At 34.9% G+C, this 72,089-nt stretch overlaps 2 protein-coding genes across 2 annotated transcripts in view; both read right to left on the minus strand.

The window, feature by feature from the left end:
* Window positions 1-20,942: 20,942 nt before the first annotated feature.
* Window positions 20,943-49,604, minus strand: LOC141301708 (hyaluronidase-like). Its single transcript, XM_073831899.1, has 5 exons — window positions 49,465-49,604; window positions 38,192-38,387; window positions 37,347-38,111; window positions 33,422-33,511; window positions 20,943-21,713 (listed from the first exon to the last, which is right to left on the minus strand). Exons 2-5 carry the CDS (start codon window positions 38,342-38,344, stop codon window positions 21,261-21,263), a joined length of 1,461 nt encoding a protein of 486 aa, XP_073688000.1. The 5' UTR covers window positions 38,345-38,387; window positions 49,465-49,604; the 3' UTR covers window positions 20,943-21,260.
* A 14,453-nt stretch (window positions 49,605-64,057) lies between these two features.
* Window positions 64,058-72,089, minus strand: part of LOC141301814 (uncharacterized) — a 15,713-nt gene continuing 7,681 nt past the window's right edge. Inside the window, exons 14-20 of the mRNA XM_073832010.1 lie at window positions 71,530-71,766; window positions 71,259-71,438; window positions 70,894-71,106; window positions 70,663-70,806; window positions 66,678-66,980; window positions 66,450-66,587; window positions 64,058-65,068 (exon numbers count right to left, since the gene is read on the minus strand). Coding sequence (XP_073688111.1) covers window positions 64,980-65,068; window positions 66,450-66,587; window positions 66,678-66,980; window positions 70,663-70,806; window positions 70,894-71,106; window positions 71,259-71,438; window positions 71,530-71,766 — 1,304 coding nt within the window. The 3' untranslated portion in view covers window positions 64,058-64,979. The remainder of the gene's footprint in view (window positions 65,069-66,449; window positions 66,588-66,677; window positions 66,981-70,662; window positions 70,807-70,893; window positions 71,107-71,258; window positions 71,439-71,529; window positions 71,767-72,089) is intronic.

The following is a 72,089-nucleotide window of genomic DNA, read 5'->3' on the forward strand; positions in this document are numbered from 1 at the left end:
GTCTAATTAGATGAGTGGGTCATACAAGACATAATATATTGTATGTGTACATGTATCATTTCCGTTAATTTTGCTTTTAGCCCTTTTAACCCCCTAATTGTTCCTTATCTGTACCTGATGTGTGTTATCTCTACTGCAAAACTTTGTAAAAGATTAAAAATGTCTGTTCATTTTCATTTACATATTTCTATAGTCGTTTTATTTTTTCACACACATACTGATACCTAGAATATTGTTAACCTACAGATGCCAAAGGGGAACTAGCGCTAACACTTCTACCCAACATGGTGCCACATGCCGTCTACAGGGTTGGGAAGAAGACTGTCCAGCACTCCATTGAAGTGTCCCGGACAGCGTCCATACACCAAATGCCTGTAAGTACAATGGACCAGTTTCTCAGCACCACTCTGAGAGAGAATATTCTTAATTCTAACTATGCTGTAAAGTTTTATTACTCTGAGTGGTTCTCAATCCACATTTTCTTTTACACATTCATGACCCACTCAAAATGAACACACCAATTAAGAACCACAGTTCATTTGGCTTCCTTGTACAGTTAGTATCAGCATTATAACACAAACTGGTAGTCTATTATCTTGCTTACAGTTCACCTTCTACACAATATTCACATTCTTTTGTGTATCTTTCTGTCTCTGTCTGTTTTAGGTTGGAACAAATATGGTGGAATACCTCTTGCAATCAAAGCCATTCCTCTCTGTCCTGGGGCTGGGAGACCCCCAGCAATGTGCTTCTCAGGCATTTGTGATATTAGCTGGTCAGGCACTCTGTTTCGGGCAGTTGACGTGTGTTTCAAGGCATTTTATGTTCTTGATATCAACTACCCCAAGCAGTGTGCTCCCGCATGGGAGTTTCTGCAGCAAGTTGTATATCAGATTGAGGGATCTGAATCAAAACCTGTCAAATTTCTTAAGACTGCCTTGCTTAATTGCAGAACTGTTTAATCGTGTTAAGCTGCAGTAAATGACACAACCAATGTTTAAAGCCTCAAGTTCAATCCAGTTATTGAATGCTGTCAAATGTTTGAGAGAGAATAAGTTGTTTATTTTTCTATTTTTTAAATGTCTAATTGTTATACAATGTTATTACAGTGTGACCTAAAATGAATAGGTCCAAGTGTGTGTTTTTTTTTTTATTGAATTTAATTTAATGCAATAAAAATGTAAAAGTGCTTGAAGTGTGTAAGTGTTTTATTTTCTGAAATAAGGCATACTGGCATAGTTACCCAAGTTAGGTTATTTTTGACCTCTGACCTTTGGTTAAAAAGGGACCTACTAATTTCTGGGTTATTTCAACCCAGATATTTGGGTTGTTCTTTTGACCCAGAAGTTGGGTTATATTAACTACAATGTTGGGTTATTGTAACCCAGCATTTGGGTCAGGTATTTAACCCAGAAGTTGGGTCAAAAAGAATAACCCATTTTTCTGGGTTGAAATAACCCAGAAATTAGTTGGTCCCTTTTTAACCCAGGATTTGGGTCAAAAATAACCCATTATGGGTTAGTTTTGACCCAGGAGTTTTTAGTGTGTGTGTGTGTGTGTGTGTGTGTGTGTGTGTGTGTGTGTGTGTGTACCTGGTATTCATCAGGTTGTGGGGACCAAATGTCCCCACAAGGATAGGAATACCAGTAGATTTTGACCTTGTGGGGACATTTCTTAGGTCCCCAGGAGGAAACAGGCTTATAAATCATGCACAATGAGTTTTTTTGATGAAGTAAAAGTATGCACAATCTCCTGTGAGGGCTAGGTTTAGGTGTAGGGTAGGTGTATAGAGCCATAGAAAGTACGGTTTGTACAGTATAAAAACCATTACGTCTATGGAATGTCCCCATAAAACATGTAAACCCAACGTGTGTGTGTGTGTGTGTGTGTGTGTGTGTGTGTGTGTGTGTGTGTGTGTGTGTGTGTGTGAAATCAGACTTAAATGTGATTGGCCTTATGGTACTCTTGTAAACGCGTGTTGAAGACACGGAAGAGAAGAAACTGTCGAATCAAGTCGTTTTTGTTTTCTTTTAGCTTTATAAAATTAAGGTTGAACCACTTATGTCACATGGACTATTTTAACAATGTCCTTACTACCTTTCTGGGCCTTTAACATATAGTAACATTGCTGTCTATGCAGGGTCAGAAAGCTCTTGGATTTCTTCAAAAATATCTTAATTTGTGTTCTGAAGATGAACAAAGGTCTTTTGGGTTTGAAACAACAAGAGGGTATTTTTGGGCAAACTATCCCTATAACGCTGAGAAACTGAGTCACCACATGTGGCTATTAGATTAGCCCGATGGACCTGATTTGGAGCTAAATGTCTAGCTAATAAAAAGAAAAAAAAATATTATTGTGTAAATGGTAAATGAGAGCTGGAAAGCAGGGTTAATACTGATGCTGAATGAGTGGGATCTGCAGAAGTATAGAGAAACCAGTGAGGTCTAGTCAAGCGCAGTCATCAGATTCCAGACCTCAGGGCTGCTTGCCAGACCAAGTGGTCAGGGAGCCGTTTTTCTGGCATTGTACCATTCAGAAACATACACTTCAAGACTCTCCCTCACACATTCGTTTTCTCTCACCACATAATGAAGAAAACTTGCAAATGGGATCTTAATATCTCAAGTGTTTCTGCTAGACAACAAGAGAAGCAAAGTCTCAGTTCGATCTTGAGAAAGAAACCTGAAAATTCTGTTATTGATTACCCTCATGTCGTTTCAAACCCGTAAGACCATTCATCTCAAAAACACACATACATCGTGATACATTCGTAACCGCACATCAAAGACTGACAAGCTTCATAACATTACGGTTGAACCACTGATGTCTCATGGACTATTTTATCGATGTCCTTTCTACCTTTCTAGGCCCTAACATGTCAGGTGCGTTGAATGAAAGCTCATTCATCAAAAATATCTTAATTCGTGTTTTCCGAAGATGAACGAAAGTCTTATGGGTTTAGAACGAGGGTGAGTAATTAATGAAAGAATGTCTTTTTTGGGGGGTTAACTGTTTCTTTAACATGAATGTAAACTTGCTGAGTTCATGACCTAACTGCTGAAAGTGCAAACTTTAAGCAGTAAAATGTTCCTCTGGGAATGTCTGAATGGTTTAAATAGAGTATAATCCTTAGAAGATTACAGTGAGAGAGCATAATGTCAGGGCAGTGAAACTGCAAATGTTCATCTGACATTGACTTGTTACATTGCAGATGGGGAGGCACCATGACAACAGTGGTGTTTTAGTCATTTTGGTTACATCGCATCTAAGATTGGGCTGTGAAACGTGCTAACAAATGGACTGTGTAATGACGATAAAGTGTTTTGTTGTTTTCCCAAGCCTTTCGAAGAGTTTTATTCAGACAGTGAGTAAATTACAGACTTCCCGTCTCTTGGTCAACTTTAGCAACAATTAGCAATGTCTATGTGTGAGTGTGTGCGACACACCCCACGCTCTTTAAGAGTCATGCTAATGCTAGCAGAGGAAGTGTGTATGGGCTTATGTAAAAATTGTGCAGTCGTTTTAGTTGGAACTGTGACGTAGTGGTTTGTGCACGTGGGTTTGAATTTGACCTGCGTCATGTTCTATTACCATTTCAGTTCTGTCTAGTAACATAAAGGCAAAAAGCCCCAAACATAAAGCAGAAAAGTTTGAGTTTAACACCAGTAACCTCCAGGTTGTCATATATTTATGTTATGATCGCATTTATATTATGATTGGAGTGTGATTATGTGGACATTGAACACCACATGTCCTTTGGTTACAAAACCGCATTTCATCGTTCAAACTGGGAGGTCCGTTTTATTAAACCACAGCTTAGGAAATGCGACCCTACTGTTGATTTAACAGCACTTTAAAGTTTGTTGTATCATGTATCTAGTGTTTGGTTTGCTTGTTCAGATGGGGTAGTCTCTATGTTACGAAGTACTCTTTGAACTGCCAGTCTTAAGGGCAAGCTGGCTGGCATGTGATCTGAACATCTGCAATGAAAATAAAGAATCTTCCAATGCTCTCACTTGAGTAGCTTTTGGCACAAGAAATTATAGCATAATTGTATGGAAATATTTTCTTCTCGTTCTTCAAAAACAGTATTAATGTAAACCAGGTCTTGAGTACAGGTTATGAATCATTTATGAAGTTGTCCTTCAAATGCACTCAGTGATTACTGGAAAAATCATACAAATAATGTAATACAGCTTGATATCAAATATTTGGAGTCTTGCTAAATCATTTACAGGTGTTGCAAATTTGGGGGAAAAAGAAACTTGACTGGAAACTTTAAAAGCATTTACATAAGAAACTTGTAAGAATTAATTTTTCAAAACTGGGATCTTTTTCACCAGGCTGATTCATGTAAAACCCTTAATCGGAGGAAAAAATGTTTATAAAATTACAAACCAGTATGACTCAATAATACATATTTAAAGGGATAATTCACCCAAAAATGAAAATTCTGTCATTTTTAATTACCCTCATGTTGTTCCAAACCCGTAAGACCGTTGTTCATCCAATTAACCAATATTTCTGATGAATTCCAAGAGCATTCTAACCCTGCATAGACAGCAACACAACTGACACGTTCAATTCATGACAATCCATCTTTAAAAACAGTACAAAAAGTGTTTATTGCAGTGACTTTTCATTATGGTTTTACAATTTACACATGAGTCATCTGAAAATACAGGCTCAGCAACATTTGGCCTTTTAAACAACTTTCCTATTGTCAGCTTGACTGATTTTGATTATTTTTTTGTCAGAATTGTTAAAGCTGAAGTGTAATTTCTTCATCGCTAGTGCCACCAAACAAAACCACAAAACCTTTCACTGTTTTCAAACAAGTTTCTGTACACTTCTTGTCTGCCTTCGGTTGCACAAACAGACAGACCCACCCCCAAACTCATGCTATTGGTTGAGCCAGTTGTTACCATGCTGGGCTGCTTTGACAGAGCCAAAGTGAGGGAAATATGTCTACAAATTGCTGACTTTCAGTTGTTTCTGCATATTAAGATAGCAAAAAATTATTTAACATAAAAAAATAAGTTCCTCAGAAAACAAGTGGCTCTTTAAATAACTTTCAGCTTCATTTAATTTAGATTTTTATTTTTTTCAGAATTGTTAAAGCTGAAGTTTAATTTCTTCAGCACTAATGCCACCAAACAAAACTGTAAAAACACTGACTGTTTTCAAACTAGTTTCTAAACTCTCCTCATCAGCTATTGGTTGAACAAACAGAAAGCCCCACCCCCAAACTCACACTATTGGTTGATCCAGTTGTTGCCATGCTGGGCTGCTTTGACAAAGGCACAGTAAGGGAAATCTGCCTACAAATGGCGAACTTATCGTTGTCTCTGTATGTTAAGAATGGATAGTCTTTTAACATAAAAAATTGACACACTTCAGCTTTAAAGGGATAGTTCACCCAAAAATGAAAATTTGATGTTTATCTGCTTACCCCCAGGGCATCCAATATGTAGGTGACTTTGTTTCCTCAGCAGAACACAAACAAAGATTTTTAACGAAAACCAGTGCAGTCTGTCAGTCAAATAATGGAGGTGGATGGGCACCAGACCTTTAAAAGTAAACAAAAACATGCACAGACGAATCCAAATTACACCCTGCGGCTTGTGACGATACATTGATGTCCTAAGACACGAAACGATCGTTTTTTGCGAAAAACTGCACCGGTTTTCATTAAAAATCTTCATTTGTGTTCTTCTGAGGAAATAAAGTCACCTACATCTTGGATGCCCTGGGGGTAAGCAGATAAACATCAAATTTTCATTTTTGGGTGAACTATCCCTTTAAGTCCCATAGAAAAATTTTAAAAAGCAGAAAGTCAGAGACTTACTTGGCTTTTTAAACATCTGTCCTATTGTCAGCTTGATTGATTTTGATTTTTCAGAATTGTTAAAGCTGAAGTGTAATTTCTTCATCACTAGTGCTACCAAACAAAACTGCAGAATCTTTGCAGATTCATCTGCCATTGGTTGAACAAACAGATAGCCCAGCCCCAAACTCACACTATTGGTTGAGCCAGTTGTTGTCATGCTGTGCTGCTTTGACAGAGCCACAGTATGGGAAATATGTCTACAAAAGGCTGACTTTTTGTTGTTTCTGCATATTAAGACAGGATAGAATAATTAAACATTAAAAAATCAGTCCCTAAGAAAAAAAAGCAGTGACTCAGAGACTTAAGTGGCTCTTTAAACAACTTTCAGCTTGATTGATTTAGTTTTTTAGGTTTTTTTTTTTTTTCAGAATTGTTAAAGCTGAAGTGTAATTTCTTCACCACTAATGCCACCAAACAAAACCGCAAAAACATTTGTTTTCAACAACTGTTTTCAAACAAGTTTCTAAAGATTCCTTATCTGTCATTGGTCGAACAAACAGATAGCCCCGCCCCCAAACTCACACTATTGCTTGATCCATTTGTTGACATTCTGGGCTGCTTTGTCTCTGCATGTTAAGAATAGATAGAGTTGTTTAACATTAAAAAAGTCACACACTTCAGCTTTAAGTCTCACAGAAAAACAAACAAGCAGTGAGTCAGAAACTTGGCTCTTTAAACAACTTTACTATTGTCAGCTTGGCAGATTTTTTTTTTTTTTTAGAAATGTTGTAAAAATTATATTAATACTGTTCCGTTTCTTGCACAGATAAATTGTTTGGTATCTTAAGACCTCAGTGTATCATCACGAGCCGCAGGGTTTAATTTGGTTTTGTCTGTGAATGTTTTTTTTTAACTTTCAAAGCCATGAATCCCATTGACTGCCATTATATGACTGCAATGATTTGAGTTAAAAAAAAAGTTTGTTTCAAATTTTCATTTTTGGGTAAACTATCCCTTTAAAAGAGCCACAGTGAGGGAAATCTGCCTAATGGCTGATTTTAGTTGTTTTTGCATATCAAGAACAGATAGAGTTGTTAAACATAAAAAAAACTACACACTTTAGATTTAAATCCCACGGAAAAACACAAACAAGCAGTCAATATTTGATGACTTACAGATGTTATGTTTACAGAAATAAACATATTTCTGTAAACATATTTCTACCCCCCCCCTCAAACTCACACTATTGGTTGAGCCAGTTGTTGCCGTGCGGGGCTGCTTTGACAGAGCCACAGTGAGGGCAATCTGCCTAAAAAGTGGTTGACTTATAGTTGTCTCTGCATATTAAGAACGAATAGAGTTATTTAACTTAAAAAAAAAATACACACTTAAGCATTAAGTCCCACAGAAAAACATAAACAAGCAGTGAGTCAGAGACTTACCAACAGCAGAAGCAGTAACGGGTGTTGTGGCAACTGGCAAGCGAATGAGGCAAACAGGTGAAAAGTGTGATCTTTTGTATATTTCAGGTCACGCTGGTTTTAGTAGATTCATGAGAATGTCATCAGTGACGAGAGGAGCATTTGGCAAAGCAGGTAACACTAGAGCTCCACAGTGACCCATTAACTGAGCATTTTAATGGCCTCCTATAGTTAGCTTTTAGAAGAACAATGTCAAAGCCATTCACACTCCCTACTGAGCAACATGTTCAGACAATGAGCTCGTATTTTTAACCATGGGTCATAACAAATGAACCTTTGACTTGTAGCAAAGCAGTATTTTAACAGATGCTGCACTTTTTAAAAGATTTGCTGCTGGTCTGTGACATCAGTGAGTTGTGGATTTGACAGACTGAAAATATCAGCATATCAGGCCCAGGCCTGTGTATATGGCAGTAGATCAGATGCTTCATTACAGATCGAAACAAAGAAAACAGTAAGTAAGGATTGAGCTACAAAGCTTGACACTTTAATGGTACCTGCATAAATGAACTTTACCGCTGATTTATAGGTTTGGCTAAAACAAAATTACTGAAAACATACATTTAAAGTCATTAAATTAACTTTGACCCATTTTTACATAAACTAAGACATATACAGTGGCAGTGGCAACCCATATTTAATGTAATACCTGTCAGTGGGTAAGATAAATGGATGTGTGGCACATTTTAGCAGCCTGTAAGCTGTTATTAGTGGTGAGAGAGTGGGGTAATGTAGACTGGTAGTTTGTGGAGAAATTATGGAAGGAAAAGACAACATCACCAATGAGACCTTTTCGTTTCTGCTCTTCAATACTGAGCTACTGGTGATAACTGTACTTTAGACTTACTCCTGTCATGAAGTGATCAGTCAGTTAGATGGGGTACAGATATTTGAACTGAAGTTGAGTGCCTTTAAATACTGCAATAATACCATAGCACACTGATGGCATTAAATGGTAATGCAATTGTAGTGAAGTTAATGTACCATGGCATTTACCATTATATGTGACCCTGGACCACAAAACCAGTCTTAAGTCGCTGGGGTATATTTGTAGCAATAGCCAAAAATACATGGTATGGGTCAAAATTATTGATTTTTCTTTTATGTCAAAAATCATTAGGAAATTAAGTAAAGATCATGTTACATTAAGTTTTTTTGTAAAATTCCTACTGTAAACCTATCAAAATGTAATTTTTTATTAGTAATATGCATTGTTAAGAACTTAATTTGGACAACTTTAAAGGTGATTTTCTCAGTATTTAGATTTTTTTGCACCCTCAGATTCCAGATTTTCAAATAGATGTATCTCGGCCAAATATTGTCCGATCCTAACAAACCATACATCAATAGAAAGCTTTTTTATTGAGCTTTCATTTGATGTATATATCTCAGTTTTGTCAAATTTAACCTTATGACTGGTTTTGTGGTCCAGGGTCACATATGTTTAAATGAGTTATTATATGTTTCACAACTAAAACTGAAACTAAAATAAAAATAATAAAAAAATAACTTGAAGGACCACAATTAGAACTAAAACCCCAAAAGTATATAATATATGATGTGTCAACTTTACGGAATTAACACAAATTTGCATATTCATATCTAAGATTATGCATTATTAACTTAATTATGAATGTTTTATGACATATTATATTTATATCATTATTAATCTTTTTGAGAATATGTATTCAATGCTGTGATATGACATGAGACTACACTTTAAACGGTTTTCACCAGTTTCAACTTAAAAACTTAAGTTCATCAGCTGCCCTAAAATGTTAAATTAACTTAAAACTACCAGTCATTTGAACTCATTACAATAAAATTAGTTAAAATTACTTTAACTTTTTTAAGCTGATTTAACTTGTGAGTTGAAATGACTTTTAAGTTGATTTAACTTATAAACTTCAGTTTAGCAGCTGCCTTAAAATTTTAAGTTGAAACTGGTGAGAACTTTTTACAGTGTATGCTGTTACTATGTAGCTATATTATTTTCGTACATTTTATCATCAACTCCAACACACAGACCGATGTTCTTAAAACGAGAAGTACTTCTTTGTAAATGTGCCTTTTTAAAGATTAGAGGAAGTTTGGGTTGGTGGACAAACATGCATTTATATGTTTTTTAATATTTATTTGGTCATAGGTTCAGACATGACTAATGTGTTCTTAATCAAAATTAGACATAAAAGCAAGCTATGGACTTTAAAACAGGAAAATACATCATTCTGTACTGTCTGGTTTTAGGGTATAAGAAGTACTAAATATGCACCCTATACTGATTGGAGACTTCAGACTTCTCCTTTCTCTCCGCTCTCTATCTTTTACTCTAATACTGGGTGCACCTAGACAGTCTATTTCTATTACTTCTCTCAGATTTTATTTGATCAGACTCTAATTTGATTCTAATTAGCTTTGAATTTGAATTTGACTTAGATCTTTAATTCGACTTTGATTTGAATTTGAATTTGACTAATTAGTCTATATTTGATTGACAACTGATTTAATTACTGACAACTTGGAATAGGGAATTAATATGTTTATTCCTTTTAATCAAAATTACATTAATGGAATTAACAGTCATTAATAACGCGATTCTGGTTATTGTTGCTATTCTTTTAATTGTGGCATAAATTTATAACCTTTTTTTAACCCCACCCATCTGACGTGCAATCAATAATTTTTTGCATCAATATATTAATAACTATATACAACTGTGTGTGTGTGTGTGTGTGTGTGTGTGTGTGTGTGTGTGTGTGTGTGTGTGTGTGTACCTGGTATTCATCACGTTGTGGGGACCAAATGTCCCCACAAGGATAGGAATACCAGTAGATTTTGACCTTGTGGGGACATTTCTCAGGTCCCCATGAGGAAACAGGCTTATAAATCATGCACAATGAGTTTTTTTGATGAAGTAAAAGTGTACACAATCTCCTGTGAGGGCTAGGTTTATGTGTAGGGTAGGTGTAGGGCGATAGAAAATACGGTTTGTACAGTATAAAAACCATTACGCCTATGGAATGTCCCCATAAAACATGTAAACCCAACGTGTGTGTGTGTGTGTGTGTGTGTGTGTGTGTGTGTGTGTGTGTGTGTGTGTGTGTGTGTGTGTGTGTGTGCGCGTGTATATATTTTTAAATCCTAAATCTTTAAATGTAAATTGTGAATATATAGAAGTAAATCTAAATATAGAAATGCAAATTGTAAATATATAGAAGTAAATCTAAATATATAGTTATAAGTCTGAATATATAGAAGTAAATCTGAATATATAGTTATAATTCTGAATATATAAATGTAAATTGTGAATGTATAGAAGTCTGAATATATAGAATTAAAGCTGAATATGTGTATGTGTGTGTATTTTTATATATTAGTTTTTATTTTTTCAGATAGATAGATAGATACATTTTAAAAATTAATAAAACTAAAAAGCAACAACAAAATGATTAAAAGAAAGCGATTGAAAAATATTAACTATAATGTGTCAAAGATACTAAAACACTAACACTGATATTTACATGGTACTACAAGATATTTTCAGCTACCTTGTCTAAAGAAACATTTAAATAAAGACAAAAGCAGCATGAATAAAGAAAAAGCATGATCGTAGTAGGTCTTTAAAAACATGGTAATGTCCAAAACAACATGTTTTTCCGACATTATCATCCCATTATCTATTGTTAGTGGTGAATGTCGTCAATCCAACCCACAACCCACATTTTTTTTTCAATCAGGTCAAAAAAAAGAAGGTCAGAGTCCAAAAAGTTGTTACTTTTATTCAAGTTTCATTGCAGTTTCATTGTACAGGCATTATAAAACCAAAACAAGATATTGCTTAAATCTGATTCGCTCTTTCACATCAAATTCCGCTCTACAAAAAAGCGTGACTGATTTCGAAACATCTAGAAATGTTTTGCCCAAAATTATAGAGTTTGTAAGCTGAAGGAATGCCTAACTAAACAATAAGCCTTAACGAATGGTCCGGTTTACATAAATCATAGAGGACAGAATCTAATGTTAATAGACTTGAACATATGACTCATTGGTGCATTAGTTTGACCACATTAATTTGTGTCATTCCTGCTGTTAGAAATGCACTTCTGTACCTATTACTGTACTTCTCCTTATTGCAAAAGACACAAATGCCCACCCATCCGCCTAAACACACATGCTGTACTGCTTTGATGTGGTCCCCATAGAGCACAAACTATGGAAAGGCACTGAATGACCCCGCTCTCTCATACATACGGGCGTTTTTTTACCTCTTAACTTCCCGGCAAGGGGTCTGGAGGTGCTTGTGTTGGATTTGTCCGTCCCACCCAAAACTTCAGGAATTCCTCCATCTCTAGATCAGGTTCCAGCTCAGTGTTTGTGAGTGTATCCTGGGCTCGAACCAACAGCTGCGAGGTGTGTCTCTGTTTTGCACGAACTTGCTAACCGAAAACCTTTCCTCACATTCCCGGTTCTTACGTACGTAGCCGCCTAGGTTCAACAAATAACATCAATGCATATAAATATTCAATTCCAGCCATGTGTTTTATGTAAGACGCTGATTCCGTCTTCGGTAAATGTTGTTTTAAGATTCAATTTTCCCTCAAAGTTCCATTAATAACGGATGAGATCAGGCAAAAATGAGAACAAATGTATCTTTACTGAATGTTTAGCTTATGTGCAAAGCATAAAACTTCCTCTTCCAGTTTTTTTGTGACTCATTTTACCCTAGACCAAATTCAACAATGGCTTACATGCACCACATTTTTTTTTAATGTAATGTCGTAGCCAAAAATTAGACAGAGGAGGATTTTCTCCAACATCAGAACCTCAGATGCCTTAATGGATGCAAAAATGAGATGTTATTTAGGTTAAAATAAGCAGGAGTCTTCGTTTTCCCATGCAGGCTTGGTAATTTATTGGCACTTTTTGGCTGACAAGCTGAATCACAATCTGCGGAGCCTTGGTCTACACTGAGATATGTTGGTCAACCAACTTTGTCTTATTACACCATGCTGTAATGTCTAATTTCTGGGGAAATAGTTGAGAATATTCACCTCGGTTTGGGTGGGGAAGGAACCATTTGGAGTAATTTTTAATGAATTACGATGTTTTCATGCATATACTGAACTCTGAAACCCCAAATGATAACATGAGAGCCTATTTATTACTTAAGATGGATATATGTTCAAAAATAGAGTAAAATTCATATGTATTTTATGTAGAGACCGGGGCTAGTTGTCACACTTTTTACTCCTGTGAATATTCTCATGGTGGTTTATTTTATTATAAATGCCAGATTATATGGACTAAGTGTTTATACTGATTTCCTGATTCAATTAGATTGTGTTTTTAATGTTTTAATTTCCTGTTAATTTGACCATATTTTACTGATAATTCTATTGTGAGTCTTTTTGAATGATTCCTTAAAAGAAATGGCTCAGTTGTTGGTGAATTTGACTATAATGGTTGTGCTGTATGAATAATTATGAGTCTTTTTGAATGATTCATTAAAAGAAATGGCTCAGTTGTTTGTGAATTTGACAACAGTGGTTGTGTATAAATAAGTCTTTTTGAATGATTTAAAAATGATTAGCTAATAGGAGTAATTTGTTTGTGACTCTAACTGCACTTCTGTTTTTGTTTTTGATCCACTAAAAAAACTGGTTTAAAAGAGTCATTTGTTCATGAATCAAACCACACTGGTTGTGCTGTACTGCATTTTTTTTTTTTAATTTAATAAAAGGAACAAGTTCAAAAGAGTCATTTGTTTGCGAATCAGACTGCGCTTGCTGTGCTGTTTTTGATTCAGTAAAAAGAATTGATTTAACTGAAGAACCAGTTCAAAAGAGTCATTTGTTCATGAATCACACACCATAGTGGTTGTTCTGTGTTCTTTTGACTAAAACAAATCTATAAATATGTTTCTGATTTGCCAAAAAGAGTAATTTGTTCATGAACCAAACCACACTTGTTGTGTTATACTACATATTTTTGTTTTACTAAAACCAGTTCAGAAAAGTAATTTATTCATAAAACAAACTGCACTTGTTGTGCTGTATGTTTTTGATCAACTATAAATAATTTATTTAAAAGTCATTTGTTCATGAATCACACACCATAGTGTTTGTTCTGTATGCTTTTGATTCACCAAAAAAAAGGCTCTTTTTGTGCTGTTTTTTATTCAGAAAAAATCATTTTTTGTTAAAAGAGTTTTTTTATGAATTGAATCACGCTGGTTGTGCATACTGCGTATTTTTGATTTACTAAGAATAACCAGAGTCATTTTACTCCTGTGAATAGTTTCATGGTGGAATTTCATTATAATTGGCAGATTGTATGGACTGACTGATTTCCTGATTCAATTAGATTGTGTTTTTAATGTTTTAGTTTCCTATTTATTTGACCATATTTTACTGATAATTCTATTGTGAGTCTTTTTGAATGATTCATTAAAAGAAATAGCTTGGTTGTTTGTGAATTTGACTATAATGGTTGTGCTGTATGAATAATTATGAGTCTTTTTGTGTGATTCAAAAATGATTAGTTAATAGGAGTAATTTGTTTGTAAATCTAATTGCACTTCTGTTTTTGTTTTTGATCCACTAAAAATAACTGGTTTAAAATCAAACCACACTGGTTGTGCTATACTGCATATTTTGGATGTACTAAAAGCAACTAGTTCAAAAGAGCAATTTGTTTGTGAATCCGATTGCACTTGTGCTATTTTTTGATTCAGTAAAAGAATTGATTTAAAAGAGAGATTTCTTTATGAATTAAATCACACTAGTAGTGCGGTACTGCATTTTTGATTTAACTAAGAAGAACCAGTTCAAAGTCATGAACAGTTCATAAAACACACTCCATAGTGGTTGTTTTGTATGCTTTTGACTAAAAATAAACATGTATAAATGTTTTTGATTTGCCAAAAAGACATGAATCAAACCATACTGGTTGTATTATACTGCATATTTCTGTTTTACTAAAAAGAACCAGTTTAGAGGAGTAATAAAACAACACTACACAGTACTAAACTGGTTCTTGTTGTGCTGTATTTTTGATTCACTAAAAAGAACCAGTTTAAAAGAGTAATTTGTTTAATAGAGTAATTCAGTCATGGAACAACAGGACTGCTGGTTGTGCCATTTGTTTTTGATTCACTAAAAAACTGCATTTGATTCACTACAAAGAGCCAGTTAAAAAAAAATTGTGCTTTTGTGCTGTATGTTTTTGATTCAGTAAGAAGAATTGATTTAAAAGAGTCATTTGTTAATTAATCGAACCATACTGGTTGTGCTATACTGTGTGTTTTTGATTCAATAAAAGGAACCAGTTCAAAAGAGTCATTTGTTCATGAATCAAACTGCACTTGTTGTGCTGAATGTTTTTTATTGAGTAAATGTAATTTATTTAAAAGAGTCAATTGTTCATGAATTGAATCACACTGGTTGTGCAATACTGCGTTTTTGTTTCACTAAGAATAACCAGTTTAAAAGAGTCATTTGTTCGTGAATCACACACCATAGTGGTCGTTCTCTATTCTTTTGACTAAAATATGTATAAAATAACTACTAAATATGTATAAATTAGGGCCGGGACTCGATTAAAAAATTTAATCTAATTAATTAGAGGCTTTGTAATTAATTAATCGAAATTAATCGCATTTTAATCGCATGTAAATATTTGACCTGAGAACAGTGAGAATTAAGAATTTTACATGGATTTTTAGTATACCATTGAATAATGACTGAATACATAAGCTTAAGCAACAAAATATTGCTTATTTTTGTTCAACCAAGTCCACCAGACCAGTACAATATTGCCATTGAATGTAGCAAGAGGCACGTTCTTTAACGAGTCTTTCATGCCGAGAACTCTGCTCTTGTGTTTGCTTAATTATGCATTTAAACGTTAATGACCAAACCTATCATTATAAAAGTTGCTGCACATGGAATATAATGCGGATAACATTTAAAAAATAGTTTTTATCAGGTTACACACTGATTATTTATCACTCAAACCCCTTTCTCTACCTGTCCGTTGGTCGCGTATATCCTCCATGTTTGTAGTTTTTTAACACTTTTTATGCGTGTTTGTAGTTCTAATCGAATCCTCGTTCACGGCGCAGTGTGTTGCGGGCAATATTAGCTGTTAAGAGTGTGCATTGATCGTTAAGTAGTAGACCATCCGGGAATCTTTGGAATACTTTTTAAACATACTACGATTTGGGACATACAATAGGCTATATGTCGAACGTCACCTGACCAACCCCGGAAAACAGGTCTCATTGCTTCCGCTTGTCGGAGAACGTGTTAATAGCCGTAATAAATAATGGCGATATCGACGGACTTTTAAGGTAATCAGTTAAAAAAGCCAGCTGTTTATTGTGGACGTTTCATTCGATATTTATATATAAATGTTAGTGAAAAGAATAAAAATTTAAAACTTTTATATATCAATCCACATATGTGATGGACATTGGTTATGATCATTTTTAGTGTCTACTTTGAATGAATCTTGAGTAAATCATGTTCATATTTAAAGAGGGATATGCAAAACGCGTGAACCGGAAGCAACGAGACCTGTTTAGCAGAAAACGGAAGCCTGTTGGGCATAACCCCTATACTATTTAGGACGGACGTCTTTGGCTTGTCTAAACGCTAGTTTGTGCTCCAGTATAATCGGTCCGCCTAATCTCATCCAGTGAGAAACGTTCCACGGTGCAAAACTTAGTGCGATTAAAATGCGTTAAAAATTTTTAACGCGTTATTTTTGTGTAATTAATTAATCTAAATTAACGTGTTAAAGTCCCGGCCCTAGTATAAATATGTTTTTGATTTGACAAATGAATTTGCTCATGAATCAAACACCATTGTTTGTGTTATACTGCATATTTTTGATTAACTTAAATTAACCAGTTCAGAAGAGTAATTATATTTATAAATCAAGCTGCACTTTTGGCTGTACGTTTTTGATCAACTAAAAAGAACTTATTTAAAAGAGTCATTTGTTCATAAATTGAATCACACTGGCTGTGCTATACTGCATATATTTGATTCACTACAAAGAACCAGTCCAAAAGAGTAATTTGTTTATGAATCAAACTACACTTTTTGTGTTGTATGTTTTTGATTCAGTAAAAAGAATTGATTTAAAAGATTCATTTGATTATGACTTGAACCAAACTGGTTGTGCAATATTGCATATTTTTGATTCAGCTAAGAAGAACCAGTTCAAAAGAGTCATTTGTTAAATTGCACACCATAGTGATTGTTCAGTATGCTTTTGACAAAAAATAAATATGTATAAATATGTTTTTGATTAGCCAAAAGAGTAATTTGTTCATGAATCAAACCACACTGTGTTGCGTTTGTTCTGTATGCTTTTAATTCACCAAAACTGGTTCACTTAAAACTGGTTTAAAAGAGTCATTTGTTCATGAATCAACCCACACTGGTTGTGATATACTGCATGTTTTTGATTCACTAAAAGGAACCAGTTCAAAAGAGTCATTTATTCATGAATCAAACTGCACTTGTTGTGCTGTTTTTGATTCGGTAAAAAATAATTGATTTAAAAGATCCATTTGTTCATGACTTGAACCACAGTAATTGTGCAATACTTCACTGAAGAACCAGTTCAAAAGAGTCATTTGTTTATAAATCATGCACCATACTGGTTGTTCTGTATGCTTTTGTATTCGCTAAAAATAACTGGTCATTTGTTGGTGAATCAGACGACACTGATTGTGCTTTTTTGGATTCATAAGCAAACAAACAAAAAACAAAACAGTTCAATAGATAAAAAAATAAAAAAATAAAAAAAAGAGTAAGTCTTTCATGGGTCAGCTGGTTGTGGTGTTTGTTTTAGATAAATAAGAGTCATTTGTTCATGAATCGAACCACATTGGTTGTACCTATACTGCATGTTTTGATTCGATAAAAAGAACCAGTTCAAAAGAGTCATTTTTCATGAATCACACACCATTTTAAAAATCTATCTGCTTTTTATAAAAATAAAATAAAATAAAATAACAAAATAAAAGAGTAATTCTTTCATGGGTCAGCTGGTTGTGGTGTTTGTTTTAGATAAATAATAATAATTTGTTCATGAATCGGACCACACTGGTTGTACCTATACTGCATGTTTTGATTCAATAAAAAGAACCAGTTCAAAAGAGTCATTTTTCATGAATCACACACCATACTGGTTGTTCTGTATGCTTTTGGTTCACTATAAAGGAACATATTTGAAACAGTAACTTGTTTATGGGGCTACAGGTCAACTGGTTGTGCTTTTTGTTTTTGATTCACTAAAAAAATGGTTTAAAAGAGTCATTTGTTCAAGAATCAGACAACACTGATTGTGTTACAATGCTTTTTTGATTAATTAAAAAACAGGTAAAACGAGTCATTTGTTCATGAATCATACACCATACTGATTGTTCTATATGCTTTTGATTCACAAAAAAAAATTTAAAGAGTCATTATTTAATAGAACTACAGGTCTATTGGTTGTGCTTTTTGTTTTTGATTCGCTAAAAATAACTGATTTAAAAGAGTCATTATTCATGAATTAGACCACACGGATTGTGCTGTGATTCTTTTTCAATTTACAATGAAAATAAAAAACAGTTCAAAAGAGTTATTTGTTCATGAATCATATACCATGGTTGTTCTGTATGCTTTTGTATCACTTAAAAGAAAAAAGAATTAAAGGAGTGGAACTACAGATACACTGGTTATGCTAGATATTTTTGATTTGCCAAAAATGACTGGTTTAAAGAGTCATTTGTTCATGAATCGAAGCACATTGATTGCTATACTGCATGTTTTTGATTCAGTGAAAGGAACCACTTCTAAAGAGTCATTTGTTCATGAATCATACACCATACTGATTGTTCTATATGCTTTTGATTCACAAAAAAAAATTTAAAGAGTCATTATTTAATAGAACTACAGGTCTATTGGTTGTGCTTTTTGTTTTTGATTCGCTAAAAATAACTGATTTAAAAGAGTCATTATTCATGAATTAGACCACACGGATTGTGCTGTGATTCTTTTTCAATTTACAATGAAAATAAAAAACAGTTCAAAAGAGTTATTTGTTCATGAATCATATACCATGGTTGTTCTGTATGCTTTTGTATCACTTAAAAGAAAAAAGAATTAAAGGAGTGGAACTACAGATACACTGGTTATGCTAGATATTTTTGATTTGCCAAAAATGACTGGTTTAAAGAGTCATTTGTTCATGAATCGAAGCACATTGATTGCTATACTGCATGTTTTTGATTCAGTGAAAGGAACCACTTCTAAAGAGTCATTTGTTCATGAATCGAAGCGCATTGATTGCTATACTGCATGTTTTTGATTCAGTGAAAGGAACCACTTCTAAAGAGTCATTTGTTTATAAATCACACACCATACTGGTTGTTCTGTATGCTTTTAATACACTAAAAATGGGAAAAAGGTCCACTGGTTGTGCTTTTTGTTTTTGATTCGCTAAAAATAACTTATTTAAAAGAGTCATTATTCATGAATCCGACTACACTGATTGTGCTGTGATTCTTTTTCGATTCATAAAGAAAAAAACAGTTCAAACGAGCCATCTGTTCATGAATCACAGCATACTGGTTGTTCCGTATGCTTATGTATCACTTAAAAGAAAGAGATTTAAAAGAGTCATTTATTAATGAATGGAAATACAGGTACACTGATTGTGCTGTATGTTTTTGATTTGCCAAAAATAAGAGTCATTTGTTCAGAAATCAAAGTGCACTGGTTGTTCTATACTGCATGTTTTTGATTCAGTGAAAGGAACCACTTCTAAAGAGTCATTTGTTTATGAATCGAAGCACATTGATTGCTATACTGCATGTTTTTGATTCAGTGAAAGGAACCACTTCTAAAGAGTCATTTGTTTATGAATCGAAGCACATTGATTGCTATACTGCATGTTTTTGATTCAGTGAAAGGAACCACTTCTAAAGAGTCATTTGTTCATGAATCGAAGCACATTGATTGCTATACTGCATGTTTTTGATTCAGTGAAAGGAACCATTTCTAAAGAGTCATTTGTTCATGAATCGAAGCACATTGATTGCTATACTGCATGTTTTTGATTCAGTGAAAGGAACCACTTCTAAAGAGTCATTTGTTCATGAATCGAAGCACATTGATTGCTATACTGCATGTTTTTGATTCAGTGAAAGGAACCACTTCTAAAGAGTCATTTGTTCATGAATCAAAGCACATTGATTGCTATACTGCATGTTTTTGATTCAGTGAAAAGAACCACTTCTAAAGAGTCATTTGTTCATGAATCGAAGCACATTTATTGCTATACTGCATGTTTTTGAATCAGTGAAAGGAACCACTTCTAAAGAGTCATTTGTTCATGAATCGAAGCACATTGATACTGCATGTTTTTGATTCAGTGAAAGGCACCACTTCTAAAGAGTCATTTGTTCATGAATCGAAGCACATCGATTGCTATACTGCATGTTTTTGATTCAGTGAAAGGAACCACTTCTAAAGAGTCATTTGTTCATGAATCGAAGCACATTGATACTGCATGTTTTTGAATCAGTGAAAGGAACCACTTCTAAAGAGTCATTTGTTCATGAATCGAAGCACATTGATACTGCATGTTTTTGATTCAGTGAAAGGCACCACTTCTAAAGAGTCATTTGTTCATGAATCGAAGCACATTGATTGCTATACTGCATGTTTTTGATTCAGTGACAGGAACCATTTCTAAAGAGTCATTTGTTCATGAATCGAAGCACATCGATTGCTATACTGCATGTTTTTGATTCAGTGAAAGGAACCACTTCTAAAGAGTCATTTGTTTATAAATCGAAGCACATTGATTGCTATACTGCATGTTTTTGATTCTGTGAAAGGAACCACTTCTAAAGAGTCATTTGTTCATGAATCGAAGCACATTGATTGCTATACTGCATGTTTTTGATTCAGTGACAGGAACCATTTCTAAAGAGTCATTTGTTCATGAATCGAAGCACATCGATTGCTATACTGCATGTTTTTGATTCAGTGAAAGGAACCACTTCTAAAGAGTCATTTGTTTATAAATCGAAGCACATTGATTGCTATACTGCATGTTTTTGATTCTGTGAAAGGAACCACTTCTAAAGAGTCATTTGTTCATGAATCGAAGCACATTGATTGCTATACTGCATGTTTTTGATTCAGTGAAAGGAACCACTTCTAAAGAGTCATTTGTTTATAAATCACACACCATACTGGTTGTTCTGTATGCTTTTAATACACTAAAAATGGGAAAAAGGTCCACTGGTTGTGCTTTTTGTTTTTGATTCGCTAAAAATAACTTATTTAAAAGAGTCATTATTCATGAATCCGACTACACGGATTGTGCTGTGATTCTTTTTCGATTCATAAAGAAAAAAACAGTTCAAACAAGCCATCTGTTCATGAATCACAGCATACTGGTTGTTCCGTATGCTTATGTATCACTTAAAAGAAAGAGATTTAAAGGAGTCATTTATTAATGAACGGAAATACAGGTACACTGATTGTGCTGTACAGTATGTTTTTGATTTGCCAAAAATAAGAGTCATTTGTTCAGAAATCAAAGTGCACTGGTTGTTCTATACTGCATGTTTTTGATTCAATGAATGGAACCAGTTCAAAAGAGTCATTTGTTAATGAATCACACACCACATTCAGAATTGGTTCAAGAATTGGACTACATTGGTTGTGCTGTATGATTGTCACCTGTCCAATCAGATCAGTGCTTTATTTTATGAATAAGTTTTGGCCCAGCTCTGTTTGAAAGCAACAAGTTGTCTAGAGAAAACACAAACATCTGACTTAAAACTTTATAGTCACTGAGATACAGCTACAACTAACTTTATTTCCTTGTCTTTTTATTTAACAGATACAGTCCAAAGTCACATCTACTCTGCGCTTTACAGTATCAAGCACTTAATAACGAGACACAGACCCAAGAATATGATGACAGACAGACAGGAGAAGTGAAGGGACAGGAGCAGCAGTAGTTCTCCCAGGACGCTGTCTTTCGGGTGAGACGGGACAGGCTGTGTTATCTGAGGCATCTCACAGTAGATGCCCGTCCAGCCCTGATAACACTGACAGGTGAACTTGTGCTTCATGTCCAGGATATCGTGGTTGTTGAGGTGGCCGCTGACGTGAAAGCGTGGTCCACGGATGCCGTGGTTGAGGCGGATGTTGAAGAAGCGAGGGTTGAGGTGCAGGTAGGCCCCAGAGTCCAGGCTCTTACGAACACATTTGCCGTTCTTCTTGCACAAGGCCTTGCTGCACAATTTAGCGGCTGAGGTCACATTGATCACATAGTGGCCCAGTGGACCGTCAATGTACTTCTTTACTGTCAAGCAGTTTCTCTGCACAAAGACAAACACATATTAAAAATATAAGAGTTTTTATATATATATAAGTTAATATCAGTGTATTCAGTGTATCAATGTATTCAGTGTTGTTGATCACATAGTGACCCAGTGTAGTTCTTAACTGTCAAGCAGTTTCTCTGCACAAAGACAAACACATTAAAGATATATAAAAAAAATTATATTAGTATCAGTATATTCATATACATATAACTCATTCTCAAACTCAGTGTTAAATGAGTATTAATATGATTAAGATACTGTTGTAGTATTAATATTTTGAACTTTTTATATTTGCTTAGTTTTAGTTTATCTTTTTTTATTTTTTGTCCTTTTTTATAAATTTTTGCTTTTTAAAAATGTCTGTGTAGTTTTTATTTTTATTTTTTATTATTAGGAGTTAAACTAAATCAACCTTTTTTGAAAGCTAAAAATAACATTTTATTTGTATATATTTTATTTTATTTTAGTTAACGCTCGTTTAATTTCTAGTAACAAAACTCTGTTGTTTTTTTATTTAAATTATTACTAAAACTTTAACGAAAATTAAAATAAAACTAAAAATATTTAAAAATATATATATATTTTTTAAATAAATACTATAATATAAATAAGGCTTAAATAATACTGGTCAGTATTGTGCAATTGTTCCAGCTGGTTCATCCCAAAAAAAAAAAAGAAAAGAAAGAAAAAGCTACAGCTAAAAATTGATAAATAATGATTTAGCAAAAAAAAAAAAACAGCTAAAACCAGTTAAAAAACAAACAAAAAAATGTTTATTTAGAAAAACAGCTAAAACTGGTTAAACTACTTGATTTAGAAAAAAACCAGCTGAAAAAACAGTTAAAACCAGCTAATTTTACAAAAAACAAAAACAACCCAGCTTAAAACCAGCTTATTTGGCAAAAAAAACTGACCACCAACTAAACAAAAAAAGCCACAAACCAGCTAAAACCAGCTGATTCATCAAAACAAACTAAAAACCCACTAAAACTAGTTAAAACCAGCTGATTTAGCCAAATAAATAGCTTAGAACCAACTGATTTAGCAAAACAAAAAAACAAAAAAAAACTAAAAACCAGCTGCTTATTTTAGCTTAAAACAGCTAAAACTGGTTAAACTCAGCCCAAACTACTTGGTTTAAAAGAAAAAAACAGCTAAAACTAGCTGCGATTAGTAAAACCAACTAAAAACCAGTTAGTTCAAAACAGCTGATTTAACAGAAAAAAAAAGCGAAATTAAACAGCCACAAACCAGCTAAAACCAACTGATTTATCAAACTCCACTGATTTAGCAACAAAACTGTGATGATAATGAATGAGATAGGAAGCAAAAGCAGTGTGAACACATATATTTATTTACGACAAATATGGTGAACACAAACTCCGTGAAGACAATGATGAACTCCGTGGGTGATGATGTTATCTCTCGGCTGGGTGGCGCAGTGGCTTGATGGCTGGTGATGACGTGGCGTGAATCTCCCGTGATGAATACAAATCCAGTGACGATCAACGGCGAAATAGACAATCCAACATGAACAAGACCAAGACAAACCAACATGAACAAGACCAAGACAAACCAACACGACAGTCCAACATCCGGATCAACTATCAGACAGGGAAGGAGAGAATGAGGTGAGTATATGTAGCTGATGGTAATGCGTGACACCTGGTGCGGGGACTGATTAGCAGCTGAATCGAATGAGCATCACAAACCACATGAAAGACACCAAATCACGAGACCTGAGAATGCAGCCGATCCATGCACCGTGACAAAAACAGCTCAAAAAACCCAGCTAGAACATCAACAAAAAAACTGCTTAAACTAACAACCTGCTAAAACCAGCAGCAATTAGCAAAACAAATTGAAAGCCAGTTAAAACCAGCTGATTTTGTCAAGAAAGTAAAAAAAACGCTAAACCCAGCTGATTTAGCAAAAAACTGCTAATTTTGAAAAAAAAAAAAAAAGAAGCTAAAACACGCTGATTTAGCAAAAAAAACTGCTAAAAAAAACAACTTTTACCAACTTAAACTAGCTAATTTAGCACCAAAAAAATAAAAACCAGCTGCTTATTTAAAAAAATAAATAAAAATAAGCTAAACATTGTTAAACTCAGGTAGGTAAAACTTCTTGGTTTAGAAGAAAAACAAAAGCTAAACCAGCTGTGATTAACAAACGAAAAACCAGCTAAAACCAGTTGATTTAGTAAAAAAAAAAGCTAAAAACCAGCTAAAACACGCTGATTTAGCAAAAAAATCTGCTTATTAAAAAACAGCTAAAACTTAGCGAAAACCAGTTGATTTTGGCAAAACAAACTAAAAACCCACTAAAACCAGTGTAAACTAGCTGCTTTTACAAAAAAACAGCTAAAACCAGCTGATTTAACAAAAAAGCTCAAACAGTTTAAACCAGCTAATTTTGAAAAATAAAATAAAAATAAAACTGCCCCCCAAAAAGAAAGAACGGCTAAAACAAGCTGATTTAGAAAAAAAACAGCAAAAAAAAAAAAAAAAAAAAAAAAACAGCTGAAACTAGTTCATTTTGCAGAAACGGCTAAAACCCCACCAAAACTAAACCAGCTAAAACCAATAATTTAGCATGTTGCTAGCATGAATTTGCATATTTCTAGCATTATTTTAATTAATTCTGACAGTTGAATAGTGTTGGGTCATCTAAACATATTAGATTTTATGATTTGTTTGAATAATCATTTTTAGGAAAACTGTAAGCCAGATAAGTTAAAAAAGATAGTAAGTTTGGTGGTTATAGCTTTAAAGCTCATTTTAATACTGAATTTTTCTTATGATAAAGTGTGTTTCTTCCATAAACTTGACTGAAAATGATACAAAATTTCCCCTAAATGGGTTAATACGTCTAAGCTCATTGGTGTGCGAGATGAATAAACATAATTACCGTTATGTCACGCAACATAAAAAAACATTAGCATTTCGTTAAATCGTTCCATCTGCTTCAGTTTACTCTCATCCCTGTGCTTTCTGTAAACAGGAAATTGATTCATCCACAAAATAAGCATGTGTCCATCAGGAGCACGTCTGTCTCTGTGACACAGTACATATCACCACATACAGACACGCCATTACTGTATGTCATCAGTCAAGACAACGCTAGTATTGTTTACACTCATACATTTTGACTGAGATATCCTTTTTAAGATATATATTGAGGATTAATAGTTTCCAGAGCTCCAAAGCAGATGCTGATCCCCAAATGCGGTTGGTTATGGTTGCTAATATTTCCGTTAAAATAGGTAGCCAATCCAGTTGAGAAAGCAGCTTAAAAGCTTGAAGTCTGAAAGTTTAGATAGACTAGATGATGTTGAACATGTTGCTAGCATATTGTTAGCATGTTGCAACATGTTTTGGCACAATTAGCATGTTGTTACAATGTTTCTAACACACTTAAAGTGTGTTGTTACCATGTTTTAACATGATTAGCATGTTGTTAGCATGATTAACTTGTTAGCATGTCGCTACTGTGCTCTCAATGTGATTAACATGTTGTTAACATTACATGACTAGCATGTTCCTATCATGACTAACATGTTGTTTGCACATTTTCAACATGTTAGCATAATTAGCATACTGATAACATGTTTTTAATTTGATTAGCATGTTGCAACATGTTTTAACGCAATTAGCATGTTTCTAACATGTTTTTAATTTGATTAGCATGTTGCAACATGTTTTAACGCAATTAGCATGTTTATAAGATGTTTATAACACAATTAACCTGTTGTTAGCATGTTGCTACCATGTTACTTACACGATTAGCATGTCAATAGCATGTTTTAACTCGATTAGCCTGTTTCTAGCATGATTAGCATGTTGTTAACATGATTAATATTATGCTAGCATGACTAACATGTTTGCCTGTTTTTAGCACGATTAACGTGTTGCTAGTATTGACTAACGTATTGTTTGCATTTTTAACATTATTATTAGCATGTTGTTAGCATGTTGCTAACATGTTTTAATGTGATTTAGCATGTTGTTAGCATTTTTATAGCATGGTTAGCATGTTGTTACCATCTTTTTAGCATGTTTCAAAAATGATCAACATGATTAGCATGTTGTTTGCCTCTTTTATCACAATTAGCATTTGCTAGCATTGACTAACAGATTGTTTGCATGTTTTAACATGATTAGCACATTGTTAGCATGATTATCATGTTGCTAACATGGTTTTAATGCGATTATCATGTTGTTAGCTTGATTCTAGCATAGGGCTGGGCGATATGGCTGAAAACTATATCACGATATCAGTGTTTCATATCGGTCGATATCGATAATTATTGATATTTTTATGACCCATTTAAAATAAGGACCAGGAGAAAAATATATTACACTCAAGCATTTTTATTTTAAACTTAACCTGCCTCTGATCATAATCCCCTCAGTTATTAAGACAGAAATGTCAACAACCATGGAAAACTCAAATAATTCAAATGTAAACATAAGTCTAAAGTCACAATATACACTTAATTATCTCTTAATCCTCAATTCAAACCCCATTCATTGTCGATAAAGTGAATGGTTTAGGTAATGTGTGGCCCAGAAGTACGGCTTGACCACAGGTCAGAGGTTGTTGCAAAGTACTTGGCTGATAATATTTATTTCTGCACAGATTGCTGGTTGCCAGTAGCCAACATTACTTCTTTCCCGGTACTTTAGCCTATACTTTGTGTAATAACAAAAATATTTATTTAAGTGAAAAAATAAGTCCAAAACTTTCAACATTTTGAACAATAGGGCCTTACAATCTTTTTTTTTTTTTTTTCAGAAATTCTTGTTTTAATTTTTCTGATAATCAAATGAAAGCAAAATCACAGATTTATTTTTAAAAATAAAAATAAACAGAGCTTTACTGTTAAAATTAATACATAGAAGAAAAATTATATTCAGTTAAAAAAAGGTTTAATAATAATAGTATTTTTTCAACAATTAAGTGGTGACTCTTTATTTTATTTTTTATCATATATATTGTTTTATGTAAATTATTTAAATGTGAACATATAAACACCTACATTATACTGTACAGTAATACAAGACTAATATGGTTCTGTCACATTTTAAACCGTACTTTTATTTTGACAGGTTGCCTTGAAGTTTCAGTGTGTAATACAGTATGAATGATGCTAGTTTCACTAATGAAACGGTAAAATTGATAAAAAAGTGACACTCACAGCAGCTTTGGAGATTTTTGTCTGTTCATGTGAGATGCAAAGGCCAAAAATTAGCGGGAGCGTCACGTGTGCAGTATGCGTGTAGTGAAAATAAAACGCGTCTCCTCCATTCATACACATAGAGGCAAACGGGAACATGCAGGATTCTTATTGAAACGGTCTTTTTGCATTTCAGTTTTCACAGACATTAGTCCATATCGCGATCTGAATTAATTAACAGACCAACTTTTGATTTATTGATCCAAAAATCGACGAATTCCGCGGCATTCCGCCCTATAGTAAAGTCCGTTTTTATGAATGGAGTCCGCGATCCCGTCTGTGAGGAGACATTGTAAACGCGCGATCATGTAGAGACAGAAATCACATGCCGTCGTGTAAATAAGATAAATAACATAAGGCTATTTAGTTTGTTTAATACAACAACATGGACCCGTTCTGTAGGAAAGATAACCTTAACTTCTATTGTGGTCTGGCGCTATGAACTGAACGTTAAAGGGGGGCTGGGCGGGCCGACGAAGAATACAAAATATCGAACGTTTTATCGAACACATTTTATATTGATATCGATCTCTTGTCTATCGCGATATATATCGTAATCGTTTTATCGCCCAGCCCTATTCTAGCATGATGAGCATGTTGTTAGCATGTTGCTATGATCTTTACATCATTAACATTTTACTAGCATGAATAACGTTGTTAATCTTATTAGCATGTTTTTTGCATGTTTTTAACATGATTAGCATGTTTAGCATTGACTAACATGTTCCTAACATTGACTAACATATTGTATATATATTTTAGCATGTTGTTAGCATGTTTCTAGAATGATTAACATGTTAACATGTTCCTACCATGTTGCTTACCTGATTAACATGTTTGCTTTTTTTTTTTACATGATTAGCATGTTGTTAACATGATTGGCATGTAACATTGTTATCATCTTCCTAGCATAATTAGCATGTTTCTAGCATTGTCTAACATGTTGCTACCATTTTGCTAACCGGATTAACCTTGTTTTCATTTTTAACATAATTAACATGATTTTAACATGATTAACATGTTGTTAGCATTGACTATAATGTTGCTAACCAGATGTTTTTTTTTTATTATTAGCATGTTGCTAACCTGTTTGTAACATAATTAGCATGTTAGCATCATTCTACCAGGATTAACATGTTACCATGTTTCCAACATTATTAAAATGTTATTAACATGATGCTACCATTGTCTTAACATGATTAGCATTTTGCTAACATGACTAACATGTTACTTGCTACGATGGTTCTAACATGATTAGCCTGTTGTTAGCATGGTGCTAGTATGTTTGTAGCATGATTATCATGTTGTTAGCATGGTGCTAGTATGTTTGTAGCATGATTATCATGTTGCTAGCATGTTTTAGTATGCTGCTAGCATGATTTAACATGTCCCAAGAAAGCTGTTAAGCTTTGCTAGTGATAGACAGTTTAAACATGTTTTTAGTATGATTAATACATTTTGACTGAGATATCCTTTTTAAGATATATATTGAGGATTACAGAGCTCCAAAGCAGATGCTGATCCCCCGGTTGGTTATGGTTGCTAATATTAGCGCTAAAATATGCAGCCAGTCCAGTTAAGGAGCTTTAATGTTGGATAATATTGTTAGTATTTAGAAAATTATTGATTCAGTGATTACATTTGCTCTGTGTTTGATGTACATTACTGTAGGTATGCTTTCTAAAATGAGAATGCATTCATTGTTTGACATTGACAGTAAGTACCATTTATAGTGTTACAAAAGTTCACATAAAAGTAAAATGTATCAATGTTTCCACAAAAATATGAAGCAGCACAACTGTTTTCAATAATAAATGTTTCAGCAAATCAGCATATTAGAATGATTTCTGAAGGATCATGTGACTGAACACTGAGTAATGATGCTGAAAATTCAGCTTAAGCACCTGATTAACATATTGCTTGCATGATTTTAATGTGATTAGTATGTTGTTAGCATGTTTCTAGCATGGTTAGCATGTTGTTATCATGTTGCTACCATCTTAACATGATTAGCATGTTGTTAACATGAATAATATTTTGCTAGCATGACTAACATGTTTGTTAACCTGATTAACATGTTTGCATGTTTTTAACACAGTTAACATGTTGCTAGCATTGATTAACATTGTTTACGTTTTTCTAGAATGAATAACATGTTGTTAGCATGTTGCTACCTTGCTACCATGTTTGCATGTTTTAACACGATTAGCATGTTGTTAGCATAATTAGCATGTAAAATGTTATCATGTTTTTAGCATGATTAGCATGTTGCTAGCATTTACTAACATTGCTACCATTTGCCAACCTGATTAACATGTTTGCATTTTTTACCACAATTACCATGTTTTTAACATGATGAACTTGTTAGCATTGACTGACATGTTGCTAGCATGTTGTCAACCTGATTAACTTGTTGCTTGAATGTGTTTGCATGATTAGCATGTTAGCACTATTTTAACAGGATTAACATGTTGTTAACATGGTTTTAAAATGTTGTTAACATGTCGCTACCATGTTCTTAACATGATTAGCATTTTGCTAACATGACTAACATGTTGCTACCATGTTGCTAATCTTATAATGTTGTTAACATAATTAGCATGTTGCTAGACTGTTTCGGTATGTTGCCAACATGTTTCTAGCATGATTAGCATATTATTAAAATACTTTGTAGCATGCTTAACGTTGTCACGTATCTGGTCTATCCTGTCATCATGAACTCTTGCACCACACTTCATGGACTTCATTCCCCACAAGCCACTGCACTAATCACTGCATTCACCTGCTCTCACTTTACTGATTACCGCTCACAGCTGCACCTCATCACACTGACTGCATTTAAGCTTCTCACACACACAGCCACTCTGCGAAGTCTTACCGTTCCCTATGGTCGTAATTCCGAGCGTTTTCCCTTGTGTTGGTTTCTCTGTGTATGACTCTGGACTGTGTACCCCGTTGACGATTCCTGCTACCTGCCATTGCGACCATTGCCTGTGTATCGAACTGTTTCCTGGATTTCCTACGTTGTTCCTGTTTTCCTGGTGATTATTCCTGCCTGTTGACTATTCTCAATAAATGCTGCAGTTGGATCCGCACGTCTCTGACTCTCCTTGTGACAGAAGACTTCGCCGCTACAAGGATCCAGCAGCTAGTATGATGTCATCGGGTTCCAGCACGCATCCAACAGTACAGATCATGCGTCTAAAACAAGGTGAGCGGTCTGTTGAGGAGTATGCAAGGGACTTTCTTGAATTGGCGAATCAGTCAACTATGGATGAGGGATGCCTGATGATTTTCTTCCGTGGAGGACTCTTAGAGCCATTGGCTTCCCTCATGCCAATGTTTGAACCGGGCTGGACTTTGCAATCTTATATGGATCTTGCTCTTTCGTTGTGTGGCTCTCCTTTTACTGTGGGAATTGTGGAGGAGGACCATCTTCCCACAGTAAGTTCCAGCTCAGAGCCACAGCCTAAGATGTCTGCTAGTCCAGAGTCTGCAAGCAAGATGGCTGCCACGCCAGAGTCTGCAAGCAAGATGGCTGCCACGCCAGAGTCTGCAAGCAAGATGGCTGCCACACCTGAGTCCCCGGCCAAGATGGCCGCCAAACCTGAGTCTGCACCTAGGATGGCTACCGTCAAATCAGAGTCTCCGCCGCCAGAGCACCCTCCAGTGACTGCGCCGCCAGAGCGCCCTCCAGTGACTGCGCCGCCAGAGCGCCCTCCAGTGACTGCGCCGCCAGAGCGCCCTCCAGTGACCGCTCGCCCAGAGCGCCCTCCAGTGACCGCTCGCTCAGAGCCTGCTCTTCCAGAGTCTCCGCTGGAGACGCCCAGCCCTCCTGAATCTCCGCTGGGGTCGTCCAGTTCTCCAGAGCCCGCTCCTCAAGAGCGTTGTCCAGAGCCCGCTTCACAACAGCGTCGTCCAGAGCCTCCGCTGGTTCCGCCCAGCCTTCCAGAGACTCCGCTGGTTCCGCCCAGCCTTCCAGAGACTCCGCTGGTTCCGCCCAGTCTTCCAGAGACTCCGCTGGTTCAGCCCAGTCTTCCAGAGCCTCCGCTGGTTAAGCCCAGCCTTCCAGAGCCTCCGCTGGTTAAGCCCAGCCTTCCAGAGCCTCCGCTGGTTAAGCCCAGCCTTCCGGAGCCTCCGCTGGTTCAGCCCAGCCTTCCGGAGCCTCCGCTGGTTCAGCCCAGCCTTCCGGAGCCTCCGCTGGTTCAGCCCAGCCTTCCGTAGCCTCCGCTGGTTCAGCCCAGCCTTCCGGAGCCTCCGCTGTTTCAGCCCAACCTTCCGGAGCCTCCGCTGGTTCAGCCCGGCCTTCCAGAGTCTCCGCTGGTCCCGCCCGGCCTTCCAGAGTCTCCGCTGGTCCCGCCCGGCCTTCCAGAGCCTCCGCTGGTTCCGCCCGGCCTTCCAGAGCCTCTGCTGGTTCAGCCCAGTCTTCCAGAGCCTCCGCTGGTTCCATCCAGTCGTCCTGAGATTCCTGTCTGCCCGGTTCTGGTCACGGAGGCCATGTATGGACTGTGTGGGTTCCCACCCGCCCTCCCTGCTGCTCCAGTCCCGCCACCTCTGTCTCCTGACAGTCCCTCTGCTCACCCACATCCCACCTTCGGTGCAGAGGACTTGCCGTGGGACTGCCAGTCTCCATCGGTGTCCAGACTGAAGGATCCCTCACCATCACCTCCAGTCTCAGAGTCCTGGACTCCACCTCGGCCCTCCGACCCTGCGGCTCCACCCCGGCTCTGTGCTCCCTCGTCTCCGTTGTCGGCCATCGGCCCACCAGCTCCTCCGGGCTCCATCGTCTCTCCGGCTCCGCCCCGGTCAGTCGTCGCCCCACCCTCGCCTCTGGACTCTACTCCTCCGGCTGCGCCTCGTCACTCCGTCCTGCCGGCTCTGTGGGCACAGCCTCGATCCTCTGTCACTCCGGCTCCGCTGCGTACCTCCGGACCTCCATCTCCGCCGGGGTCGCCAGAGCCTTGGGTTCCGCCTTGGCCCTCCGGATCCTCTGTGTCGTCCAGGACCATCGACTCTCCGGTTCCGCCTCGGGCTCCACCGGCTCCACCTCCGTCGGTCGGCCCCATGCAGGAGCCAACCCTTCCTCCGCCATGGCTTCTCCCTCCGTCGGCTCCGCCGCAGTTCATAGTTCCAGTACCCCCACATGGACCTGGCCCTCCATCCCTCCCCCTGTTCCGCCTCAGCTCCACCACCCTCCGGGTTTCATTAGGTGGTTAGAGCGTCTGGAAGCCGCTCCTTGGGGAGGGGCTCTGTCACGTATCTGGTCTATCCTGTCATCATGAACTCTTGCACCACACTTCATGGACTTTATTCCCCACAAGCCACTGCACTAATCACTGCATTCACCTGCTCTCACTTTACTGATTACCGCTCACAGCTGCACCTCATCACACTGACTGCATTTAAGCTTCTCACACACACAGCCACTCTGCGAAGTCTTACCGTTCCCTATGGTCGTAATTCCGAGCGTTTTCCCTTGTGTTGGTTTCTCTGTGTATGACTCTGGACTGTGTACCCCGTTGACGATTCCTGCTACCTGCCATTGCGACCATTGCCTGTGTATCGAACTGTTTCCTGGATTTCCTATGTTGTTCCTGTTTTCCTGGTGATTATTCCTGCCTGTTGACTATTCTCAATAAATGCTGCAATTGGATCCGCACGTCTCTGACTCTCCTTGTGACAAACGTGTTGTTAACCATGGTTCTAACATGATTAACTTGACTTGTTGTTAGCATGTTGCTAGCAGGTTTTAACACGTTTTTAACATGATTGACATTTGCTAGCATGTTTCTAACATGATTAGCATGTCGTTAGCACGGTGACACTATGTTTGTAACATGGTTAGCATGTTGCTGTCATGTTTTAGTATACTGCTAGCATTATTTAGCATGTTGTTCTAGGAAAGTCATTAAGCTTTGCTAGTGATAGACGGTTTAAACATGTTTTTAGCATGATTAGCATGTTGTTAGAATGGTGCTAGTATGCTTATAGTGTGATTGGCATGTTTTAGTAGGCTGTTAGCATGATTTTGCATGCTGTTCTTGGATAGTCATTAAGCTTTGCTAGCAATAGCTTAAACACTCTACAAGTCTTATTGTACAAAAGTTTTCATCTCAATGAAAGTTTATGAGATTGGTGCTTTTAGTCTGGTTTTCGAAAACCGTAAGCCGGATCAGTTAGAAAAGATAAAGCAACTAACTTAAGAACAGTCTGAATGTCTGACTCGAGTTTTGTGGTTGTAGCTTTAAAATTAGGAGGAGATACAGTCCAAATTTTGTCTAATTTTGTAAGAAGCAGCTTAAATAGCATTTTAGTAAGTTGGCTTTCTCAATGTTCTTTTGGAACATACTGAAATAGAAATCAGTTATTTAAAATTGTAATAGTAATACATAATATTACCATTTTTACTCTATTTTTGATCACATAAATGCAGCCTTGAGCACATGAGGCTACCAATCAGTACCTGAGATCTTGCGTATTCAGATGAGCCCCACAGGACGACCCCAGCGGCCCCCAGTGCTGCACTTTCTCCTATAGTGTGGACCAGGTCACTCTGTTCAAGATGAACACAGTATATCTTTATGTTTATGCAGAAAAGCAAGAGATTGAGCCATGTAGTAGCAGGCCCGGAGAAGAAATGTCTAACTGCTTAAGACAAACATCACAATTACAATTACAATTGCTTGTACTATATATAGGGTTTGGCAGTTGTACCTCAGCAGTGAACGATACCTTAAATCGTGTGGCTTACTGAGGAGAGGTGTGTAATCGTACATTTGATTTTCGACTTTTGGAAAGTAAAACAATACAGTAGACCTACATATATAATGTACAGCCTGCACCCTTTACTATCACAATGAACATATGGAAGCTATCAGTTGTAACCTGAACTAGTCATAATAAGTACATTACCTTGTGATGTACTTCACTGTCTAAAGGCGGGTGGTCCCATCAAACCGAAAACACGACTGCAGACCTACTGCAGAGTTTGATTTGGAACATTCCACTCATAACGAGGTGACAGATGAGTGTTTAAGCAAATCTCTGGCATTTAAGATGCCGGGGAGGAGGGTGATTTAAAGGGTGCGTCTGTCACTCAAGTATTTGACGAGTGATTAAAACAATGTGCATTTGACAGGTTCCTCTAGATGCCTGGAAACCGTGCAAAGTAGAAAGATGGTACTGAGTACAGCAGTTCAGCGGGTATTAAAGGGATAGTTCGCCCAAAAATGAAAATTCTGTCATTAATTACTCACTTTCATGTTGTTCCAAACCTGTAAGACCTTCATTCATCTTCGGAACACAAATAAAGATTTTTTTGATGAGCTTTCTGACCCTGCATAGACAGCAACGCGACTACCACATTCAAGGCCCAGAAAGGTAGTAAGGACATTGTTAAAATAGTAATGTGACTATCAGTGGTTATTAACACAAATGTAATATTATAAAGCTATGAGAATATTTTTTTGTGCACAAAGAAAACAAAAATAACGACTTTATTCAACAATTTCTTATCTTCTGTGGTACTCCTGTGAACACACGTCGAAGTCTGCCGTGGAATAGCAGAAACTGCGCACAAAAAGATGTGTTCAGAAGATGAATGAAGGTGAACTATCCCTTTAAAGCTCTTTAAAAAAAAGTAGGATTCTGATTGGCTCTCAAGGTTATGACTCAATTTCAGTGTATTATTAACAAAATATTGTTAATTTACCAGAAATTTTCCGCCCCTTTGCAACCCTAATCAAAAATATAGTAAAAACATTAATTCATTAAAAAGTTACTACAGTTTTAAATAACTGTTTTCTATTTTAATATAATCAAAAATATAATTTATTCCTGTGATGTCAAAGCTACATTTTCATAAATAATTGATAACCATATTAGCATCTAAACTAGCGGAGGACAATGTTTTGTTTATTATAATCATGCTCTACAGTTCTGTTGTCTGTCGCTTTAAATGTTCAAGCTTGAGTTGGATGGATTCTGATTGACTGTCAGTGTTTTTATTTTGAAGTAGCTGAAAAAAAATTCCAAGTGATTCCATTTGTATTGTTCCTCTATGTTGTTGTCGTTATGGTATGGACCTTTAAAAATAAGAATAAGAGTAATTAGAGTAAGAATAAGGGTCCTTATTAAAAATGTGATTGACACAATGTGAGGTCGTATTATTTTTTAATTTGTGAAAATTTCGGACAAGAATTTCGTACTCGGTGTCCAAAGACCTATGGAATTATAACAACTTCATGCTACATTGCAAATGCATTTTTTCGAATGCGAAAAACTAAGAAAATGTAACACAATCCGATTTTTTTTTTTACATCAGACGAAAGTTTTGGAGGCAGTGTGTAAACGAGGTTGTCAACGTGAGGTCGTATTTATTTTTTAACGTGCAAAAATTTTGAACAAGAATTTTGGACTCAGTGTGCAAGGACTTTTAGAATTATTACAACTTCATGCTACAGTCATCATATGTTTTTTTTTAGATGGAAAAAGTGCAGAAAATGGAATACGATCTGTTTTTTTTATGACGGACATAAGTTTCGGAGGCAGTATGTAAACATGGTTGGCAACGTGAGGTCGTATTTATTTTTAACGTGCAAAGATTTTGGATGAGAATTTTGCAAGGATCTTTATTAAAACTTCTTTTTGAGAATCCCGATCAGCCAGCATAGCAACAGGCTCAACCAATGGTGTGCATTTTGTGTTGGGGCTACTTGTTTAACAACCAATGATAAACAAGGGAGTGTTCTGATATAGACCCGGATGCGCTGTGCTTTGTTTACAAGCAGAAGACGCACACTGTACATAAAACAGTCTTTGTAAACATGTCTGAAGATTTGATGAAAAACTATTCTCATAGCTTTATAAAATTACGGTTGAACCTCTGTCACATGGACTATTTTAATGATGTCCTTACTACCTTTTTTGGGCCTTGAACGTGGTAGTTGCGTTGCTGTCTAGCATAGCAACTGGCTCAACCAATGGTGTGCATTTTGGGGTGGGTCTATCTGTTTAACCAACCAATGACAAACAAGGGGAGTGTTTTGACATAGAACCCAGATGTGCCTTGTTTACAAGAAAAAGAAGATGCACAATGTACAATGTAAAGATGTCTGCAGATTTTCACAGAGAGGATAACTTGCAAATTTTTGCTCAGCCTTACATATTTGAACCAGAATATGCAGACGATGAACTAAGAGAGATGGACGTTTTATGTCAGAACGCTGGCTTCTGCGTCAAGAACATGTGTCAAAGACTGACACGGGAAAAAATAAATTGTTGAATAGAGTCGTTATTTTAGTTTTTTGGAACAGAAAGTATTCTCATAGCTTCATGAAATTAAAGTTGAACCACTGATGTCACATGGATTATTTTAACGATGTCCTTACTGCCTTTCTGGGCCGTGAACGTGGTAGTTGTGTTGCAGTCTAGCATAGCAACTGGCTCAACCAACCGTGTGCATTTTAGGGCAGGGCTACCTGTTTAACCAACCAATGACAAACAAGGGGAGTGTTCTGATGTAGAACCCAGATGCACCTTGTTTACAAGAAGAAGACAAAGAAAAAGATGCACGCTGTACATAATACAGTATGTAAACATGTCTGAAGATTTTAATAGAGAGGATGACTTGAAATTTTTTGCCCAGCCTTACTTATTTGAACCAGAATATACAGATGATGAACTAAGAGAGATGGGCGTTTTACTTCAGAATGCCAGCTCCTGTGTCATGGTACTCTTGTGAGCACGCATCAAAGACTAAAGGAAGAGAAGAAATTGTTGAATAAAGTCATTGTTTTTGTTTTCTCTGCGCAAAAAAATAATTCTCATAGCATATTATTAAGGTTTTAACACAGATGTCACATGGACTATTTTAACAACGTTCCTATTACCTTTTCGGCCTTGACCGTGGTAGTTCCGTCTAGCATAGCAAATGGCTCAACTAATGGTGTGCTTTTTGGGGCACAGAGACAGAGAGGATGACATGCAATGTTTTGCCCAGCCTTATTTATTTGAACCAGAATATACAAACAATGAACATCAGCCTCTGCGTCAGCAGCACCACACGCATGCGTCACGATACTGTCATGAACGTTCGTCGAAGATTGACACTGAAGGAAAGAAATGGATGAATAAAGTCGTTGTCTTTGTTTTCTTTGCTCACAAAACGTATTCTCGTAAATTTGTCAAATACAGTTAAACCACTTATGTCACTGTTTTAACAACGTCCTTACTACTTTTCTGAACTTTGAACGTGGTAGTTGTGTTGCTTGAGATCTTACGGGTTTGAAACGTCATGAGGGTGAGTAATTAATGACAGAATTTTCATATTTGGGTGAACTAACCCTTCAACTATTAACCTTTTATCTTATATTTAAAGTTCTACTCACCTCTGATAGGACAACAAATGTGTATGCATAGAAGGGTCTGGAATAAACAAAAACAGGCAGCGTATAGTCATTCCTAGCAATCGAGGCAATCCTCATGGCCTCTTTGACACGGTAGTGCACAAATTTGACTGTGTTAGCTGAAGACTTGAGCTCATAGTCGAGATAGATGGAAGGATAGAGGGCCGTACTCTCCTTCCACAGCCACATCAGGTGATCATTGCGTACATGCTCTATATTAGGACACTCTCCAGTGTAACCCAACGGATGCTCCTTGTAGCCATAATTGTAGCAGTCAGGAAACAAGTAAAACCCCCAAAGGCCATGCGGCCTTCGACTCTCTGCCAGCCCCAGTGTTGAGTTCATGAATACTTGTCCGGCTCTCTCAAAGAGCTCCTTTGCTTCATTCTCCACCTTACTTTGTGGCCAACCAGGATGGAGTTTCCTTATAAGCTCCTTGGATTTGTTCCGGTAGATGTCCTTCGAACCCCAATTGCGAACCCACTGCGGTCGCCAGTTTTCCCAATCAATGACACCAAGGCCATGAAAGTCCTTGATGGGTATAAGCTTGTCGATGTCGGCCCGAGCTTTGCTGAGGTGTTTGCTCAAGCTTTGGTTCTGAGGAAGGCCGCCATTGATGGGAATCCCAGAGCTGGTGTAGTAGGGATAGTATCCCAGTCGACTGTGGTAAAAGATGGTCACGTTGGGGCCGCTCAAGGTCTCGTTGTGGTTTGCGACGATGTCAAAGACACTAAGGTCCAAATCCACCTTGTAAAAGAGACGGACAAGATGTTATTCCCATCATTTGGACCACACACAAGATTATAGATCATTGACACATGTTCAACCTTGAATCGAAGACGGCAGGATTCAGTAGGTGCGTTCCACACCACCACAAATGGACGATGGGGTAACAAAGGCGTTCGGGCCTGCTTTAGCTGACCCGCCCAGGCAACCAGAGATCCATACACTGCCAGTGCCAGAAACCCAATCAGAGCCATTGCCCAAATACCCTCATAGAACAATCAACCCACATGCCACAATCTGTAAAGAAACAAAATATTAAAAAATCACATCACTGATGAAAAAATGATTACACCATGAGGGACATTTGGCAAGGATATTCAAAGACATGGTTGAGTGACAGACAAATGAGGGTCATCGAGACACAGTGCTCTACATTCCACAGCACAATGATCCTCTGTACTGCACCCAATTAATTGTCCCTTCATTTCAATGCTCATTCAAGTAATTCATGCATGCAGGTCTTGATTAGGTGAGCGTAAACTAACAGGACTGGTAACTTAGTATTATTTATTTTAGTATTATAGTATTTATTTATATGTTGAACTGGCTTTTATTTTTACAATTTCAGGATAACATTTAGATTTTTAGTAATATTTTTATTATTTGTTTTTTCGTTTCTATTATTTGCATTTAATTGCCAACAAAAGGCAACCTTTCAAATTTTTATTTAAGTTTTTTTTTTAAATATGTATATTTTATTACAGCTTCAGTTGTTGAATTTTTTTTAACTGTTTTAGTTTTAGTTCGGTTAGTTTAAGTTTAAGGCAAGACACTGCAGGTGAATAGGGTAAAAAAATAGCTACTAGTTATCACCTTACTTACCCAGTTGATTGATTACTTTGATAATTGCAAACATTTTTTGTATTACAAGTTTTCACAAATGTTAGGTTTAAATATGCAAATGAGGCATTATTTAATCAAATATGCGCTAATTTGCAAAAATCTAAATACTAGTCAGTTTCAAAAGTCTTCTTAATTTTTGAACATAATTCAGAAAAAAACTTTTTTTTTTTTTTTTTTTTTTTTTTTTTTACAATTTTTTGGGGAATACAATTTATAAAATCAAGCAAATTATATATGAAGAAATCCCTCTGTAAAAACCTTCAGGATATAGACAGGAATAAAAATGTAAAGTGAGGTGTGTGTAAGTGCTACTGAAGTGGAGATTTATTGCTCATTGTGGAAGAAAAAACTCATTTTCAGAAAACGGCCTTTAAAAATATGCATTGTAATTGAAATCTATTGACACAAATAGATAAAGTGCTATAAAAGAAACACTTAACAGTGTTTTGGATGTTTTCTTTCCTCTAGTCAAAAAAACACTTAAGCCAATGAAAAACCAATAAGCCCAAAATCTCAAACTTGATAAGTACATGAAAAAAAAGCATTTTTGCATTTTGTCTCCCCTTAAGTTGATTGATTACTTGCACTCTAAAAGAGTCAATCTGTTCTTGGAAAGCTTTTATATATTGTTAGTGCTGTCAAATCGATTAATTGTGATTAATCGCATCCAAAATAAAAGTTTGTGTTTACATAATATGTTTTATATTACAGTACCTTGCGAAATTATTTATACCCCTTAATTTTTTCACATTTTGTTATGTTGCTGCCTTATGTTAAACTAATTTAAATTACTACTTTATTCATACCCTTTTCTGGGACACTTTAGCTCAGGAGTATTCATATTGCTTCTAGATGTCACTACACTTTGAGTGGAGTTAAACTGTGGCAAATTCATTTGAATGAGTATGATTTAGAAAGGCACACACCCCTCAGAAAAGGTCTAACAGCTGAAAATGCCTATCAGAGCAAAAACCAAGTCCTGAAGTCAAGATAACTGCCTGTAGAGCTAAGTGACAGACTTGCGTTAAGGCGATGATCTAGGGAAGAGTTCAGAAAAAAAATCTGCTGCATTGAAGGTTCACAGAAGCATTATCCATAATGGAAGATGATTGGAACAAGTAGGACTCTAGAAAATGTCTGCCAGCCCCCATCCAAGCTGACAGAGCTTGAGAGGTGAAAAGGTGAGGCAAAGAATGGCAGATAATTGGCAAATGTTGATGTGCAAATCTTTTCGCAGCATACCCAAAAAGACTTGAGGCTGTAAAGGTGCTTCAACTATGTACTGAGTTAAGGGTATGAATACTTATGCAATGTACTTATTTCAGTGTTTTATTTTTATTAAATTTGTCAAATTTGCAAATCTGGTTTTTGCTTTGTCATTATTATGGTGGATGGAGTGTACATTTTAAAAATTTTTGGGGTATGATGTGACAAGCTTTGCACATCTGCATTTGGCAATTATCTGCCATTCTTTGCCTCACCTTTTCACCTCTCAAGCTCTCAAGCTTTTCAGCTGTTAGACCTTTTCTGAGAGGTGTGTGCCTTTCTAAATCATACTCATTCAAATTAATTTGCCACAGTTTAACTCCACTCGAAGTGTATAGTAACATCTAGGAGCAATATGAATGCTCCTGAGCTAAATTTTGAGTGGCCCAGAAAAGGGTATGAATACTTATGCAACGGGATCTTTTCAGTTTTTTATTTTTAATAAATTTGCACAAATGTAAAAAAAAACTATTTTTTGCTTTGCCATTATGGAGTAGGGAGTGTAGATTGGTGTGGGGAAATTGCTTGTTGGCGATTCTTATCTTATTCTTTTACAGACTTTTACATATCAGACATATTTTATTCCCATTCCTCCATGCAGAATTATAAAATATTGATATATACAATATATGTGCATTAAAATTGCCCAAAGGAGCAGTTTTACACAGCTACAAAACAACTTTGTTGACAATATCTAGATTAACAAGCCTTATTTAGACCCTTAAATAGACCTTTGAATATTTGGAATCAGTTTGGCAATTTTGGTTGAGTTGTGGAATTCTTCATTTTTATCTTCTTTTTCCTCCTCTCTTAATATGACATTTGAAAATGACATGTGTATTACATTAAAATTCCTTGCTAATCTCCGTCGAATTCCTCTCACGGTTACGAGTGTGATTGTGTACACTCAGGGGGCCTCGTAAATGAAAGCAGTCCTGAACGTGCCTGTTTCGGCCTATTTATTTTTCAAATAAATTCTCTAGAAGTTGTGTTCAAAGAGAAAATAAAGACAAGAAAAACAATAATACCAATTCACCATCTGAAGGGTTTCTCCACCTCAGATATTTTTAATGGATAACGTCTCCTCCTCGTGGGTTTGTGGGAGTCAGATAAAATAAAAGGGATGATGTAGCTTACGGTACATGTGGAAGATTTGCATTTCCTCTTCCAGTGAGATGGCGGTGAAACTTGTCCATCTAACCAAGAGCAACAACATGGTGAAGTCACCAAGTCTTTTCATAAACCACAGCCATCTACAGTGCCCAACCACAAAAAAGACCCCCCAAAAAACCCGTCTGAGACATACTGGCACTGCTTTTGCCTCAGACAGACAGTGCTCGAGGGACATGAGAACCAACTGCTTTTTCTTTTTCTTCTTTACAAAGTGGACTGATTAAATCCAGATGACTATGAAGCTGCACATAGTGTTGCAGCATTGAACTTTTTGGCCTTTTTATTCATTTAAACCTAGAACGTTTATAGGGTTTTGAAAAATGTGAAACAACAATATTTAAGATTTGTGCTTTATTATCCTTTATTTCCATTCTGGTTTTGTCCAACTACTGAAAACTACAGAAGCTCATTATACCTCGAGAGAAAAAAAAAAAAGGTTGAAATTCTGACTTTATATTTTACAATTGCAATATAATACCTCCTGTGACATATCTCTAATGGTTCAAAATTTGACTATTTTGACTCACAATCTCTACTTTATTTATCACAAAGGTAGTTTTATACCTCCCAACTATAACTTTATGGTCAGGGCTTAGACTAAACCAGGATTAGGTCATAGTTCAGTTAGTACATTTAAGTAATTTTTATAAATGTGCTTTAGAAAAAAAAAAAATACTGGTGTGCATCTTAAGACAAAACAAAGGCACTGATATATTTTAAGATCAGTCAGTGCAAGTTTCTTTCAGCTGAAACAGCTCAGATTTATATTTTAGTCTGGGACTAGGTTTAAGCCTTGTCTGTGAAACCAGGGCTTAATCTCAAATTTGCATTTGTTTCTCATAATTAAAATGTTACTTATGTCATAATTGCTGCTTTTCGTGTTGCAGTATTGTAACTCCCAACGGTAACTTTATATCGCAATGTAACTTTGTCTCAGAATTATAATCTTGTTTTTCATAATTGTGACTTTATATCATAATAACTGTGTCTCATAATTGCTGCTTTATATCTCAAAATGTGACTTATCTCATAATTGCTGCTTTTCCATGTTGCAATATTGTAACTCCCAACAGTAACTTTATATCGCAATGTAACTTTGTCTCTGAATTATGAGATTGTTTCTCATAATTGTGACTTTATATCATAATAACTGTCTCATAATTGCTGCTTTATATCTCAAAATGTGACTTATCTCATAATTGCTGCTTTTTCATGTTGCAATATTGTAACTCCCAATGGTAACTGTATATCGCAATGTTACTTTGTCTCAGAATTATGAGTTTGAATTGTGACTTCATATCATAATAACTGTCTCATAATTGCTGCTTTATATCTCAAAATGTTACTTATCTTGTAATGACTATCTCACAATGGCTGCTTTTTTATTTACCTTTACTGTATGTCTGGCAGTGTAACTTTATATCTCAAATTTGAATTTGTTTCTCATAATTGACTTTATATCTCAAAATGTGACTTATCTCATAGTTGCTGCTATTTCACAGTTGCAATATTGTGCAACAATTAACTGTTTCATAATTGCGGCTTTATTTCTCAGAATGTGACTTATCTCATAACTACTGTATCTCAATCGTTGCTTTTCATTTTAACTTTATATCGTACAGTGTAACTTTATATCTCAAATTTGAATTTGTTTCTCATAATTGCTGCTTTATATCTCAAAATGTGACTTATCTCATAGTTGCTGCTTTTTCATGTTGCAATATTGTATCTCCCAATGGTTACTTTATTTCGCAATGTAGCTTTGTCTCAGTATTATGAGTTTGTTTCTCATAATTATGACTTTATATCTTAATAACTGTCTCATAATATATTAAAATGTGACTTATCTCGTAATGACTGTATCTCTCAATCGCTGCTTTTTATTTTAACTTTATCCCGCAATGTACCTTTATCTCAAATTTCAATTTGTTTATCATAATTGTAACTTTATATTTCAAAATGTGACTTATCTCATAGTTGCTGCTTTATTTCAACAATTAATGTCTCATAATTTCTGCTTTATTTCTCAGAATGTGACTTATATCTCAATTGTTTTTAATTTATCTTTATATTCCACAATGTAAATTTATATCTAAATTTGAATTTGTTTCTCATAATTGTGACTTTATATCTTAAAATGTGACTTATTTGCAAGCACTATCTCATAACTGCTGATTTTTTGCAGTTGTAATATTGTTACTATGAGTTTGTTTCTCATTGTTGGGACTTTATATCGTAATAACTGTGTCTCATAATCACTGCTTTATTTCTCAAAATGTTAATTATCTCAATGACTGTCTCACAGTCGCGGCTTTTTATTTTAACTTATATCTCACAATGTAGCTTTATATCTCAAATTTGAATTAGTTTCTCATAATTGTGACTTTATATCTTAAAATGTGTTTTATCTCATAATTGCTGCTTTTTGGCAGCTGCAATTTTGTAACTCCTAACTGTAACTTTATGTCACAATGTAACTTTGTCTCAGAATTATAAGTTTGTTTCTCATATTTGTGACTTCATATCTCAAAATGTGTTTTATTTCGTAATTAATATCTCATAATTGCTGCTTTTTTGCAGTTGCTATATCGTTAATCCCAACAGTAACTTTGTGTTCCAATGTAACTTTGTCTCAGAGTTTGTTTCTCATTATTGTGACTTTATATTTTAATAACAGTCTCATAATTGCTGCTTTATATCTCAAAATGTTACTTATCCCGTAATAATTGTATCTCACAAATGCTGCTTTTTAACTGCTTTTTAACTTTAGATCGAAATGTAACTTTATATCTCAAATTTGAATTTGTTTCTCATAATTGTGGCTTTATATCTCAAAATGTGTTTTATTTCATAATTAATATCTCATAATTACTGCTTTTTTAGCTGCAATATTGTTACTCCCAACAGTAACTTTGTCGCAATGTAACTTTTTCTCAGAGTTTGTTTCTCATTATTGTGACTTTATATTTTAATAACTGTCTCATAATTGCGGCTTTATATCTCAAAATGTTACTTATCCCGTAATGATTGTATCTCACAAATGCTGCTTTTTATTTTAAATTTATATCTGAAAATGTAACTTTATATTTCAAATTTAAATTTGTTTCTCATAATTGTGACTTTATATCTCAAAATGTGAAAAGAATATCTCATAATTGCTGCTTTTTTGCAGCCGCAATATTGTTACTCCCAACAGTAACTTTATGTTGCAATGTAAATTTATATATCAAATTTGAATCTCATGTAAATTTGTCTCAGAATTATGAGCTTGTTTCTCATAATTATGACTTTAAACCATATAACTGTCTCATAATCACTGCTTTTATATCTCACAATGTTACTTATCTCATCATGATTGTATCTCCAAAACACTGCTTTTTATTTTAACTTTATATCTCACAGTGTAACTTTATATCTCACATTTTTATTTGTTTCTCGTAATTGTGACTTTTTATCTCAAAATGTGATCATGGTTATCTCATAATTGCTGCTTTTTTGCAGTTGCAATATTGTTACTCCCACCTGTAACTCTGTATCACAATGTACATTTATATATCAAATTTGAATCCCAATGTAAATCAGAATTATGAGTTTGTTTCTCATAATTATTACTTTATATCGTCATAACTGTCTCATAATCACTGCTTTTATCTCACAATGTTACTTATCTCGTCATAATTGTATCTCACAAACACTGCTTTTTATTTTAACTTTATATCTCACAATGTAACTTTATATCTCAAATTTGAATTTATTTCTCATAATTGTGACTTTATCTCATAATGATTCTCATAATTGCTACTTTTTTGCAGTTGCAATATTATTACTCCCACCTGTAACTTTGTATTGCAATGTAAATCTGTATATCAAATTTGAATTAGTTTTTTATAACTTTGACTTTATATCTCATACTGTGACTTATCTCGTAATGATTATCTTATAATTGCTACTTTTCGCAGTTGCAATAGTGTTAGTCCCACCTGTAACTTTGTATTGCAATGTAAATTTCTATATCAAATTTGAATTAGTTTTTTTTTTATAATTTTGACTTTACATCTCAAACTGTGACTTATCTTGAAATGATTATCTCATAATTGCTTTTTCGCAGTTGTAATATTATAACTCCCATCTGTAACTTTGTATCGCAGTATAACTTTGTCTCACAAGTTTGAGTTTTTTTTTCTCATAATTGTGACTTTATATGTCAAATTCTGACTTATCTCATAGTGACTACAGTAGTCAACATTTGAAGTGGACCAAGAAATTTTATCAAAGTTGTCCTAAGATAAGCTGTTCCCCTTGCACTGCACTTCCCTGATTGTTCACTCCTGTCTTGTCATTAGCACTGATTACACTCACACCTGCTCACTATTATCTGGTCTATAAGAACTCTCATGTCTCACTGCTCATTCTGGCTGCATTGTCTTCGTGTGTCTTCAAGTCTGTCTGTGTGTTCCCGGATCCTGTTCTTGACCGTGTTTCAGTTCTGTTTATTTTGTATTATATTCAAGTTGTGTTGTGCCGTGTTGGCCTTTTGTTTGTGTTTTGTTTGTTTATTTATATTAAATCTCCTTCCCTGCATTTTGGACCCAGATCTCCTCCTTCTCAACGTGACAACAATGGGGCTAAAAATCTCAGAAATCTCACAGCTGCAACCGTTCTTTATAATCATGACTTTGTTTCTCAGAATTCATACTTTATATGACTTAATATATGGCACAATATGTGTATTTCCAACCACCTTTATTACTCCAAGGCAGACTCATGTTTCTATAGTAACCCTTTTCAATCCTCCTTTCTCTTATACTCTATGATCAAACCAGAACATTTACTTCATATTGTAACCAGCATGCAGCTGGAATAAATACAGTGGTCAGCTGTAATCAGAAGGCCTCATGCAGCAAACCTCTGAATCTTGTGTTCTCTAACTTGAAAAGTAATCTGGAAAAATGGAGACGGAGCAGAAAATAAATGTGGACCCAAGCCTCTGCTAAACCTATAAGCACAGAACCATCATGCTGCATCTGATAACTGGGAAAGATGTCATTTCATTGAGATTTTCCAAGATTGTTCTCGTAAAGTTTGCGACCGAATAGTCTTGATGGTAACAAACCCTGGCGTTCCTCTAAACATGAGCTTTTGCGTGAAATTCAATGATGAAAGGTCAAACTACTTTCCAAAACATTTTCATGCTCTGTGTTGCCTTCGGATTTGATATTTACAGTCTGTTTGAGCGTAAGTGTGTATGTGATTATGTGTTAATGCTGTAAATACAATTAGCATATGGCGCATGGCTGATGTGGGATGCATTACATGTGGGTAAGAATGTTTGACTGCCTCGTTTTGCCTCAAAAAAGAACAGAAGAAATTAGTCTTTTGCCTGCTGCAGTCTGTATATGGAAATATATGTGTTTAGAACTGCTGTTGGTCCAATATGCCTTATGGAAAAGGGTTTGTAGGCCAAGTCCAAAGTTTATGGAAGCCTGTTTCCACCACTGAATAAAAACCGTAGAATAAATAGTAAAACATAGAAAAAAAAATAAAGTAATTACGACTTTTTACTCACAGTTGTGTGATATAAACTCGAAAGTCAGAATTGCGAAATAGAAACTAGCGATTCTGAGAAAATGTCTTTTTCCCCCTTTGAATTTATATTTAAAGTTTATATCCTGCAATACTGACTTTATAACTTGCAATTGCGAGTTTATATCCCACAATACTCAGAAAAAAGTCAGAATTGCGAGTTTATATCCCACAATTCTGACTTTATTTCTTACAACTGCAAGTTTATATCTTGCGATTCTGACTTCATTTCTCACAATTTTGTGTTTATATCATGCAATTGTAATAAATTAAGTCCGAATTGCAAGTTTTTATCTTGTAATACTGACTTTATAACTTCAAATTGCGAGTTTATATCCCACAATTCTGACTTTATTTCTCACAATCTTGAGTTTATATCTTGCAATTCTGGCTGTATTTCTCGCAATTGTGAGTTTAGAATCCTGCAATTGTGAGAAAAAAAAAAAGAATTGTGAGTTTATATTACGCAATTGCGAGTGTACATCCCACAATTCTGAATTTATAACTCACAATTTTGGGTTTATATCATGCAATTGCAAGTAATAAATTAAGTCCGAATTGCAAGTTTTTATCTTGTAATACTGACTTTATAACTTCAAATTGCGAGTTTATATCCCACAATTCTGACTTTATTTCTCGCAATTGCAAGTTTATATCACGCAATTGCAAGTTTATATCTCGCAATTCTGACTTTTTTTCTCACAATTTTCAGTTTATATAATGCAACTATAATAAAGTCCGAATTGCGAGTTTTTATTTTTCAATTCTGGCTTTATTTCTCGCAATTGCAAGTTTATATCCCGCAATTCTCAGAAAAAAGTCAGAATAGTGAGTTTATATCCCACAATTCTGACTTTTTTTTCTCGCAATTGCAAGTTTATCTCGCAATTCTGACTTTATTTCTCACAATTTTAATTTTATATCATGCAATTGTAATAAATAATGTCTGAATTGCAAGTTTTTATCTTGCAATTCTGGCTTTATTTCTCACAATTGCTAGTTTATATCCCGCATTTCTGAGAAAAAGTCAGAATTGCAAGTTTAAATCCTGTAATTCTGACTTTCTTACAATCACAAGTTTATATCCTGCAATACTGACTTTATAACTCCAAATTGCAAATTAATATCCCACAATTCTGATTTATTTCTCACAGTTACAAGTTTATATCTTGCAATTCTGACTTTATAACTCCGAATTGCGAGTTTATATCCCACAGTTCTGACTTTATTTCTCGCAATTGCAAGTTTATATCTCGCAATTCTGATTTTATAACTTGCAATTGCAGTTTATGTTATGCAAATCTGAGAAAAAAAATCTATATCAGAATAAGTCAAAAGTCAGAATTGTAAATAAAAAATTGTAATTACCTTTTTTAAATTCTTTTATTCACTGGCAGAAACGGGCTTTCATAAAAGTTAACCCGTTTAAGCACAAAAAACAAGTAAAAATTGGCATGTAAATAAAGCAGAGTATAGTTAACAATAGTTAATATTTTATAAGGAATGTCCAAATAAAAACTGCGGCTTTATACAGTATTTCACAATGTAGCTTGATATCTTCTTCTTCTATTCTTAGTTGGTTTCCCATAATTGTACATTTTTATCCTACAATGTGATTTTATATCTCAAAATGTTGACTTATCTCAAAATGACTATATCCCTCAGTTGCTACTTTATTTTTCTGCAATTCCAAATATTCAAAACTGTAACTTAATATCTTACAATGTGAATTTACAGTTCATATAACTTTTTTTTTTTTTTGATGATGATGATTGATACTCATTGTGATTTTCTCATAGTTGTGGTTTTATGAGAAAAAAGTTACGGTGTAAGGAAGTGGTTTTGGACCCATTCTGTAGTGTGTTTGTATCTTCGTGCTGCAAATATGTTCCCATGAGTCATGCCTGAATGACCTGCAGCATCCCATAGATATGTGCAGCGCTTTATGTGCTTTGTCTGGACACACTACATGCCAGTGGGAGTTTGTTTATGTGCTGTCGCTCTACAGTTGAACGGTTCCCACATAGCAGGTTGTCCTCTCAATGAATACACTGCTGAGGGAAGCAGATACTAGAAGCCTCCCGAGTCTGTCCACCATGTACTTGTCTCTAGTCCAGTCCTAATTAGGAGGAACTTGCTCTAGACACACACACTTTACTCATTAAGTTCACAGCAAATAGTTTCATTGTTAACATACGCCAGGTCATTTCCTTTATGAAAACTCAAATCAAATAGCATGGTGACGCAATGTTTAATTTGTCAAGAACTTTAAGCCAATAAAGGATCCACAAAATATAAGTACCACATCACACAAGTTTTATGAAATGTATCAATATCAGCTTAAATTTCTGCTTTGTGGCTTTAAATCCTATATTATATTCACTGAGCTTTAAAAACTTCATTGAAAACATGATAAAGACAGATTTTTGGATAAACACTTTGCACTAACCTGGTTTCAAAGCTGAGATTTCCTCAGCAGCCGCTTGTTCCAGCACTGCTCAGCACTTCCGGAGTAATTATCTTGTCTTTGTACCGAATATCCAGCTGAGGCGTTTTGTTTTGTGCTATATGTGTTCAGAGATATCACAGTTATCAGGGTTTGCTGTGTGGATTTTGAGAGGCATTGGCATTGGCGCACTCTTGCATTGTTAATTGATTTGGCTCCTCCTCATCAAGCTCCCAAATGAAATCAACTGCAATTAGTGATCGCTGACATGCCAAAGCAGTCTGTGTCGCTCCAGGACTACAATAATTCTGAGTGGTTTGTGGCCTCATTATAAAGAAATGCTTTAGCTTTTGTTGTTTTGGGACTCGATGTCCATTTATAAGGCTTGATTATATGGGTCAGTGATGTATAAGAGTGTTACGACAACATTTTAGTGCCATATTAAAAAATGTAAAAAATCTTAGAGATTAAAGTCGTAATAGAATAAATTCGGAATATTACGAGAATAAAGTCGAAATTATGAGAATAAAGTCGAAATATTTCAAGACTAAATTTTGACAATAATGCCAAAATTATGAGAAAAAAAGTAAAAATGTTTAGAGAATAAAGTTGAAGTGTTTTGACAATAAAGTCTAAATGTTTTGAGAATAAAGTCAAAATTATGAGAATTAATTTGTAGCAATTATGAGATTAAAGTTAATAATATTTTGAGAGTATATTATATAAGAGTATTATATAATATTACAACTTTAATCTTGTAATCTTAGATTTTTTATTTTATGTGCCACTAAAACCCCACCGTAGAAGTTTTTAGCTTTAAAACTGACAGATTTTAAAAGCTGAGACTTTGTTTTATATTAAAAGTACCAAAAGCACAAAGCTTATTGCTATTATTGGGTGGCTGGCGCACTACAAATAGGCCTAATAAATGCAATCAAAGACGTGAAATATTATTTCCAAGCATACTGTCACTGTAAGTATAACACATGGTATAATTTTTGCTAATAATCCCACATATATTCAGATAAATTCTGGTGGCCTGGCAACTTCTGCCTGAGCTCCCAATCTGGGTCATTTGCATGAGCAGGCTATACTATACTGTAATTTTCATCATTTCAATTTTATTCTCAAAACATTACAACTTTATTCTCATAATTTCGACTTTATTCTCATAATTTCGACTTTATTCTCGTAATTTCGAATTTATTCTTGAAACATTAAGACTTTATTCTCGTAATTTCAACTTTATTTGCGAAACATTTAAACTTTATTCTCGTAATTTAGACTTTTTTCTTAAAACATTTAAACTTTATTCTCAAATATATTTACTTTATTCTTGTAATTTCGACTTTATTCTCAAAACATTTTTACCTTATTCTTGAAACATATTGACTTTATTCTCATTATTTCGACTTAAATCTTGTAATTTCGACTTTATTCTCAAAATATTTAAACTTTATTCTCGTAATTTCAACTTTATTCTCAAAATATTTCAACTTAATTCTCGTAATTTCGACTTTATTTTTGAATTATTTAGACTTTATTCTCGTAATTTTGACTTTATTTTTGAAACATTTCGACTTTATTCTTGTAATTTCAACTTTATTCTCGAAACATTTCGACTTTATTCTTGAAACATTTTAACTTAATTATCGTAATTTCGCCTTTTTTTTACATTTTGACTTTATTCTCCTAATTTCGACTTTATTCTCGAAATATTTTGACTTTATTCTAGTAATTTCGACTTTATTTTTGAAATATTTCGACTTTATTCTTGAAACATTTTAACTTAATTATCATAATTTCGCCTTTTTTTAACATTTTGACTTTATTCTTCTAATTTCGACTTTATTCTTGAAATATTTTGACTTTATTCTAGTAATTTCGACTTTATTTTTGAAATATTTTGACTTTATTCTTGTAATTTCGACTATTCTTAAAATATTTCAACTTAATTCTCGTAATTTCAACTTTATTTTTGAATTATTTAGACTTTATTCTTGTAATTTCGACTTTAATTTTTAAACATTTCGACTTTATTCTTGTAATTTCAACTTTATTCTCTAAACATTTCGACTTTATTCTCGTAATTTTGACTTTATTCTTAAACATTTAAACTTTATTGTCTTAATTTCGATTTTGTTCTCAAAATATTTCGACTTTAAACTTGTAATTTGAGATTTTTTTTTTTTCACGTGGCACTAAAACGCCATAGCAGAGTATCAATGATAAAGAAAAGAAAGAAAATTTAGTTTTCAAACAACTAGACGTGTTTCAATGTAATCTTTGTATAAATGTTTCTTTCAAGAAAAGAAAAAAATTATTGTTTGATATACGTCTAGTTGTTTGAAATGTAATCTTTGTATAAATGTTTCTTTCATGTAGTTAAAAAAAAAATCAATTTAATGATTCTAAAAATGTAGTGTAACCATCAAGTAAAAAGTAAAAAATATTTTGCTTATGCCTTGAATACATATGTACACATCATTATTGTCCAAAAAGTTATACAAATAAAAATATTAAATGAAATACCCTGAATTATTCATTTAGAAACATAAAAAGTTTTAGGGAAGTGGCACACTGGCATCACACAACATTTTACAGTCTGCATTAAAGGGATAGCTCACCCAAAAATTACAATTCTGTCATTAATTACTCACCCTCAGGTCGTTCCAAACCCGTAAGACCTTTTTTTTAATCCTCACAACAAAAATTAAGATATTTTTGATGAAATCCGAGAGCTTTCTGACCCTGCATAGACAGCAATGAAACCACGTTCAAGACCCAGAAAGATAAGGACATCATTAAAATAGTCCATGTGCCATCTTTTTGTGCTGTGTTTCTTAAAAATTAAGAAGGATTTACTTCATGTCATTGAGCCATGTAAAAAAAGAGAAAGAGTCAAGCCTATAAAAGTATCACTTATTGAGAATATGCTGAGCACAGCAGCACAAAACACTTGATATTCGCTCTTGTATTTAAACAGTTGTGAAAACACAGGCGTCCTTCTTACCGTAATGCAATCTGATTGTTGTTATGGAGAGTAAATCCCCTGCAGTAGACAGTTTTCTGTAAGGTGGATTAACTTTTCAGACACAAACGTTTAGACTACATGGCAGGGTGGGAGCCAGTATCTCTGGCACTTACACGCGACCACCTGCCAGTTTCTTCCTTTCTTCCTAGTGCGCGTTTTCACACATTAAAACATTCCTAAAGCTTTACTATTTCCTTTCAAATACTATAGCAGATTTTTTTTTTCTTTGAAAACTTGTTTTGGCATTTGTGAGCATTCAATGGTGCATTCCTGTCGGTGATTATCTGATTTTGTTACCCACACAGGGGAAGGAATAAAGACCGAAGGAAGTCCCCCTTCTCTGCTTGCAAAACATGAAAATTGCATACTTCAACAGTATTTAGCACCACAGACAGATCAAGGACTTTGGTTAGGTTGCATATTGTTATGTAACAGTAGCAGGGGGGAGAGAGAGTTGCTCTCAGTCAGCAAAGTAAAAAACACAGTGTGAGGAGGTGTATGGTTACCGTAGTATATCCGTAGTGTTACAGTGCATTTGAGAGCTGTGCAGGGAATATATACTGCATTCTTCAGGTTTGGCTCCAATCATGAGCTTGGCCCTCCTCCCGAAGTGGAGGCCCACCCTGATGGTCCCATAAAAAAACGATGAACTAGTTTGGCGGTCTGTTTCCCAGCTTTATGTCTTGGAAGGGGTAGAAATTGTGATGGCAGAACATCAGAGATGGAAAAAAGACCAGGTTTCAATACATTACCTGATAGAAAACAGAAGATTTAAAGAGATGGATCAGTAAAAAAAAAAAAAAAATCTTAGTATGTTATATATTTATAATTATTTTTAATAGCAACAATACAATTGGAGTTATATTAAAAAATGTCCTGGCTTCTACAAGCTTTATAATAGAAGTGAATAGGTGTTAAGATTTTGAAGTCCAATAAAGTGCGTCCATCCATTATAAAAAAGTACTCCACATGGCTCCAGAGAGTTAATGAAGGCCTTCTGAAGCGAATCGATGTGTTTGAATAAGAAAAATATCTATATTTAAAAATTTTGAAACCGTTCCAGTGGATGACGTAGGATGTAAGCATAGAGGAGAGAGCAAAACAAAACACCGGTCACCAATTAAAAGTACAAAATGACGATTTGTCAAGAAAAATGTTTGAGGATTTTGATATAAGCCAAGAAGAGACTGGTTTTCCTTGGCTATAAACAAAACTTGGTTCTCATGAGACTAGCATATTCTCACTGAAGCTTACGTTGTACCCCTGATAGCAGACATACGGCGACTTTATTCTCGAAACATTTCAACTCCTCAACTTCTCGTAATTTCAACTTTATTCTCGAAACATTTTTACTTTATTCTCGAAACATTTCAACTTTATTCTCGAAACATTTCAACTTTATTCTCGAAACATTTTTACTTTATTCTCGAAACATTTTTACTTTATTCTCAAAACATTTCAACTTTATTCTCGAAACATTTTTACTTTATTCTCGAAACATTTCGACTTTATTCTCAAAACATTTCAACTTTATTCTCGAAACATTTTTACTTTATTCTCGAAACATTTCGACTTTATTCTCGAAACATTTCGACTTTATTCTCGAAACATTTCGACTTTATTTTCGTAATTTCAACCTTTTTAAAAAACATTTAGACTTCATTCTCATAATTTTAACTTTATTCTTGTAATTTCAACTTTATTCTCAAAACATTTAAACTTTAGTCTCAAAACATTACGACTTTATTTTTCCAAACATTTTGACTTCACTCTCGAAACAGTTAGACTTTATTCTCGTAATTTTTACTTTATTGTTGAAACATTTAGACTTTATTTTTCTAAACATTCTGACTTTATTCTCGAAACATTTCAACTCCACAACTTCTCGTAATTTCAACTTTATTCTCGAAACATTTTTAGTTTATTCTCGAAACATTTCAACTCCTCAACTTGTCGTAATTTCAACTTTATTCTCGAAATATTTCAACTTTATTCTCGTAATTTCAACTTTATTCTCTAAACATTTCAACTTTATTCTCGTAATTTCAATTTTATTCTTGTAATTTCAACTTTATTCTCAAAACATTTAGACTTTATTTTTCGAAACATTTTGACTTCATTCTCGAAACATTACGACTTCATTCTTGAAACAATTAGACTTTATTCTCGTAATTTTGACTTTATTGTTGAAACATTTCAACTTTATTTTTCGAAACATTTCGACTTTATTATCGAAACATTTCGACTTTATTCTCGAAAGATTTCAACTTCATCCTTGAAACATTTAGACTTTGCTCTCATAATTTTGACTTTATTCTCAAAATATTTCAACTTTATTCTCAAAATATTACGACTTTAATCTCGTCATTTTGTTGTTGACGTAGTTTGCTCATCTGCAATACGTCTATTGGACATTTCCTATCAGATGTCAAATAGACATCTATTAGATGTCTTTACAGTTTTTCACGATTGCTTAGGCACAATTTTAAAATCAAGGCTCATTTTGTCAAAACCCTACACACAATTTGCAAATCTACACACACAATTAGCAGAACATTTCAGATCTTTTGCAAAATGAAACACTTAATTCAAAATTGTACAATAATTTACCAAAAGCCTGTTTTGGTACCATATGGTGCACACATGATTCATACAGTCGGATTCAGTTTGAACCACTTACACACTGCTGTGCTCAATCTTAAACACTTGTAACATTTCTGCCTTTCTAATGATACAGTCTGGGTTTGATTTTTTTTCTCTTTTTTGAGATATTGTTAAATAATATGAATATATTGTCCAAACACAACACATGAGACAAATATTGCACCTTGATGAAAGTATTTATTTTTCACTACATGTAAAATCCTTCAGTACATCATTGCAATTAGGCTGCATTTTGCACTGAAAATCAGAACATATTCTAAATACAATATAGTGCATAAACATTTGTGGAGAAAAAAACACTCTAGCATCATATCTTCATGTAGCTGGATATGGGCACTTTGTCCACATTACAACCAATGTCCTCCCAAGCAAGACGACAAGGGAAGAATCTTCTCGAATGGCAACTCCATCCTTGTCCAGACTCTGCTTCTATTAGGTCAAGTCAAGTCACCTTTATTTATATAGCGCTTTTAACAATACAGATTGTGTCAAAGCAACTGCACAGTATTTAAACGGCACCATAGTGTGTAAGTAACGCATTATTGTAAACAATCAATTTTCAGTTAAAGGCAGTTCATCAATTAATTCAGTGATATCATCATCCAGTTCAGTTCAAATAGTATACGATATCGCTGGAAAGTGTCCCCAACTAAGCAAGCCAGAGGCGACAGCGGCAAGGAACCAAAACTCCACAGGTGACAGAAATGGAGAAAAAAACCTTGGGAGAAACCAGGCTCAGTCGGGGGACCAGTTCTCCTCTGGCCAGATGAAACCAGCAGTTTGTACCAATGTCCGATTGTAGAGAACTCATCAGGTTCCTGTGGTGTAGCGCCAATGGCCGTCTAGGTTGGCGAGGTCTTTAGTGATGATCCGTCTATGGAGCTCATCTGGTTGACATCCACGGCTATTGAAGTCATCTCCAGGTGCTGATCCATGATCTAAGCTGGTGCGGACTGGATCCGGGGGACTGCAGTGACCATCTGATCTGGATACAGGCTGGGTCTGGTGGCTACGGTGACCTCGGAATAAGAATGAAACAGACTAATATTAGCATAGATGCCATTCTTTTTACGATGCAACGAGTGCATCATGTGTTATGGTAAGTGTTTTCGGTTCCGGTTTACCTAATTAATGCAGCCTAACAATCCTTTAACGGATTTGAATTATAGGAATGTGTTAATGTTTTTATGTGTAAGCCAGGTTAAAGAGATGTGTCTTTAATCTAGATTTAAACTGACAGAGTGTGTCTGCCTCCCGAACAGTGTTAGGTAGATTGTTCCAGAGTTTTTTAATGATCTGCCGGCAGTTGATTTTGATATTCTAGGTATTATCAAATTGCCAGAATTTTGAGAACGCAGCGGACGTGAGGGACTATCATGCGATAGGAGCTCGCTCAAGTACTGAGGAGCTAAACCATTGAGGGCTTTATAAGTAATTAGCAAGATTTTAAAATCTATACGATGTTTTATAGGGAGCCAATGCAGTGCTGACAGAACCGGGCTAATATGCTCATACTTTCTAGTTCTAGTAAGAACTCTAGCTGCTGCATTTTGGACCAGCTGGAGTTTGTTTATTAAGCGTGAAGAACAACCACCCAATAAAGCATTACAATAATCTACCCTTGAGGTCATGAACGCATGAATTAATGTTTCAGCATTTGACACTGATAGCATAGGTCGTAATTTCGATATATTTTTAAGATGGTAAAATGCGGTTTTGCAAATGCTAGAAATGTGGCTTTCAAAGGAGAGATTGCTATCGAATAGGACGCCTAGGTTCCTAACTGATGACGACGAATTTACAGAGCAGCCATCTAGTATTAGACTGTGTTTTAGGTCATTACTTGTGGAGGTTTTAGGTCCAATAATTAACACCTCTGTTTTTTCAGAATTTAACAGTAAGAAGTTATTTGCCATCTAGTTTTTAATATCAGTTATGCATTCTGTTATGCATTCGAATTGATATGTTTTGCCGGGCTGCGAAGAAATATAGAGCTGAGTATCATCAGTGTAACAATGAAAGCAAACACCATGTTTCCTGATGATATCTCCCAAGGGTAACATGTAAAGTGTAAAAAGTAATGGCCCTAGTACTGAGCCTTGAGGTACTCCATACTGCACTTGCGATTTAAATGATACCTCTTAATTTATTGCCACAAACTGATGACGGTCAGACAAGTACGATTCGAACCAAGCCAGTGCACTACCATTAATGCCTACATAATTTTCAAGTCTATTTAAAAGAATGTTGTGGTCCATAGTATCAAACGCAGCACTAAGATCCAGTAGTACTAATAGAGAGATGCAACCACGATCGGTTGACAAGAGTCATTTGTAACTCTAATAAGAGCCGTCTCAGTACTATGATATGGTCTAAAACCTGACTGGAAATCCTCACAGATACCATTTTTCTCTAAGAAGGAGCATAATTGTGAGGATACTACCTTTTCTAGTATCTTTGACAGAAAAGGGAGATTCGAAATTGGTCTGTAGTTAATTAATTCAGTGGGGTCAAGTTGTGGTTTTTTAATGAGTGGCTTAATAACAGCCAGTTTGAAGGTTTTGGGGACATATCCTAATGATAGTGACGAATTAATAATATTCAGAAGATGATCTATGACTTCTGGAAGTACCTCCTTTAGCTTAGATGGAATAGGGTCTAACATGCATGTTGAAGGTTTAGATGATTTAACAATTTTATACAATTCTTCCTCTCCTATAATAGAGAATGAGTGGAACTGTTCCTCAGGAGATCTACAACGCATTATCTGATGCGATACTGTAGCGGGCGGCTGTATGGTTACAATTTTATCTCTAATATTGTCTATCTTGGAGGTAAAGTACTTCATAAAGTCATTACTGCTGTGCTGTTGGGAAATGTCTGCACCTGTTTCTGCTATATTTTTTGTTAATTTAACCACAGTATTGAACAAATACCTCGGGTTATGTTTGTTTTCTTCTAAGAGAGACGAAAAGTAATCCGATCTGGCAGTTTTTAATGCTTTTCTATAAGATAAGTTACATTCACGCCAAGCAGTATGAAAAACCTCTAGTTTTGTTTTCCTCCAGCTGCGTTCCATTTTTCGGGCGCGAGTGTGATCGTTATATCACGGTGTTACACTGTTTTTCTTAATCTTTTTTAAGCGCACTGGAGCAACTGTATCTAAAGTGCTAGAAAAGAGAGATTCCATAGTTTCTATTACATCATCAAGTTTTTCTGAGCTACTGGATATGCTGAGGAATTCAGATAAGTCAGGAATATAACTTACAAAGCAGTCTTTTGTAGTGGAAGTGATGGTTCTACCGTACTTGTAGCAAGGAGTTGAATTTACAGTTTTAGCTATCTGGAGTATACAAGAGACTAGATAATGATCTGAGATATCATCGCTTTGCGGCAGAATTTCAACACCATTAACATCAAGTCCATGTGACAGTATTAAATCTAGAGTATGATTTCGGCAATGAGTAGGACCTGACACGTGTTGTCTAACCCCAATAGAGTTCAAAATATCTAAAAATGCTGTTCTTAATGCATCTTTTTCATTATCAACATGGATGTTAAAATCACCCACTATTAAGACTTTATCTGCGGCCAACACCAACTCGGATAGAAAATCAGCAAATTCTTTAATAAAGTCTGTATGGTGCCCTGGTGGCCTGTAAACAGTAGCTAGTACAAACGTCACGGCGGATTTATCATTAGCACTTGTTTCTCTGGATAATGCTATATGAAGCACCATTACTTCAAACGAGTTATATTTGAAGCCCTTTCTCTGAGAGACATTGAGAATATTGCTATAAATAGTAGAAACACCTCCCCTTTACCTTTTAGACGCGGTTCATGTTTATAACAGTAATCTTGGGGGGTGGACTCGTTTAAAATAATGTAATCGTCTGGTTTTAGCCAGGTTTCAGTCAAACAGAGCACATCTAGGTTATGATCAGTGATCATATCATTTACAAAAAGTGCTTTCGTAGAAAGGGACCTGATATTCAATAAGCCAAGCTTTATCAATTGTTTCTCTGTATTATATATATTTTTTATTTGTTGAACATCAATTAAATTGTTACTCTTACATTGCTTTGGACGTTTATTGTATTTTCTTGCTCGGGGAACGGACACAGTCTCTATAGTGTGATATCTAGGTGAAAGGGTCTCTATGTGCTGAGAATTAACCGATTTCTGTGACGTGAGGCGGCTAGCAGACGGTCGGTTTAGCCAGTCTGTCTGCTTCCTGACCTGGGCCCCAGTTAGTCAAGTGCAAACGCTAAGACTATGTGCCATATTTCTAGATAGAAGAGATGCTCCACATCCGGAGGGATGAAGACCATCTCTTTTCAACAGGTCGGGTCTGCCCCAGAAACTCGTCCAATTGTCTATGAAACCTATGTTATTTCGCGGGCACCACTTTGACATCCAACCGTTTAATGATGACAATCTACTATGTATCTCGTCACCATGGTAAGCAGGGAGGGGACCAGAGCATATTACAGTGTCTGACATCGTACTTGCAAGTTCACACACCGCTTTAACATTATTTTTAGTGATCTCCGACTGGCGAAGTCGAACATCATTAGTGCAGACGTGAATAACAATCTTACTGAATTTACGTTTAGCATTAGCCAGCACTTTTAAATTTGCCAAGATGTCAGGCTCTCTGGCTCCCGGTAAACACTGGACTATGGTGGCTGGAGTCTCTATTTTCACGTTCCGTACAATAGAATCGCCAATTACTAGAGCACTTTCATCAGGTTTCTCAGTGGGTGCTTCACTGAGTGGGGAGAACCTGTTTGATGTTCTGATCGGAACAGAAGAGCGGTGTTTTGACCCGCGACTATGCCGTCTCACAGTCACCCAGTTGCCCTGCTGCACGGGCGTTGTTACCGGAACCGAACAATGTACAGGGCTTTCTGAGCTAGTCGCATCCAAAACCATATCTAAGGCCCTCACATTCTTACTATCCTCCATTAAAGTTTGGATGCGTGATTCTAGTTCTGCAATCTCTGTCAGCCTGACTATATTCCTGCATTTATCACATGTACAAGGCTCACTGCTGACAGAGATAGATAAGCTATATATGTGGCAAGCAGTGCAGACAACAATTGTAGGAGAAGAAGCCATTACTCACCGTGATTGTAGAATGATACCAACTTACCAATGTTGTTAGAGATCCTGAAGAACAGATCAGGGGGAGAAAAAACGGAACGGAACCGGCTAAAGGAGTACTAACGATATTAAACACGAGAGAAAAAACGTGAATGGAACGCAGATGACAAGCTAACCGGCTAACGCAATGCTAAAGATAGTAAACAAGAGTTAAAAGCGTGAATGGAGTGCGAGTGGAAAGTTAACTGGCTAATGGAATGCTAACGTGCTGCACTCGTGATTATAGAATAAGGCGAACGATCAAATTAGTCAGATTAGTTTGATGGATAAGATCAGAAACTAAGTTAAGCTATATCTATCAATTTAAAACGACAGAATTAACAATAAGATAGAGAATCCAACAGAAAAACGAAGCTGCAGGGAGCAACAAACACAGGCTGTTTCCGAAATCGCCCCCTATACCCTATTCACTATTCCCTACATTAGTCCACTCATACAGTTCACTTGAAGGAGTGAATGAAAACGAGTGAGTGAATTCGGACACTAAGTGCACCGGAAGGAGTTCCAGTAGTAAGATTAAATGATTTATACTGAACTCTGTCATGGAAATTATGTATAAACCCTAGTTAAACAATTTAATTCTATATTTACAACGAACTTGTACCTGTTGTACGCTGTATTACGGCTTGGACGAGCACGTTGTAAAATGAACAGATGGATGATTAAGCTGCGGGCGCCATCTTCTGGTGAGACGCGGATCGGGAATTCAATCGGCGCACGACTCTCAAAGTGCATTATGAGTTATCTCTAGCCGTTGAGTGTACATCGGTTGTACACTCGTTTTTGCGGTGCATTGTGGGATTGAATGAGTGCACTCGAGATCGTCCACTATGGTTTCGAACACCACTTAAAATGGCTGTCCCCTCAAATAGTGCCCTATTTGAGGGTATAGGGGGCGATTTCGGATACAGCCACAGACCACTCTGCAGCAAGGCAAACAGGAAGCAGGGAAACAGCGACACCCACAGGACAGGAGCTAGCCAGCTAGGTCACGCAGGCCTCCTCCAGAGCTTGAATGAGGGGTATAACATAGAGATCATAAACCATCCACTGCCATGCGTAAGGGAAAAAGGAAAATAAGGGAGAGTGTTGTGGACGGTACTGTAATAATGGAACAAGTTTCTGGTTGCATTAGTCCAATACCTAGTCTGTCCAATAATTAGTCTGTCTAAAAATGTGAGTATGTGCTCTTTATTGTAAGAACCTATTTTGGCTAGTGGAGGAGCCCATTCTGCATGATTGCAGCATATATAGAGATGTTCCCATAGCATTGGCCCGGGACATTCAAAATAGCTTTTTTGTGTGTGTGTGTGTGTGTGTGTGTGTGTGTGTGTGTGTGTGTGTGTGTGTGTGTGTGTGTGTGTGTGTGTGTGTGTGTGTGTGTGTGTGTGTGTGTGTGTGTGTGTGTGTGGGTGGGTGTGTGTGTGTGTGTGTGTGTGTGTGTGTGTGTGTGGTTAAAGATGTTCCCTCTTACTGCATCACTGCCTTTCAGTTTTGTTGAAAAAAAATCACCTGTTGTCTTTTTATAGTGCTTACACATTGATCGTTGTGTTTACAGTTAAGCACCTAAGTGTCTGCACACCTGATGGCCGTGTTTTATCAATTGGCTCATATGTGTAGTATTTTGGAAAGCAGTGCCTTAAAATGGCAAAGAAGTGGCATCATGTTAGATTTCTGTGTCTAATGTAGAGAAGTGTGTTTAGAGTCCTGCAAAACAATGTGTGTAGTGTTTTGCAAAAAGTGTGAAGCAGAGAATGTGTTTACAGTTGTTTAGATTTGGGCTGAGGTTTTGCTCCTTGGGTGCCATGATTCACTAACTGTGTGTTATTTTTAAGTTTAGTGTGTAAGCAATCGTGAAAAATTGTAAGATGTTATGAGTTAGAATGTATGTAAAACTGACATCTTACAGACATCTATCAGATGCAGATGCTTTCCAGATCTTAAACAGACATCTTAGAGACGTAAGTGTGCTATCTGGGACATTATCCACTGGAACGCCACTCTCTCGTGAACATGCATACAAAAGTTAGCGGAAGCTAAAGATATGACTTATAAAGTTTTAAATATGTATATATATATTTTTATACAAATGCATCAATTCAATTTTAGAAGGCCTTTATTAAGCTCCATGAGCCATGTGGAATACTTTTTATGTTGGATTTATGCACTTTATTTTGCTTCAGAATCTCAACAGCCATTCACTGCCATTATAAAGCTTGGAAAAGCCAGGACACTTTTTAATATAACTCCAACTGTATTCATCTGAATGAACAAAGTCATATACACCTAGGATGGGTAAATCATGGGGTAATTTTCATTTTTGGGGTAAACTATCCCTTTAAGAAGTGTTTCCCATTCATTCAGTTAAACTGTAGTAAAATCTGGCCATGATTTATCTAAAACAAGGAACAAATTCTTAATCTGTAGCCATGATATCCATCATTTCCTGAACATGAATGTAAAAATAAATATGTTTGTGCATTGCAGTTACTCCTCACAGCTGTTTTCATGAGGTCTGGGTGTGAAGAACATCCAGAAAGAACATCCTGACCCAGAGTAGCGCTAACATCCTGCTGGAATAAAACCTGACACCAGTGTTGCCAACTATTTCCAATGAAAAGTAGCTAAAGCCTGCCCGAAAAGTAGCTAAATGTTGCCAGATGACGTCACACACTAATTTGCATATCAGTGACGTCATCACGTAGTATCTGACAAGCGTAAGCCTGTCATGTCTCTACTCTATGAGGCGCTGTGTATTATATTATATTAAAACATTACATCCAGATGCACAATAAATAGGTTCTTATTAACAAAAACTCAAAACTGCATCTTTATGTAGTATACAAAATAATTAATGTTTTCTCAAATTGACTGGCCATCTCAACCATCCTTTAAATTCAGGTACAGACTCCCACTCTTTTCTGTATTTCTGGCTGTACAATTTCGATTGAGACATGTTCAGTTAAAAATTAATGAGCAGCTACTAAAGCTAACTAAATTTTAACTGTGGTTACTCTTAATTAATTCACTTAAAAATGTGAAATGTGTGCTACTGCTGTTGCACTCAGCCAACAAATTTTGCTGCTGCAGCTGTGCCTGGCCATTTAGACCTTATGTAGCCCCACCCCCACACTCTACTGAGTAAAGCCTGCAGCCACTGCTCTTTTGATTTGAGTCACTTTTTAAAAATTGCTAAAAGTAGCCAAATGAATGTTAAAAATTGCTAAATTTGTTGCTAGGTGCTTTTTGAAAAAAAAGTTGCTAGGGTAGTATGAAAAGTTGCTAAATCTAGCAACAAAATTGCTAAGTTGGCAACACTGCCTGACACTCATTCCTTCATCATTAAAACAACATTCAGACTATAGCGTCTTATTGACATCTAGTGGTCAGTTTGTTGAACATCACTTCAGTATTTTGTCTAAATATCGTTGTTTTTCCATAGGTTGTGGTAAAAAAACAAGTTTAAGGATTTCATTACACTTAAACCTGCCTGGGCAGGTACGTTTAAGCAAAACTGGTCATAACTCAACAGCCCATTAATGTTAATATTGAGTTTTTCGTATTTATTGTGAATTATTATCTTACTTTTATGACAATATTTGAAACCAAATTTCACAAATTTACCCATAATCTGTCATTGTTCCAATATATTTTAAGATAATGACTGGCTGACTGTATATTATCCTGCTTATTATATGCATGCTTACAATTTAAATGAAAATGTAGACATGAAATACTTCATTTATTTTATTTGTAGAGAATTATACATGTCAGTTATACAGCGTTGTACAATAAATATTGCAAATGAACCGGTTACAACAGTTGTACAAGAGCAACTGTAATAAATTAATACATTTCATTATTACTAAATCACTAATGTGTTTTCTATTTTCACTGTATTTGGTAAAGTACAGCTTTTTGAAAACAGTTCTTGTAGTTCATTGTAAACAGGTTTCAGATTGCACAATCACCAGTTCAACGGCAATGTTGATAAAAAATTATTAAATCCACATTATACCACTCAGTTTCTCTTTTACACCTATGAAGATCTGTTTCATGTATACTACAATTTTCCAACACAAGTAAATGTTGATACTGCAAAATGGCTCTGCAGTCAAGTGTGGAATGAATAAATTCACTTGACCAATTAAACTGTTAAAAATTTAGCATAGAAGTAGATTACAATTAGTTTTCCAGCCACAAAAGACAGCAAACCCCTAAATCTGAATATAACTTTGATTTGAAAGTCAGTGCAATATCAGTGCTTTTTGAAAAAAAAAAAAAAAAGAAAGAAAGAAACTTGCTTTTCTATTTAATACAAGTACATTTAATTGATTTGTAATTTTTTGTGCATACGTTAAAAGGGTTTAGTTGGCATACCTTTGGTATAAATCTTTAAAATCTTTAAAAATATATATGGTTTTATTCAATACCATGACCACTGATTTAAATCCCAGGGAAATGTAAAAGTTTAAAAATAAATGTACATTTAAGAATGTAAATCTATATTTGCATTAAGAAAAGTTTAAAAACAACAACTTCAGATTGATCAAATCTTCACCAGAACAAGTCAAGTTACAATAGGAGATTAGGACACGAAGACCAACAATGCATTTTGGGTTGATTTTTTTTTTTTCTCCAGCTAAAATAAATTTCAATTGCTTTTGTCATCGAGAAACCGAAATCTGAGCTTGAGCTCTTGAAGCAGCTTCGACTTTGCAGTTTCCCAGCTGTCTTCCCAGCCTAGAAATCAAACAACCAACTTGTAACCAACTGTAATATTTTGACATTTGATATGACACACAAATATTTCAAACTTGACAGAAGAACTCTCAGATATTAACACTCAGCGCATTGCTATTAAGGTTACATTTAATTGATCAAATATAACAGCAAGGGTATTTATGGTATAATGTTACAAAAGATTTTAATAAAAAAAAAACTGTTCTTTTGAACTTTCTATTTATCAAGGAATCCTAAAAATGTATCCTTTTGTACAAAATTATTAAAGGAGTAACTTCCAGAACAAAAATGTACAGATAATGTAGTCACCCCCTTGTCATCAAAGATGTTCATGTCTTTCTTTCTTCAGTCGTAAAGAAATTATGTTTAAGGAAAATATTTCAGGATTTTTCTCCATATAATGGACTTCTATGGTGCCCCGAGAAATGCAATATAAATGGAGCTTCAAAGGGCTCTCAACGATCCCAGCCAAGAAAAAAGGGTTTTATCTAGTGAAACAATCGTTTTTTTTTTTACAAATTTACAATTTATATACTCTTTAACCTCAAACACTCATCTTGTCTAGCTCTGTGCTATGCATGTGTTCAGTTCAAGACTATCGTATTCTCAGATCGGCATCTCATTTTCTCAAGGGCGTTTGACCTTTGCATGTCCACATTGTAAAGACTGGGTCGGTACTTCAGCAGCGATGTAGGACGATTTTGAAGTTGAAGAAGAAAAGGAGTTTTTCAGCACACCCTAACTTTCTTAAACCAGACGCATTCACAACACAGAGCTAGACAAGACGAGTGTTGGAGGTTAAAAAGTATTTAAATTGTTAATTAAAAAAAAAAAAAAAATGATAGTTTTGCTAGATAAGAGCCCTTATTCCTCGTTTAAAGCCCTTCGAAGCTGCATTTAAACAGCATTTTGGAAGTTCAAGCTCCATTATATGGAGAGAAATTCTGAAATGTTTTCCTCAAAAAACACAGTTTCTTAACGACAGAAGAAAGAAAGATATGAACGTCTTGAAAGACAAGGAGGTGAGTACATTATCTGTACATTTTTGTTCTGGAAGTGAACTACTCCTTTAAGCTGCACAACTGTTATATACATTAATAATAAGAAATGGTTCTTGAAAAGCAAATCAGTTTATTAGAATAATTTCTGAAGGAGACTGGAGAAATGATGCTGAAAATTCAGGCAATAAAGTACCTTTTAAAATATATTCAAATAGAAAACGGGTGCAGTCATGTTGACTTTCAGAATTATTACAAAATCTTACCAATCCCAAACGTTTGAACAGTTCTGTTTTTACGGTCTATTAATTGTGCATATATTTATTATTAAGCATTTATAAATACATCAAACATTCATGTTTTGAGTGTATGTGCACGCTTACCTGGACTGCAGCAGGTTAACTGAATAGATAAAGTAGTCTTCGCTCCAAGCGCCTCTTCTGTGTCTTCAAACACTGGCGGTGGCAGATTCTTTTTTGTGAACCACTCTTGTACAGAGTTTCTCAAAGATGCATTGTTATCTGGCGTAAGAAAGATAGACGTTTTAAATGATCATTTTGTAGTAACGTACATTAAGAAAGACAAACTGGATGGTCTTGAATAGCTCTGACCTTTTTTTTCCCCAAGTAGACCCAGTATACGTTCACACAGGTGATTTCGTGCTGCTTTCTTGGAGTTTTGACATGTGCACTTCAGAGTATAGTCATAGAAGGACAGCTGGATACAGGCCCGTTCCTCAGACTTCAGGTCAATGACAGGCTCTTTCTGACCGGCCCCATTTAGCATGGAGCTCAGCTGATTCTGAACCTCTTCAGCACTATCAGATCCAAGTAATGAAGGATAACCAAAGAGAGGTGATAGTGAACTTAGGGCTTTCTGGAGAGCATGTAACTTGGCTTCATCCTCTGAAGACCCTAAAAAGTCCATATCATATTTGAAGTGTTACATCCCTAGTAAAGAAAAAATGTGACCATGGACCACAAAAACAGTCTTAGGTAGCATGAGTATATTTGTAGCAAATTTTTTTTTTCTTTTATGCCGAAAATCATTAGGATATTAAGTAAAGATCATGTTCCATGAAGATATTTTGTAAATTTCTTATCGTAAATAGATCTCAACCCAATTTTTGATTAGTAATATGCATTGCTAAGAACTTCATCTGGACAACTTTAAATGTGATTTTCTCAATAGTTAGATTTTTTATTTTTTTTCTTAATTTTTTGCACCCTCAGATTCTAGATTTTCAAATAGTTGAATATTGGCCAAATATTGTCCTATGTATAAATCTCAGTTGAAAAAAAAATCTACCCTTATGACTGGTTTTGTGGTCCAGGGTAACAAATATACTAATATATATTTAAGATACAGTTATTTCATGCTAAGTATACTACAAATACAAAATTACATCTTTGTGTACTTAATAAAAATACCCAGCAATTGTACTTTTAGTATACTAAACTGTTTCACTTAAAGTATAAATAATAATAAAGTACAATAATAATTTTGTACTTATTACACTTTAATTGTGTGAAAGTAGAGCTGAAGTCCAACTAAAGATATAATGAAGTATATTTCATTGTGGTAAGTAGAACTATTAAATACACTTTAAATATCCTGCATTTAAAGACTAATATTACTCAAAGATCATACAATCCTTATCAATAGTGACATTAAAACACATTTTAGACTTAATATTAAAAACCGTGCATCGTGCACAAGTTAAAAAATAAAAGAGATCTGAAAAGTCTAAATGATTCAAGAAAAATTAATACAATGAGAATAAAGTTGAAACAATGAGAATAAAATTGAAATTACAGTTGAAATTAGAAGTTGAAATGTTTTGAGAATAAAGTTTAAATGTCTTGAGAATAAAGTCTAAATGTTTCGTAAATAAAATTAAAATTATGAGAATAAAGTTGAAATGTTTTGAGAATAAAGTTTAAATGTTTTGAGAATAAAGTTGAATTGTTTTGAGAATAAAGTATAAATGTTTTGCAAATAAAATTAAAATAATGAGAATAAAGTTTAAATGTTTTGAGAATAGTCTAAATGTTTTGCAAATAAAATTAAAATTATGAGAATAAAGTTTAAATGATTTGAGAATAGAGTATAAATGTTTTGAGAATAAAGTTTAAATGTCTTGAGAATAAAGTCTAAATGTTTCGTAAATAAAATTAAAATTATGAGAATAAAGTTGAAATGTTTTGAGAATAAAGTTTAAATGTTTTGAGAATAGAGTATAAATGTTTTGAGAATAAAGTTGAATTGTTTTGAGAATAAAGTCTAAATGTTTTGCAAATAAAATTAAAATTATGAGAATAAAGTTGAAATGTTTTGAGAATAGAGTATAAATGTTTTGAGAATAGTCTAAATGTTTCGTAAATAAAATTAAAATTATGAGAATAAAGTTTAAATGTTTTGAGAATAAAGCTGAAATGTTTTGAGAATAGAGTCTAAATGTTTTGAGAATAGTCTAAATGTTTCGTAAATAAAATTTAAATTATGAGATTAAAGTTGAATTGTTTTGAGAATAAAGTCTAAATGTTTTGCAAATAAAATTAAAATTATGAGAATGAAGTTGAAATGTTTCGAGAATAAAGTTTAAATGTCTTGAGAATAAAGTCTAAATGTTTTGCAAATAAAATTAAAATTATGAGAATGAAGTTGAAATGTTTTGAGAATAAAGCTGAAATGTTTCGAGAATAAATTTGAAATGTTTTAAGAACAGAGTTTAAATGTTTCGCAAATAAAATTAAAATTATGAGAGTAAAGTTGAAATGTTTCGAGAATAATAGAGTATAAATGTTTTGAGAATAGTCTAAATGTTTCGTAAATACAATTAAAATTATGAGAATAAAGTTGAATTGTTTTGAGAATAAAGTTGAAATGTTTTGCAAATAAAATTAAAATAATGAGAATAAAGTTGAAATGTTTTGAGAATAGAGTATAAATGTTTTGAGAATAGTCTAAATGTTTCGTAAATAAAATTTAAATTATGAGAATAAAGTTTAAATGTTTTGAGAATAGTCTGAATGTTTCGTAAATAAAATTAAAATTATGAGATTAAAGTTGAATTGTTTTGAGAATAAAGTTGAAATGTTTTGAGAATAGAGTATAAATGTTTTGAGAATAGTCTAAATGTTTCGTAAATAAAATTTAAATTATGAGAATAAAGTTTAAATGTTTTGAGAATAGTCTGAATGTTTCGTAAATAAAATTAAAATTATGAGATTAAAGTTGAATTGTTTTGAGAATAAAGTATAAATGTTTTGAGAATAAAATTAAAATAATGAGAATAAAGTTTAAATGTTTTGAGAATAGTCTAAATGTTTTGCAAATAAAATTAAAATTATGAGAATAAAGTTTAAATGTTTTGAGAATAGTCTAAATGTTTTGCAAATAAAATTAAAATTATGAGAATAAAGTTGAAATGTTTTGAGAAAAGAGTATAAATGTTTTGAGAATAGTCTAAATGTTTCGTAAATAAAATTAAAATTATGAGAATAAAGTTGAAATGTTTTGAGAAAAGAGTATAAATGTTTTGAGAATAGTCTAAATGTTTCGTAAATAAAATTAAAATTATGAGAATAAAGTTGAATTGTTTTGAGAAAAAAGTATAAATGTTTTGCAAATAAAATTAAAATTATGAGAATAAAGTTGAAATGTTTTGAGAATAAAGTTGAAATGTTTCGAGAATAAAGTTTAAATGTCTTGAGAATAAAGTCTAAATGTTTTGCAAATAAAATTAAAATTATGAGAATAAAGTTGAAATGTTTTGAGAATAAAGTTTAAATGTCTTGAGAATAAAGTCTAAATGTTTCGTAAATAAAATTAAAATTATTAGATTAAAGTTGAATTGTTTTGAGAATAAAGTTTATGTTTTGCAAATAAAATTTAAATAATGAGAATAAAGTTTAAATGTTTTGAGAATAAAGTTTAAATGTTTTGAGAATAGTCTAAATGTTTTGTAAATACAATTAAAATTATGAGAATAAAGTTGAAATGTTTTGAGAATAGAGTATAAATGTTTTGATAATAGTCTAAATGTTTCGTAAATAAAATTAAAATTACGAGAATAAAGTTGAAATGTTTTGAGAAGAGTCTAAATGTTTCGCAAGTAAAATTAAAATTATGAGAATAAAGTTGAAATGTTTTGAGAATATAGACTAAATGTTTCAAAAATAAATTTAAAATTACGAGAATAAAGTTGAAATGTTTCGAAAATAAAGTTGAAATGTTTTGAGAAAAGTCTAAATGTTTCGCAAATAAAATTTAAATTACGAGAATAAAGTTGAAATGTTTTGAGAGTAAAGTTGAAATGTTTTGAGAATAGAGTCTAAATGTTTCGCAAATAAAATTTTAATTTCGAGAATAAAGTTGAAATTTTCCGAGAATAAAGTTGAAATGTTTTGAGAATAAAGTCAGAATTACGAGAAATAAGTTAAAATTGTGAGAATAAAGTTGAAATGTTTCATGAATAAAATCTAAAAAAAATTTTTGTATAGAGTAGTGTTTTGAGGTTGTATAAAGTAGAAAAATAAAGTAAAATATTTCTCAGATGCAAAGCTGAGCATTTCTTCAGACGCTCATACTAACCTTGTCCATCGTACTTCACGTCGTAAGTTATGTTCTTTATTGAGCAGTAAAATGGCTTTGCGGATGCTTCAAAATCTTCCTGAGGAAGAGGAAGAGACCTCTGAGAAAAGTGCTGCTTTACCTGCGCACTGCACATCTTTTCATCTTAAATTACAGGTAAAGAAAAAAAGCATTAGTTAAGGAACTTAAATGTATCGGTGTATTTGAATTCATAAATACACAAATATACACCTGAGCTGGGATCCAAAATGTCCATTGCACGGCCGAATAACAGGAAGGCTTTTCGAGTGGCTTCTTTCTTGGTGTCGTAGCCTTGTTCGTTAGCAAAAGTATATCTTTCCAGGTTGACTGTGACAGTACATTTGACATTCTGATCACATTTCATGTTCTCCACATTCACGTGTGGTGGCTTGAGATTACATACATTAAACAGCTCATTGATTTCTGCAAAATACACAGAGATGTACAAGTAAATGAGTCCAGAGTCGCAACAGCTTACTTAAACTTGACATTTTAATAATACAATGTGCCACTAGCGCTCCCTACTGATGTACCCTGCAATAGCACATCATCTTTCTTCCTACATGCTCCATTACCTGGACATTCAATCCTGGGCTTTTTCCTCTGTGTGGCTGGAGAACTGGAGTCTGGAGGGTCTGGCTGCACAAGAACAGGAACACGGACTGATTCCGGGCCTGATGGGAGCTTTGCTGATGTGGAGATGCTTCCAGATTTCAAGTCTGAATGCTCTTCCACTGCTGCCTGATTGATAGATACTGCAGACAAAAATGAAACCCTTATTTTTTAAAATATATGTCATAGACTACATACAAGAATTTTTACTAATGTCTTTCAAATTAAACTCACAGTTGGAAAGCTTTGGGCTCACACCGCTGGTGACGGGCTCTTCAGTGGTTTCTGCTTTATACTCTTCTGTTTCATAGATGGGATTTTTGATACTCAGTTGGTCTAGACGCTCCTTCAGAACGCCTTTGAAGTTCTTCTCTTGATCTGATAATGGAGGACAGCTGAGGATCCATGATAGCTGGTCCAGAGCAACTTTAGCTGCCTGTTGCTCCGCCTGTCTCTTCTTGGTAGAGCCATCTAAGAAACGTAAGAGTCATATTTCATCCCCAAATCAAAAAATATAGATAAATGTATCTATAATTATATTAGGATACTACTATATACAGTGCCTTTTAAAAGTATTCACAACCCTTAATTTTTTTCACGTTTTATGTTGCAACCTTATGTTAAAATGCTTTAAATAACTTTTTTCCCAGATCAATCTACACTCCATATACTATAATGACAAAGAAAAAACAGGTTTGTAACAACTTTGCAAATTTATTAGAAATAAAAAAATTAAATGATTCCATTGCATAAGTATTCATACCCTTTACTGAGACACTTGAAATTTAGCTCAG

This window comes from Garra rufa, chromosome 25 (genome assembly GCF_049309525.1).
Source record: "Garra rufa chromosome 25, GarRuf1.0, whole genome shotgun sequence".
Lineage (NCBI taxonomy): Eukaryota > Metazoa > Chordata > Actinopteri > Cypriniformes > Cyprinidae > Garra > Garra rufa.

Coding starts and splice junctions, on each gene's coding strand:
- LOC141301708 (XM_073831899.1), bottom strand. CDS start 38,344: ATGGCTCTGATTGGGTTTCTGGCACTGGCAGTGTATGGATCTCTGGTT. Junction 38,112..38,191: donor CCTGCCGTCTTCGATTCAAG/GTTGAACATGTG, acceptor CTCTTTTACAAG/GTGGATTTGGACCTTAGTGT. Junction 21,714..33,421: donor CTGAATACGCAAGATCTCAG/GTACTGATTGGT, acceptor GTCTTTGTGCAG/AGAAACTGCTTGACAGTAAA.